Raw genomic sequence first — 60,948 nt, forward strand, 5'->3', positions numbered from 1 at the left:
CTGAGTTATTTAAACAAAATATCTTAGAACTTAGAAGACAGCGATAAATGTAGATTAATAGATCATAGAGAGTGACAAACCTTCTTGCGGTAGTTAAGTTCATAGCGGACGGGCCGGGGATGGATCGGTTGTTGGGGGAAGGTGTCCCAGGAAATTGACAAGGTGGTGTCAGACCTCTCAACCAGTCGCATTGTGGTAATCTTGGGAGGATCTAAGGACAGAGAACCGAGACCCATTCAGTATCTTTGGGATGTGAAAAACCTCCAGAAGTATGAAAATAATGCTGCCCTTTCAACTGATTAAATCTGAGAAATTCAACTTGCTGCACTGTCACTGCCGTATACAGATAACATCTTTCATTACTGCAGCACAGATAGGATCACTACACTGGCTCATGTCAGCCTCACTCACCTGTGTAGTGCAGAGATGTAGTCAGAGTGTTGGTGGATGGTGGCCTATCAGCCGGTGACATTCCCTGACTAGCGACCAGTGACACACCATTATGTGCCTCCACAGTGAAGGTGTAGTTGAGGTGTGCATCCAGCTCGCTGACTGAAACCTTGGTGTCAGTCAGGCCCACATTAGTCGGCTCATAGCGAATTTTCTCTCCGCAAGGTTGGCACGCAGAACCCTCGCAGCGCTGACATTCAATGCTGTAGGTGACGTCATCTCGACCTCCCGTGTTTTCTGGTGGGCTCCATGAGAGGAGGAGTTTTCCTGCAGAGAGTTGGGTGGTGGTCGCCGCAATGTCTCGTGGAGCGGATGGGGGGGCTAATGAACACAGATCAGGAAAAGTAGGGGATATAAGAAACATGGGAGAGGAAAACCCAAAGAGGCTAAATGTGGGGGCTTTCTCACATGAAGATTGTTAACAGAGAGTGCTGCTTTGAAGATTACAGGATATCCATAAAGTCTGGATTCTGGGAAATGGCTTTCTATTGAAACTACATCTTAGAAGTGAGATTCAAACTCACTCCCCCATTTTGAGATCAGAAACTATGGTGTACTCAACCACACATTAATGTGTACATGGAAAACTAATGCAACAAGAAAATCCCTACACATTCAGCATTCAAACAAAAGTTAACTTTCAAAAAGTATCTGAGTTACACTCGGCTCACACTCGGCAGTCACATGTGGAAATGACAATAATTGATGGTTCATTAACAGCAAATATTCTAAATGTACTTAATTCAACGCTCTCAATACAGATGAAGGGGACTTCTCACCTGAGCAGGATCCGGTAGAAGGGTCAGTTGGAGACCGGTAGAAGCCATCCATACAGGGACAAAACAAAGCACCAGATCCCTGCCTCTGGGTGTTTTCAGGACACGGTTTACACTTGTCACCGGATGCTGTGGCTTTGAAGAAGCCAGGCTGACATTCTGCAAAGGCAAAACAATATTTGCATGAGCAGGGAAACAAACACAGAAGTGACTTCAGGCACCATCCTATTTGACACAGTGCATATCCAGTTTCTCCACTTCATTCAAGGCTCTTTAAAAGATCAGTAAAGCTGTGAACTTTTCACCTGGCACGCAAGACACAAAGGTTGAATGGACATGTTATTATGTTAAGGCTAAAGGTCAGATTTGGACAAGTGACAGAGAGATATGAGGGAGAAAACAGAGGCAAGGCTCTGCACGGTGTTGACTCTACTCATTAAAACACTGTCCATTCCAGCTAAGACTCAGCTCACATGAGCCCAGCCCTGAAACAAAAGCGTAGACTCCCTGCCTCGCTGGCACTCCTTGTCTTTACTTTTTCAACCACAAACCCCCCTCTGCTGCTGCTTTCTTACCATCTCTCTCTCAACAAACACAACCAGTCATCCCACATTCCACGACAGTAAGTCACTCTTCAAAGTTCCATTACCATAAAAGAAATAAAGGCAACAAAATTCAGGAAAGCGTTGAGAATTAGAAGTGAGGTAGCTGAAACACTCAACACTATTATATTTTCTTCTTTCAATGACCCACTTGCAGACTTTTGAAACTGTATCACGTAGATAAGATGACATTTAATTTCACACGTCCAACTTGGAATAAAGAAATGCAGGTAGAGGATCCAGCTGTGCGTAGCGGTGGTGAAATATGAACTTAATATGGTGTGAAATTTCTGAGAGAGAGCGCCATAAAGGAGAGTGAAAATGAGACGGCCCCCCCTTTAACTTTGCAAGAGCATTCCAACGGCTGCTGCTCACGTCCTCACACCATCACACTTTCACACACACACGCACACACACACACATACGTTCATGTATGCACTGCACACATGCACCCACACCCACGTGTATGCACAAAATACACATACATGTATGCATAGCACACCCATGGATATATGGGTAAATCTGACATCAGAAGAGGGATTATGTCCGCTGCCTGTCACCTGTTCATGTCCCTCTGCCAAGTCAAATCAGCCACACACACATATATACACACACAGACACACACACACACACACACATTTCTTTCCTTTTCACTAAGTCATTTGCCTGAAGCGTTTATACAGCTCTTGACAGATATCATAATATATTGACAATGCAAATGAGACTCAACATGTAAGCCAAAGACAAACAAAAGAGAAAGACGCAAGAGAGGAAAAGATAGAGAGAATGAAAATGAGGAAGTCAATGGCAAGAGCTAGATCAGATAAGGGAGAGGACAGGATAGCCAATTGAAATGAGGCATGCGTAGCGAGAGATTGAAGTTCATGCCAGTGACCAGGGAGAAGCAATGAAACAGGCGAAGGCAAACACGCAGTCTCAAGTTGAACAGGAGAGCCAAGGACAAAGACAATATCAGATTCACTCAAAGATACTGTCTCGGTTTTATGGCTGCCATTCTCTGTGGTTCAGTTGAATGAAGTTCATCTGGAAGCCACAAGTGACCACATACAAGACGGCTGCACACGGCTCCCGCTCCATTTAAGTCATGTCAAGGGGATTTTCTTGATTGACCATGAGTTTCTCTTAGACTCCATTCTGGTTTGTCTATCATTGCGGTTGACCGCACTGCTATGAAGAGGTGTGTATTAACTGTAGAGCATGACAACAATAGCGGAAAGAAAAATACTTTGAATGAGAAGAATTTGTGAGCCTTGTCCAATTGGCTTGCACTTTATTCAATCTGCCCCTGAAGATGGTATCTCCCCTCTGTTCTGGCCAGCTGTTTCACTTAGAGACATTGCTACTTATTAACGCGAACAAGGCAGTGGACGGGCGAAGCAGAAGAGAGATGGTATGAAGGAACAGAAGGTTCCAGAAAGAAAGAGAGGGATACTGTACCCTGCTGAGGACTTAAGAAAAGAGGGGAGACAGAAAAGAGACAGGCCAGGATCAACTCCTCCATTGAGAAGGGGAAACAGCTGCTGCCTCAAACCCCGATTCACTCCCCTACCTCTCCGCCTCGTAATCCCCAAATTCCTTCCTCCCCTCCTTTCTCTCCTCCCAGTCCTCACTAAAAAGGCTCCCAGCTAACCCATTAACATTGCTATTCACCGCTGACCAGCAGGCAAGGAGAATGCCATGCCATTCAAGTGCTGAGAGAAAAAAACATACACACACAAGCATTGCAGATGGGAATAGCCGAAATGCCACATGGCAACTGAATAGAGAAGGACTAGCCTCTTTTTGGCGCTACAGTGCCGGCTGCAATGCATCGTGGTCAGGCCTGTGGAGATGATGGCCTTACACTCTGAGCCGCCTCTATAATCAAGATGCATTCCAGTGCACACCACCCAACAGGAGGCTTGTAGCGGAGTGCCTTCACTGTAGCTTCAGTTTGAGCCCAGTTGTTCATTAAAAAAGGTGAAAGAGTTTGTGTATCTTCAACAAATGAGTCACGGTGACAGTAAGCGAGACTGGATGACTCTCTGTTGAGGTATTTAATGAGAGGATTCCTCGACAAAAGAGCAAAGTCCAGTGAAAGGAAACTTCCTGGTTCCATGGATAAGGTGGAGGGGGGCTTTGGATTGTTGCTGGACACAACAGGAAGCAGGAAGTGTGAGGCTGACGCAGCGCTTCCTTCCTAAAGCAGCCAATCAAAGCATGGAAACACAGGGGAGCGTGACCAAGAGAAGAACCGGCACTGAGACTACCAGAGTCCTGAGACAGAATAATAACCGAAAAGGAAGCCTGAATGTGTGTTGGCCTGACATGAACATAGGCGCAAAACTCAAAAGGGGAGGAGGTGTGTGTGTGTGTGTGTGTGTGTGTGTGTGTGTGTGTGTGTGTGTGTGTGTGTGTGTGGGAAGGGGTTCCTTATATGAACACTTTCCCCCGCATAAACAAAAGTCTCTCAGCCCCTTCTGAGTTGAAACATCTGACAAACTTAGACTTACCATTCTTTCACTACCTATTCCTGCAAAGCGAGGCACTGTTTGTCATTTGAGAGGCCCCGTGCTCCTTGAGTGGCTCTGTGTTTGTTTACTGTGAGTGAGTGCAAGGGGCCTGTTACATTCTGGGAGCCCGAGTGGCTCTGGAGTAGGAACCCCCCCCCCAAGGGGTCCCCCAGTTTGTCGGCAGAAGTTAAGATGGATGAGATAGTGACAGTGATGAATGCATGGTCGGATAGATGGATGAATGGGTAACATGGTGGCTTGACAACAGCAAATCGCCCTCAGGACTGGAGGAGTGAGTGGAAGGGAGGAGGGGCTCGCAATCGAGTCCGGCGCTGGGCTTTTAAAAGCAGAAAGGTCATGTCTGCCTCAGGGTAGTTGTGAGTTAAACTGTGCATGGCTTACAGGGAGTAAGTGGCCAAGTAAAACAAACACATGCTAGCAGAAAGCAAAGGAGGAGGAGGAGGAGGAGGAGGAGGCAGAAAGACTTCCAGCAGCAGCCTGGGACTTGTCTCATGGGGAAGGAGGTTAAATTCAGAAGTATGGCCATTGAACAAAAAAACATGCTGGAAACATACATGCCTAAGAAATAAATACAATGTTCAGATCCTTATCAGGGCAGCTATAGCTGGAGGAAAGTGAAGTCCTGGCTTTGTCTGTATCTTCATCTACTTCAATTATCCTCCCCATCCCCCTATTTTCCCGGGTTGGTCAGACCCGTAATTGCAATATGTCATGTCATTCTGTTTGTATGCAGGGTGACAACGTATCATTAGCATTTTGGGGGAGTCGGGTTGTGGTGAAACAATGGGGTTCTCTTATGGGGGAGGTGAGCCGGTAACATGAGCCAAGAGGTCACTGAGGTAGAGGAGGGGAGGGGTAAGCGGGGGGCAGTAAAGGTGTAGGGGCTGATGGAAGTGTGTGCGTGTGGGGTGGGTGTAGAGGGGGGGGGGGGGGGGGGTCATTAGTCAAAAGGATTAGCTGGCCAATGGAGCAGCTGTAAGGGCATTACATCTGTTTTACAATTGCACTTAGGCTTTCATCTGGGGTAGTTAACAAACACAATAAATTCCCTGATCCCCTTTCTCCTCTCATTCCCTCTGTCCACTCGGACTCACTGACAGAAGGAGTGATACAGTGGAGTCAGGGAGGCACAAAACATGCTCAACATGTTCTAAAGTAAAGCTGATACTTTGAAGAAACCGATCACGGCTGACGGGAAAGTCAAAGAGAGCTTCCAGAGGCTTCAGCTGGACCGCAGTCGCGATCATTTGGCCACGTTTCCCTACGTCGCTGCTCAAATCCAGACAGCCAGGTGGCAAACACAACACCGCGCCAAGCCCACAGGTCACACATTAGATGCCGACAACCGTCTGCTTCCTGGTTAGGGGAAGGGGCTAAAACGAGACCAAATGCACCAATAAACAAAATGACTTATCAGGAAAGTGGCTGAGCGAGGCCGCAGAGCGCCCGAGCGACAATGGAAAGCCCTGAGCAAACGGGTCGGGGAGTCACCAGGGGATTAGGTGACCTCCGGTTTCCGCTGTGGGCTTGTCCTGTTAGCAGTGAAGGGTGGGTGGGTGGTGTGTTGTGTTGAGGGGGGTGGGGGGGTGGCTGAATGACACGAGAGGGGGGGGGGAGGAAAGTGCTGACCTCACACACTAGCAGTACAATACAATACGCTTCACATTGCTAGCCCCAAACCAACACACACACACACATATGTACACACAGCCTTCAGGCTCAGGAATGTCACCAAGAGGAAATATGTCCCAACTTCCCCACCAACACAACACACACACACACAAAAAAGCCAAGAATTGCTGAACCTCAGTTATTCCACTAATGGACGACATTTAAAAACTGCATTTTAACATTTCAACAGAGAGATTATTGGACATACATTCCACAGATAAGCTGAAAAGAAAACTCTACATTAATGCACACGTTACTTCACGTCTGCTGGATGTGTAAATAAGCTAATGTTACTGTCTTTAGGTGCAAGTTAACATGTAGGTCTCTAATGTCAAACGATCTGATAAAAACAGAATGCATTACCATAGTGCATCCAAAAGGTATACATATCTGATAAAATAGTTATTGCCAATTGGTTTCTACACCTTCTGACAGCTCAAAGGCTCAACCATCACAGTTTTTTAACCACAACAGTAAGATTTGCTCTAATCCACATTAAAGAGTCAAAGGGACCACCAGATCTCAACTTTGCTACATTTCCTGTCATCTTCTTTGGAGTAATTGCCAGTGTTCTATTCAATCCAAACATGGCCCAACAAGACAGTGCATGACACCACTTGAAAGTGTCTTCATAGTCCCCCCCCACCCCATTATCTAACCAACTCCCTCAAGTTCAGCCCTCCAGGCAGACGCTACCTTGGCACGAGATCTAAAGAATCCACCAATTCAAAGTAATCACGGTGGCTTTTAAGAGTCAAGGAAGAAAAAGAGTTCACATCTAGCCTGCACATCTAAATGAGCAGCGTTGTCCGATAAGTCAGTGGTTTACGACTTCTTTTATTCCGGAGACCGGCTACAGGGATCAAGAGCCAAGGAAATTTGGTACAACAGGAAATTTTACTGTGGGGATTATCTTGCAACAATAAGATGATTACATGTGAAATCTACCGAAAGTCAACTAAATCAAACCATTAGGATCCTCAGGTGTGGTGCTGTGTTCGTTTCTCTGTGTATACTGCCCATCAGATAAGCTCAAATTGCCCAAGGCCTTGATCTTAAAAGGTTAAGGGTGATAATCATGAATCGGTTGGCTCCAGGTACGAGCAGATTGAAACGGCCATGAAAAATGTTAACTCTGGCTTTTTTGCAGAAGGCATTTCCAAGTAAACAATCAGCAATCCAGATCGACCATAAAATACAGCAGCTACATGACCCATTTTGTGCAACAAAAATAAAAACTGATGGTAGAAGTTTCTATTTCACCTTCGTTTAAATGTTTTTGCCTTAACCACCATGCGAACACAGCCAATTGTTTTTCTCTCCCTCTACACTAAAAAACGCTCTGATTGGTAGCATTGTTCAAATTTAGCCTCTATTTATCTTTACGAGTCAGTGGTGGAGAAATGTATTTACCAGGGAGCAGGAGGAGAACTGTGCACAGTCTAAATAGTCCCATCAGGGTCGTGTGAAACGGAATGTTTAAACTCTTTTGGTGTCATATTCATGACCTGCAAGCCAGCCAAAAATAACAGTCACTCTGTGATTTCACGGACAACAGGAACACAACATACGAAAGAAATTTTTTTTGTTTGTCTGTCAGTTTGTTATACTTGGGACAGCTTGCGCAATAGTGTATGTCTCTTGAGTAAACTGCTTTAGGGACTGTAAAATGGCGATGGGAATGTGTTGAGATAAGGAAATTTTAAATAAATAAGAGATGAGAGAAAATTGAAACTAAAATAGACAGACCCTTCAGGGACATGGAGGATGTGGGAGAGACGGCAAAAGGGATTGCACAACTGCAAAAAAGCATGCAGAACCAGTAGTTACTTAACTTAAAAAGCACAAACACACCCAAGTCAATTACTACCCATACAAATCACTCACCACACCGCGGAGTCTCACAACTACAACTTAGTCACCGACTGTTTGTTACATCAGCTGAGGATGAGTTTGGAGACACGGACAGAGAGGAAAGGAGGGGGGAGAGAGAAAATAGTTTACTGGAACCTCTTTGGCGAGAGGAGTAATAACTTTACTGGAACTCAGTGGACAGTTGTTCCACCAAGACGCCATTTTCCCCAAGACACCAAACCAGTCCTCAGCAGTCCAAATATTCCTCATTGTGTCTCCCTTTTCAATACAGTCTTGTGGAAACCAAGATGTGGGATTAAGTCTCATTTTTCAGCTGTAAAGAGTATGCATGAGGCTTAAGAGTGGCTGACGAGGTGTGGACCTGAACGGTTAAACTAAATCCTGAAGACCAGCCAGGGCAGCCCATGGTCTTTTGTGGGGTGACACACGGTATGCTGTTCTATTGTGCCGGCGAGGATTATGGGTAAGGAAGGGCGTGATAGGCAATGGAGAAAAAAAACGTGTCAATGTCAACAGTGAGTCACAAGTGGAAACCCACAGCGGTGCTGTCAGGTTTAAAGCCAACCACTTAATTGAAAAAAAAAGTTAGGAGTTTTCCAGAATTTGTTTCCAGAGTTTATTTTCTCACAAGGAAGATTATTTTTTTTAAAACACGACATCCTGATTCAAAGCAGGTACAAATTAAAATATAAAACTGGAGTCATACACTGGAAGCTGTTTCCATCAGCAGAAAATAAATAATCACATTGACTCAAGTCTTGTACTTAAGTTTATAGGTAATTTTTATTTTCACTGCTTTGTAATACTGCTCTACTACACTTCAAACTTTTTACACCTTTAAACTGAACATAGTTACTGTTCAGACAAAGATATTTTTAGACTTTATAAAATATGATGTATTGTTATACATTAAAATACCTAACAGTATAAACATAATTAAAATTACTAATAATACTTCTGAACTTTAACAAAAATAATCATTTTTTAAATTTTATATACCGCTTAACCAAAGACAAATGTACATTATTTATGCATTTTCTAAGAAGTTTACACAACAATAATAAAGCTTCAGTGCTGCATATGCTGCTATAACAAATAGACTAAACAAGAAGGTAATTATTTAAACAAAAACTGAATTAACACAAACACATCACGCATTCATCACTCTTGTGAAGACTGGAAATAAACACACAAATCTCTAGAGCAGCTTTCACTGTGCTTACTTTAATCCATTTAAAATTGAAACTTGTGTATTCTGAGAGCCAAAATAAGCTGGTTTTAAAGTAGTCTGTATTGCTTTCATAAAAAACAAACGCTAGTTTTGTCTCTCACTACTGCTGACAGATATGATTTACAACCAGTTCATAAAAGCTTTTACATTTGCTGCTCTAAACACTTCGGTAGGTCTCTGCAGCACAGGAGGTGATGTGTTTATCTTAAGGGTTTTGTTTGTCCAAAAAAAAAGGACACTGTAGTTAACATGAGCAATGAGAAGTGAAGAGCGCCACACGCCACCTACAGAAACCTCAAAAGAAAGTCCACGGAAAAAGGATCCCAGAAACACAGTTTGATGGATAAGTGCTCTCTAAGCCAGAAACACCACAGCAGCGAGTGCTGATGAAGAGACAGAGACAAAAACCAGATAAAGTCACTGATTTTTACTTTAACGGGTCCCAAGGGGCCGAGGAGTCATAAAACTGACTGAACACATCGCTGAACATGGAAACTTTCGACCAAAGTAAGAAAAAGCACCACAATTGAAGTTTTGTGGTTTCTCCTTGAACAGCACACAGTTCAGGAAAGAAGTAGGCAGAATGATTAAGTGTGTGTCCAAGGGAGATTCTGCTTAAAGCCCTTCGAACCATTCATCTGGGCACTGCTCTGCAACCCTGTGATTCATTTCCACCTTCATCTACTTCCCTCGCGCGTCTCAGACCTCTCATTTGACTTCATCTCGGTAGTTTTTCTTGGGTTTTTTTTTTTTTTTTTGGGGGGGGGGGGGGGGGGTTCTGTGTTTAGTCATTTTTATGTGAGGGCTTGACCTGGAGCTGCTCTCCCCCCCCCCTCCCCTGGGAATTCCACAGGTCTGCAGTAATGTTGGGAGGCTCCTCCTCAGCAAACTGATCAGGAATGTACCAGCCAAGGGGTAGAGGAGGTGGAGATGGAGGTTGAGGTAGAGGTGGGCTCCTCTGGCCTCACAGGGAAACACAGCACTTCATTGTTCCCCTACCTTTACATTCCATTCCTCACCTCTCTCTGTTTTAAAATCACACCCCTCCACTAAACACAACCCCTCTCTCGCTTTTGTATGAATTTTCTCTCATTCCTTCCTGCCTCTCCTCCTCCTTCACCTCCTCCCTAATTATCTTACCTGGCACTTTCCCACAGCTAAAAATGATGTACTGACAGAAAACTTCATCACTTTTATCGGCCTGTTGCCAGTGGGAGAGAAACTAAGTGGGAAAGCGAATCTATTATAGGCGGGCTAGACAAGGATTTACAACCCTCGTCCAATGTGTGTGTTCATGAGTGAGATTAAGGGGTATTCATAACTCTATAAGTGTTTCAGCTCATGCATGTGTGTGTGTTTGTGTGTGTGTGTGTGTGTGTGTGTGTGTGTGTGTGTGTGTGTGTGTGTGTGTGTGTGTGTGTGTGTGTGTGTGCATAAATAAGACTGCCAGAAAAAGCAGCAGAGGAGGAGGAGTACCTTGGGCTGATGGGAGTCTTAAGGTGTTCAGTCATGGAACAAAACTCAACAGGCCCTGGCATGCCAGCCTGTGCTGTATGTTCATATACACCGATGGAGTCATACAATACACCCAAAAGCTGAGGCTCAGTAAGTTCGTTAAAGCAGCGGGGGGAAGAGCGAGAGATGGATGCTGAGACAGACAAGAGAACACATAGTTGGCATGTCCGTTCACAAGAGGAGGGCCTCAGCGTTCTGTGATGCTTGAGATGAACAAAGTCAGTGAGGCTCAGAAGCTTCCTCTTGCCTCCTCCCCTTTCCCCCACCAGCCTTGAAGATGCTAATCCATCACAGTACAGTAGCCTCCCGGCGTCTTTGATCACTTTCAGTCACCCTGACAGCCCTTCCCACAACAATAAAGCTTTTTCTTTCAGGTTTTAAAACACAACCAAGCCATAACTACAAAGTCAAAGGACTGAATTATGGTTGGACTACGTAGCAAACTAGTATCGAGATAAGAGGGCAGATAAAATGAGAGAGCAGGAAATCACCTGACGCAACAGCCAGTAAGTTAGTGTTGTGAAAGGTGAAACATCTGAGCATGACTTGAACATCCAGCAATGACACCTTTTTAAATATTTGTCTTTAATTCCTGTCATTCTGTAACCAAATAGGATTTCTACAACCCTTTTGAGCTACAAAATAAGTTTTAAAAGTTCCTTTCAGACCTAAATGGTAAATTAACGTGTTAATTTAGTTTTTGGAAACTGTAGGTACAACCTGAATGAGAGGTCTGATAACCTTCAGAGGGAAAACTTTCCCCTTGATCACACAAGGGGAATAACAATTTATATCCTAAGCCACTTGTGCTGGAACAAAGTTTTCCATAAAATGATACATTTTGAAATCATTGTTGAAACTCAAAAGCACTTTCCCTAATTTTATAGGTATCAGTTCACGGTCAGGGATGATGCCCCGACACGTACAAGTAGAAATAAACATTCCTTCCATTGCAGAAGAGTCATGTTAGCCAAGAGGAGAATTCCACTGAACAATGATAATAATATATATGATTAATATCCGCAGTGTGTCATACTGGCTTTTTCTTTTGTACTCTTGTGGTAACTGCTCCCTGGGTTTATACCCCGAGAGGATAGAATGCCTGAAGGCAAAAGACCTTTACAAATACCAAAGATTCAAGAGCCTTACCTTGGCACGCATCTTTAACTTCTTCATGGCCTGATTTGCACTGGCACTGTCCAACTGGTACCACCCATTCTCCATCCACAGTGCAGTAGATGCGAGGCACCTCCTCACTGATGGCGTTATCCACGCACAGCCCGTTCACTTCCCTCAGTGCCTGGTTCTCACCTCCAGCCACCGTCTCAGGGAATGACGCGAGACTCTTCACTGTGGCGGGGCAAATTTTGTAGTAAACTCTAACAGAGAGAAGAGCAACGCAGGCTCCAATGTCTTGAAAGGCCAAGTAGAAGCCTTTTCGAGACAGGTTCTCCACCACTCGCGTCTCAGTGTTGATGCGCAATTCGTTTTTGCCGGTGATCTCATCGGGAGCTATGGTGGTTACTTTCTTAAACTGGCCCTTGCGGAAGGTAGTGCCCACGTCTGCGTCCGACTCAGACGTGAAGAGGTTGAAGGTTTCCTTGCAGGTCATCGATGTACCACCAAAAGAGTTGCAGTCGCGCACGATAAATTGGAGCTCTACAAAAACCCGCGAGGCTGATGGACGCCGCTGGATGAAGGTGGTTCGGAGCCAGTTGTCCTGCTCACGTTCCCCAACATTGCAGACGGAGTAGGTATAGAACTGAGAGCCGTTCAGGGTCCTTTGGACGACCTCCCACTGAAACAAAACCACACAAACCAACAAGGTTAGAGCCACAATCCCTGACCCTCGAAGAACCCCCAAGAATACAGGGCAGAACCAAGGCTGGAGGAGGAGGTAAAAATAAAAGGGGCACCATAGAACTTCACATGAGGGTTCAACCACTGTAACCTGAACCTAGGAACAAAAACAATCTGTGTGTAGGGGAACTCATGGCCCAACCTACATATCGCTTATTACTCCTGCTGGATATTTAACTATCCTTCATAGCAATAACTGTTTTATGCTACATGGAGAATTTTATGAGCCTTTACAGCACACAAATAGAGCAAACCTCAGGGATTTTTTTTTTTGAGAAAGCATTTCTGCATTCATTTTCTTGCAGTCACCAAATTACTTTCAATTCAGTCTTTCACGTGCTGTTGCCACTAATGTCAAATAGTGTTACAGCTCACATACCTAATGCTCCCACAAATATTTCTAAAAAAAGTGACAGCATGTTTTAACATAACCTTGGCTCTTGAGGAACATCTGGGCCCACAGGGGCAGGGACTGTGGTTTTCTCCCTGCATGTAGCCACTGTGCTATTAATTAAAGGAATGTGCTTTGTTGGCGGAGTAGTTGCTCTGCGCATAAATTTGATGTACAACAGCAGAACCAACACCTCTATTAAACAGCTGGTGAACATTTTTTTGTGAGGAGCATTTAAAACCTAAAATAATAATAGTCATAACAATACCAAACCTCACAAAATATACAAACGCCTTAAGTTTATTGGAGGAAAAAGTGAAACAGAAGCATCAAAGTGATTTAAAGCAGTGAAACTTCTCTTAAAATAAGGGTGAGCCACTGTGAACGGCATGCCCACACATTTGAGTCATCAGCACATGAAATGAGCCCGTTTACAGAGAATTTGCATGAGCCTGACTGGTCAATTACTTTGAAACCACATAATGGAAGAAGGCACACATGCCTCCTGTATACTGGCAAAGAGATAACCACAGCATTTGCGTGTAATAATGTAGCTATTCTCTAGATGCGTCTTTAAACGTAGTCTTAAACATGTTCCCTTGGTTACGGGAAAAGGTAGCTCTGATTGGCTCCATCTAAAACCCATCCCCTCTAAAAAGAGGTACCACATGCTGCAAACTTTAAAAGTTAATTGCTCTCTAACATACAATTCTGGAGCTGAAGCCTTGAAACCACAAGAAGCCACAAGTATTCCCAGTTCAGAGCTAGCAGCTATTCTGTCTGCCTCAGCTTTGGTGCAGCCCAGACATGCTCTGCAGGCAACTGCTGATAGGATCCTACATCTCATTCTCGAATGCAAAACCAAGCAACCATTAGGCTAGATTTTGCCAGATTTTACAGAACCTGACATGAACACACAGAGGCCCACTCAACAGCAAACCACAAGTCAAGTGGACAAATATTTCGCTCAGCTGAGCCCTTCCAGTGCATTATTTCCATGCAGATTTATCCTGAGGCAAATTCCAAGTGGGAACGTGGGAGCTAGAAAAGAACCTGGAGCGACACTCACCCCAGGCTTGTCTCCCTGATCTAAGGGCCATGTCAACCAGCCCAGTTCGCCTCCTGTTGCCCTCATGTCCAAAAGCACTTCTGTGGAGACACGAGAACACTGTCAGTACATAAGAATAAACCTTTAAACTCATCAGAAAGTTTGACTCAGAATACATGCATCTGACCTATAGTTTGTACAAAAATGATAGATATGTAGAAATGGCAGTTATTTCGATTTCAATGCAAAATCACTGCAAAGCTGACAGTATTCACTGCAATGACTGCTAAAAACATCCACTTTAGTTTAGAAAAAGATTTAATTTGTTTTTAAACAGCTGTTTATAACTCTATATAATCTGACTCCTTACAGTCAGACTGTTTTTTGCAACGTGTAGGCCCAGACTAGTAATTTAGGAATAATTATAAATAAACCTGCTCCAGATGTAAGCATTTACACGATATGAACTGTTTAAAGGTTTAATACAAAAAATGCGACAATACCATTAGGGTACAAGAATTCACCTGCTAGTGTTATAAAGTTTAGAGGAGCGCACATGCAGGCTACGATCTCAACTTAATCATAACCACTTGAAAATACAGTTTCAACCAGAAGCATATTTATACAGTTAAAACGTTTTTATAAAATAAGTCTTAGCCATATTATATGACTGTCACACGATTAACAAAGTATGTTTCCTGGTTTTAAAGTTTCTTAAAGGAGGTTCCCCGCATGGCACGCGTGCTTCACTGCAATAAAACCCAGTAAGAAAAGACAACTTTTCTGAAATGATTTTAAATACAGATGATCACTCACCTTCTTTAGTTTGTAAAGTAATTAATATACCATTAATAAGAACATATGAGAATAATAACGGTCTGACTCCTCTAAAGAAATCCATTTGGCAAACTTTTCCTTCCTTCCTTTCTCTCTCTCTCTCTCTGCGCTCCTGGGCTTGGCTGGGACTCTGAGAGGTGAGCGCTGCGCTCTGCAGCTCATTCACAAACGACCGAGCACGTCACGGACTCCGCCTGCTGGAATGTGTGTGTGTGTGTGTGTGTGTGTGCGTGTGTTCAGGGGCAGGGGTGGGGTTGTGGTGGTGGGGGGCACATGAGAAACTTTTGCAGCCTTCAGGAACTGTCGGAAATTTCGCCATTACATCGGGAACGCACACGAGCGCAATACGAAGTCGGAAACGCCACTAATAGCCTAAGCAATTTCTAACAAGAAAACACAACCTCTGTATCTATGTGTATATATATAACTTAGCACTTATTCACATAGCTTATATAATATCTGTCAACAGGAACATGTTAAAATCCTATTTTTCCTTAGATTTTCTGTGCGTAAAGTGAAACAACTATAAACAGCTTGCAAATCCATGCTGCTCATAGTCTTGACCTTTGCTCCTCAGAGTATTAAAACAAACAAAAACCTACCATTTGGGCTTACTAAAGCTTAGTGTGGAAAGTACAACACAGTGACTGCACACATCGCCACTTAACTACACAGGATATGGTAGCCTCTATCCACAGATGGCTTACATACTACAATACTGCATTAAGGTGGATTATAGTATGATAACTGATTAAATCGAGAAGTGAGTGAATCTGTGAATGTGTAACTAGTGCTGAAAAGATTAGTGCTTAAAGTTATTGCAAAAAATAAACATTTGTTGGTTCCATTTTCTGAATTTGAGGATTTAGTACTTTTCTCCATTCATTGAAAATTATATGAAACTGTTGGTGACACAAAACAAGCAATCTGAAGATGTAACTGGGCTCTGAGTAACTGCAACAGTCATTTTAAAATTATTTAATCACAAATAAATAAATAAAAAGTCAGTGCTGAAAGTAACCTATTGTTGCAGCCCTAATTACTTTACTGTCTTCCTAGGAAGCTTTTATCTAGCAGCTGGTCAGGCACCCTCCTGAAATAAAAAAAGTAGACTTTACAGGGAGCACTTGAACGCACCATAACGCTAGTTACAGTTTTGCCTACCTGGCATCTCCCTAACAGCCAGAGCTACAGAATCATTTGCATGGAGATATTGATTCAGAATTGTTTGTCATGTTGAATGGGACTGAGGAATGAAAAAGAGCGGGAGCCGCTTTACTTGACGTCCCTTTGTTCTGTGCGTCGCCACATACAGAGGTAGAATCAATGTGACAAGCGGAGAGAAATGTATTCATATAAGAATAATAGCAACTCTGAATACCACAATTCAAAAGTACAGCTGGCCTACTGATAGCCCATCATAATTTATGGGAAATATTCCAAAAATGTTGCACCCTGCTAACACTGTAGATAGACAGTGGTCAAGTTATTAACCAAAAAAAATGTAATCTAGTTTTTCACTCTCAGGAGGGTATGTGGGAGTGGGAGTGGGGGAGTCCAGTATGAATATGGGGTATTAGGAAAAAGTCCTTTACCTAGCAACTGGTGCAGAGAGGAATTCAATGTAAAGCTTTATCTGTCTTACTTTCATTGTTTGTTGCCCAGTGTTACTATGGAAAAATGTTGTGCAATGGCTATGGAAATGATAAGGAGGTGCTGTGCTTTATAGATTTATAACCCCCTCCCCACCATGCACGCACACACACAGACACGCACACACACACACACACACACACACACACACACACACACACACACACACACACACACACACACTCATCCTGTATCTGTATATCTGTGAATGCACAACTCTAGCCAGAGGGTTTGTAGCCTACCTGTTTTCTAAGAGTTTATTCCCAATTGTGTTTACTTTTGAGCACCAGCCTTGTTCCTACAATAGATGATTATAATACAGTGTGTCATTGATTGGACATGGGTCTCTCTCTCTCTCTCTCTCTCTCTCTCTCTCTCTCTCTCTCTCTCTCCTCTCTCTCTCTCCTCTCTCTCTCTCTCTCTCTCTCTCTCTCTCTCTCTCTCTCTCTTCTCTCTCTCCTCTCTCTCTCCCCTCCCTCTCTCTCAAACACACACACACATGCATTGTCGTTGACACACCACCTGTGACGCTGACACTGCGGGAAAAGAGGTGAGCTGCTTCTGGCTGGGGCTGTGTCCCAGACCCCGTGACCTCCCCTTCCCTCCCTTATTCTCTCCCTCACTCCCTCCCCCGTGCCTTCTAGGGGGCTCCAGTTTCACAAAGGCCCCCTCAAACCACAGAAGGGCACCATGACTCTCTGTGAGCTTTTGAACCCCTTAAATCCATCCACTCACTCAGGCCTCCACAGCCGTCCTCACGCTCCATTCGTTCCTCTCTCTTCTCACACCTCATTCTCCGGTTGTGAGCATGAGAAGGGGTGCGGGGAGGGGGCAAGGGGGGGGGGGGGGGGGGGGGGGGTCTCTTTTCAGTTATGGGTTCAGGTAATGGTAGGATGAGAAGAAGAATGAAGAAAGCTTTGATATCGTCCCCTTTTCCGTGTTGGCACGAAACGATAAGATCTGCCTGAGGGGCCACGTGTGCATTATCCCACCTGGTAAGCCTGTTGAATATGCATTGTTCTTTATAGTGTGGCACTAAAAACCAACGTAGGATGTAAACTGAGAACTAAAGTGGATTGGAGAGTGTGGTTGAGGGGTAGGGGGTCGAGTGCTGGGAGATTGGTGTTATGTGTGTGTGTTGGTGGGGGCGGGTGCTGGGAGGGCGGCCAAGCACAGGTGTAAGGCAGCTACAGCAGCAGTGGTGAATGGGCAAACAGCATGGCCATTGTTTCCTCACTCTCTCACTCACACACACACACATACACACACAACCACACAGCGCCACAAGTGTGGCTCAGGCCGGCATATGTGAGAACAGGATATAGGCTCATCTGTTAGTCTGATTAGCTATATAGCCTTGTGCTTCCATCTCCTGCAAATTACCCCCCCTCTCTACAAAACAACACCTGATCCTGTTGATCCAGCGGTGTTCAAGACCTGGCATGAGAAAGTAGTTCCATGTGCCTTGTAAGATTTACTGCTACCTGATAAGGGGGATGGTGAGGAAGAATTAAGTAGCAGGTTCGAGGTACTTTAGGCTGCATGTGTGGGTGTACTGCAAAGGATCTGTGAGAGAGGAACAAATGGGCAGTTTACAAGTTTAAGGAAAGATAATGATCTCAGTGTATTTGTTTTAATGTTACCTTAAGCCAACAATATCCCTAACAGCCTCAAACCACACAGTGCTAATAATTTTCATCAATCACTGCAGCTGGATTTTCATACATCAACATACAGGGGCGACATCTGTAAATTGTATATATTATGTATACAAATGTGTGTATGTGGTAATGAGCAAATGTTGGTGGTAATGTGGCCCGTGTGTACGTATTGAGGTGAGAGTCAGGGAGGCTCGAGGGCATGTGTGACCTACGTGTTGAGTTGTAATGTAAACCGACCATATGTGGTTAACTTCAGTGTGGTCATTTGTATTTCAAACAGTTTAGGAGGCCAGTGCTGAAGGGAAACATCCAGTAACAGCTGATGTTAAGATTAATCTTTTAAACTTTTAAAGTTTAGCCCATGACTCATTTCACAGTAAACCTCTCACATGTTGTTAGTCTTTTTCGTTGCTGTGCATGTTTTGTCACTCACTGTGGTCCCCCATCAAATTTAAAAGCAATTACATTTTATTGTTAGTGTATCTTTTCTTTGCCACATTGTGGGGAACAGGCTTCCATTAAGCTGCTCAGAAATGAATGTATTGTAACATTATTACTATTGATAAGCTGCCAACTTTCTCCAAAATCAGACTAAAAGGGTGCTGCAGTAATGAAGACTAAGAGGAGAGGGTTTTTTAATGAATGATTAAAATCAAAGCTACAGAGGCAGTTATTTGCCTTTGCACTGTGAAATATAATGTTTGTTTTATTATTGTGCATATGAATAAAATAAAAATAATTAAAATAATTAAAATCAAAGCTGCAGAGGCAGAAATACTCTGACTTTTTGCTCTCTTGTATCAAGCTCCACAAAACACTGGATTCTACATTACTCATAATGCATCCAATTGCATCTTCTAGTTACACCAAGTTCACATAACACATTATAGACTATAATTACGAGAGGCTGAGCAGGAAAAACTGTTTGTGTAAGCGTCCTTGTTGAAAGTAAAACAATATGTAAGTATCTAGTATGTAAGTAAAACAAGCTGTTACAACATGATATAATCCTAGTGATGTACTAGCTAAAGTTATTGTTTTTACACTTGTCAAAGGTCCTCCAGAGCCACAGAATACATTATACATCTGTTTTCACAGAACTCCCTATGACTAGTAACGCATGTCCTCCATGGTAGAGCTAATAGGACTTGATGTTTCAATCCCTGTGGTAAGTCTGGGATTGGAGGGGTGAAAGGGAGGGTAGGTACATCATCAGGGTCATCAGGTAGCCCCCCTCCTTCTTTGACATTTCATTGATAAGCCCTTGACAAGGTCTCAGTTCCATACCCCCCTATCTTAATCTTTCAGTCCATTTGTTGTCTTTCTTTTTAATCCAAAGCACTCTGCTGTGTTTGACAAGGACGTGATTGCTTGTTTGAGGGAGTGACCTCTCACCCCCATTTTTTCTAGACCCTGATGATAGATGCAGCAACAAATCCCCTACATCCCACATCTATAGAGGAAGTCTTGGTCTTCCAGCAATTGTAGGAAGCTTCAATTGCCAGTTCAGAGTACTTTTTCCTTTCATAAATTGCTACAATACAATCTTTCCATGAGACACTCAATTACACAACGTCTACATTGGCTGTTGTGGACCACAGTACCATATCTAGCCGGAGCGTTGTAGCCACAAGATCTGAAACACAAGCTTTTTCCCCAAGTCCGTGTTCATTTTCAAACCCATGCAGCCCGCAGAATGCTTGCATCTTTTGATGTTATATGGTGCTCTGGAGGTTGGCTTGCTAGTAGAAACGGTGTGAAGTGGACATTTCCTGCCGATGTTTGTAGGAAAGCATTTGTGGTGTTTCACCTCTGTTCCAAGATTGATGCCAGCTGTCTAGGATCTTGGTTATGCCGTCAAGTGTAAAGCCCTTGGGTGAGGCTTGTAATGCAACCTGTTAAAAATGCAGGTGCTTGACAAAGGGAGCAAGCAGGGTCATCTCCCAGCCACTGCTTCAGGTTCTGGGGTGTGGGTAGAAGGTTATAATTGGCCTGTTGAGGCTTACAGTGGTTGCCAAACAGTAGGGAATGACAAACTGATTCACAGGCAGATCATTACATGTTGGTATGTCCAAGGCATCCCAAGAAACCTACTATGCCAGCATTTTGGAATATTGTATCAATAAAATGGTTTTGTACCAGATACTTTGCAAGTCTTTGTGTCAACACGCTGAAAAAGACCTTGCCTTCTATGTTCAGAAGGTTTATTTGGCAAAACTGTTTGATGGTGGACAAATTATTTTCTTTTGGGGATCAGCACTGCTAGTCTTACAACTAAAACTGGAAATATCCATAAAATAATATCTGTTACACCACTGACTCAAAAAAATAATAATTGAAAGTAATGATTAATGGTTTATTTTACTGGACAGATGGAAACACAAGCTGTCTTGAGCATTTTACCCAGTCATCTTCTTCTTTTAAGGAAATCAGCAGACTGAGCTGTGATGGCTTTATCAGAGTTTATGTGATTCATAATTCAAATGTACCCTTGTTGTGTCCATATTTAACCAAAATCAAAAACTTCCCCACTCACAGCAGCAACTCCCTGATTTAGAAGCATAAATAACCTTGAAATCGAAACATGACTCAACCTTGCAGTTATTTTGCAAAACCTCCTCATTCTCATCTTCATTCCCTCCCCCATCTCCTCCCCAATGGATCTGACTGTCCTTGGAAAAGGCAGAATAGATGCACCGTACTATTCATTCAACCCCTTATCACAACATTATCTCAGCATTCCGATGCCCTGAGCTGGAACATGCTCATATTCTCAGACGACGCCTCCTGTGTTTTTTTATTGGAGACACGGGTCAAACCGGAGTGGCAGATGTTCCCATTTGCTCACCCAAGTAGAATGACCTGCTCCTCAAAGCGCCTCCTTCCTCTCCTCCGTCCATATCGAGTGACTGCCAGCCTAAAGGCCATTGTGGACGTTTAAGGAAGCGCAGAGGAAAGAGCAAAAGGAGACAGAGCTTAGAATAAAGTCGAGATGGATTCCTGGGGGGCGCTGAGGAGGAGGGAGGTGCTTTGGGCTCTGTCTGAGGGCCCCTGGGCTGCTGAGAGCCTCCATTGAAAGCCACCTGTTGATTCAGTTCCAGATGACCTTACTAGGCTCACTGATATTGGGGGTGGAGGGAGAGAGGAAATTGAGAGGTGTGTTTGGATGAGTGTGTGAAATAGAGCTTTTATTCCATCATGTGTTTGAATCAGTGTCTCCTGTTCTCCTCTACTGTTCACATTTAGACTAAAGAGTTAAATAGAACAAATGAAAGCATTGTCTGTGATATAATAGAAAATAACGATTGAATAGTTCAGCTCTATAAATAAATATTTACTGTTATTCAGAGCTAAACTGAAGGAGAGTCCAGAGTGCTGGAGATGTAACAAGAATGATCTGGTACACCTTCTGTGGTTTTGCGCAAAAGCACACGATTATTAGAAAGCCATTTATCAAAATATTACATTCATCATTGGGGAGGATGCTCCATTTTTTCCCTGACCGCCTGCATTGATATTGTATTGCTTGTATTGAAAATGACAACAAAAAAAACATGCAGCACTAGAACATGTTAGATATAGCATTTCAAACAACTAAATATCTATATTGCAGCTTAATTATTATTGTTATTTATGGTGTACAAAAGAAAAAATGCAGAATACACGGCTTAAGAAGATATAAGCAATGTAAATAAATGTGAAATTAAAAACAAAAAACAGTAAATTATATAATTATTTGTATTATTTCATATTGGTTATATCTGTATGTATTCCCTGTAAGTATAGTGATTAAAAAATGATTAGTCTTGTTTACCTGGTGAGGCAGCTACATTTTAAGGTCATAAATGCCTCTCCAAGCGAATCTCTTAACAGTAACACGTTCCATTTAATTTTACATCTTCCTCTTTTGTGATATTCTGCTTTAGGTTCCTGTTTCATCTCCTTCAAACATGGTGACCCATTTATCCTTTTATTTTCTGTCACCTATCTGGGGCCACTAACAGGCTGAGCAAGGTAGCTCAGATGTCCTTCCCAGCTATGCCCTCTAGCTCCTCCTGGAGCATCCTAAGGTGTTCCCAGGTCAGGTGGAGTATCTCTCTAACATATCCTGGTTTCCTTCAAGTTGGAGATTCCTGAGTTGTCCAGGAGGCATGCTGATCCCTGTCAAATGGATTCTATTGACACAAAGTTGATCTGCTGTTGTCTGAGGTTCTCATCCTACCTCGCCCAGACACTCAGCAGAGAAAACTCATTTTGGCTGTTTATCACAGCAATCCTGGTTACATCATTTACATAATATCATTAACATCTCCACATTTAGCAGAAAATACTTATGCAGACTTCAGTGAAATTCGAGCAAGCCCCACTCATGGCTGGACGTTAAAGACCTTCCAACAGCTCAGTGACAAAATCTACATTTTTCTTCTCAGTCCAGCTGAATATAATCTGCAGTCAATTTTGAGAAACTTGCCTTAAAGAATACCTCAAATGTTGTCAGAAGCTGTGGGGGGTAAGTTCACAGATCAACAGCAAGATAAACACTTGCAGTTTCCGTTCTCCCCCCCTCCCTCCACCCTGCCAGGAGCAATTAGCAACAGTTGATTGACAACACAGAACATAGCTTTCATGCTTCACTGTTGATACTACTTGGTCAGATGCCCAAACTGCACAACTTACTTTGAAAATAAACAGACCTGTCAACACTGCCAAGACTCTGACATATTAAATAACGTACAGTCACACAACATGGGAATTATATTTGCTGAGCTCACAAAAATATCAGTTTATGAAATCTAGATGAACATCCTCATTCTGATGTTCTTGGAGCCAATCAGAAATAGGTTGATGAGGATGTTGGAGACGGCAGGCCTTTTGCATAAGTCCCAGACTGCTCTTTGGTTATTTATACATTAAATGTGCTGAATTTTCATGCATCGTTTCCTTCCTCTGTGATGAAGTACTTCCTTACTCATAAATCTCTGTCGTGGCTACAGCTTATCTATTCTGCTGCCAGAAGCTTTCAGTCTGATGTACTACAAAGACATATTTTCAACCAAATTAGCAGCAGTGGCTTCAGGAACATGTTGTGATAAACTACAAGCAGTTGCAGGTCTCACTCTCTTTATTATTATATCCATTATCACACAGTTGTAGCTGTCACCACCCCTTGTTTCTGGATATTTGAGACCTTTTCAAGAAGCACCCACCCATGATAGGCAGTGGTATGACCACAGCTGCACCTGTCCTGGTGGTTGGAGCCCACCTCCCCACAGTGGTTTGTGGTTTGCTGAGGTAGGCACGTCAGGCATGTCTAACTCTGACTCCAAGTAACGAAGGGCTGTTATGCCAGTGAAAGTGTTGGGACAGCTGTGTGTGCACCCTTGCATGCAGATCTTGGAGAAGCTTGGATGTGTATTTGAGGGGCTTAATCTCCTTTATGTTGAGATTATTTCAAGATACAGTTATTTATAATGTAGCTAGTGATACTTATTCACCACTTTGTACAGTTCCAGTGTACTTGTATATTTTAATATTTCCATTTGATGCTACTTTATATCTATTCTGCTACATTTCAGGGTAACTTGTTATTCTACATAAGTTTTTACCACTGTAGTTAAGAAAAAAGCTCATAAAATGTAATCCATTGTCATAGATTTAAAACCACACCAATCTGTAATTTGATATTAAAGTCGCCCTCCATTCTAAAATATGTTTTTCTTCTTGTTCCTACAGTTGGATGTTTGAGCTTCACTGTGCAGAATGATGTATGTACAGAGTTTGTTTTCACATTCATCTGCTGACAGTGGAAAGTTTCTCTGAGTCCATTGAAACTCCGATTTTAAGGGGCTGGCCTACGAGCATGATTTGTGACATCAAAACTAGTTTGGAAGCCAATCTGGGTCTAATATTCATCTTGTGTCCAGCAGTTAAACTTCTGAAATAAATTATATTTGCATATTTATAGTTACTGAAATTTTTAATGAGAGAGAAGGAGTAGATGTCATTTATGATTTTAATGTAGTATGTTACCTGTAAAAAAAAATAAAAAAAATCCCATTATTGTTCCAAGCAGAGTAGTTTTATATGTCTTAACACATGTCCAGAGGGGGTCTTTAAGAATACATCAAATGACTTGTTCATAGCAAAGAAAACCACATCATTATCATCACCTCCTTTAGGTGCTCCAGTTTTACCAATCTATCAACTCCACTTCCAACTGCAACAAAAAGGCTGCGATAAACCAACTGTATGCTACCTGCCCAGCAACAACCAGCAGACAAGTTAACGAGTAGCTGGTACACTAAGAATACCCACAGTATGTCAAATTACTCCTACCTGAATTCTCCCAAGCTGCCACACCTAGGTGTGCTGAAAGAATGCCCAACGCCCCCCTCAATTAAAAGTTGAGGTTGCAAACCAGGTGATATTACAAGGCAAGGCATGTATGCGTGTGGGCAGATCTAAAATGCCAGTATAAGAGATGGTATCACTGTATTTCCTTGTTTACAGATGAACTCATGTGGTGCCATGCAACTGCTGTCTCATTGCCACAGAGGTATAAAACTTCCAGAGTCTTTTAACCTCTCGCCATCATAAACACAACTAAAATGACCCTCCAGATGGCAAATTACTATAAACACACACGTTCACTTTCACTTGCAGCACGGTCAGAGAAGGCTGTTGCATTGCAGTGTTTAGACAGCCTGTTTGCAGCTGTTACATCCCTAGATTCAAGTGCGGGATTGCATGCTCGAATGCGTGCGTGTGTGAGCACGTACAGTACAAAAGAGGCGCATTCAAGTACCTGCTTGCCCCCGTGCCATATTAGAGAGTGGCTGGACACGAGCACCAGAGGAGCTGCTGGTGCCGGTGATTGTGGTGAAGGTGGTTCATTGGAGGGATGTGTATGACAGCTGTTTGTGGAATGGCAGCTCATTTCAGTACCTATCTGTCATGACTGCTTTGCTGAGAGCCTGTTCTTGCTTGTTGATCTCTTTCAACAACAGCAAATACCACAGCAAGTATTTCTCTGCACCTGTGAGGCTGATGAGGTCTGCACGTGGGCGTGAAAGAGAAAATAAGCTTTGTAATGACTGTGCATTTTTGAGGTGCATATATTTTTGTTCTCTGTAACTCCAGTCCTCACATGTTTCTGAAGGGATTCGTCTTACCAGCTATTTTCTCACCAGCCCAAATTTAAAAAGTGGGCTTAGAGTAAAGTTAAATTTTAATATTAATATTTCCAGTTACCTGCATGGACTGTCAATCTGCTGGTTGCACAGGAAAGGTCACGGCATCACCCGTGTTATTAGAATATATGAGCCATGAATCCCTTCACCAAATTTTGAGCCAATGCATCTGGTAGACGTTGAGATATTTCTGGATTTTAAGAATAAATAAAATGTTGGCAGCACTACAGGAACAGTCAAGGGATAACCAAAGTCAGCCAGATTTATCCCCTGGGGCGCAGTAATGTTTGTTTTTATGGCAGTCAATCTAATAGTTGTCGAGATATTTTAATCAAGATAAAAAAGTCAACCTCACGGTGGAAAGAGAAATCGAGTCTTTGTCGAGATGTGTAAGGACCAAAGTGGTGGACTGAGCGCCTGACTGACAATGATGTCACCCATGGCTTTCCTGTGGGATGTTTTTGAAACTGACTTCACTCAAATCACAAAAAAACACTTACCCCTATCGGATGTGGCCATGCAGATAGTTTCGGTTTTATCTGCGTAGGTTTTGAGATATCCATCTTTGAGCTTTGTGACACCACCGAAACACAATGGGGCTAAATGGAACTGCATTTGTGGTGATCAAAAGCAAAGCATCAAAAAATAACTTAATCAGCACCATCATGTCTTTCCTGAAACTACCCTGGGATAATTCACAGCTCATAAACTGCTTCGTATCAAACAAAACAACCAGCAACCGTGACGGCTGACGATTACTGACTTTAAATTTCTCAGTAAACATCAAGACTTTGACTTACTGTATTTCAATAGTGCGAAAATTTTCTGGAGGCAACATCTGCTAACCATTAGTAGTACTACACCTTAAGGCAGCCCTGCACTGACTTCAGCTTTTGGCTTTTGTGGTTGCTTGATTGGCCCAGATGTCAGGTACGATCAGCTCTCCTCTGTCCTGAAAAAGCTTTATGCCCAAGAAATTAGATCTTTAACCTCTCTTGTCCCTTTGGGTTATTTTGGTATAACACATCAGAGAGTTGCTGGGTTTGTAAATGTAAGTGTGCTGCATGCAGTTTACTGACGTCACCTTACAAGTATTGGCGTTCAGACTATTCAAAACAAGTTCAACCTTCTAACGCCACTACAGCTTTTGTGCTCACAAACATTCCTTACAACTGATAAAATGGTCTGCCTTTTTGAAAATAAATGCACCCTATTACACTTCCCTGTTTGCATGGGAAGACTATTTTCTACCTGGTCAAGCATGAGTGCTAATACGCCTGAAAAATGTGGAGTAAATACTAAAAGAGTCTCCCAACAAAGAGAAACAGTTTAGTCTCTGCTCAGATTTATATACTCTTAAGGCTGAAATGCAAAAGCGATCACAGCAATTTCATAAGGGAGAAATAAATTCAATCTGGGTAATAAAACTAACTTTATCCAACCTCCTCTAAGTAAACACATAGCCAAATATCACTATTGTCAGAGGCACAGTGTTCCAGTTTGCATAACTTTAAAGGCTCTTCAGAGTCTCCCACCGAAACACAAATCTATGTGAAACTAGACTTTGGTAATTGCCTAAATCCCAAGTGAGACCACGGCTTTCCATAAATCATAACATGATTTAAGTTTGAGGGCAGCAGAGATATTCTTGTAAACATCTCATAGCTTGTCAGTACTCTGGATGTTTAGCAGAGGATATCTTAAAACCAGCAATGCTGAGACTGAACAATTAGCTGATCTGCACAAACACACAAACAGACACACTGTGGAAAAGAGCGCTGACTGCTGAGAAATCCAGATTCTCCTTATTAAATGCCTTCCTTTGTTTTTTTTTTATCACTTCCTTAATTCCACTTTCGTGTTTTCCAGTCCTAAAACATTCCAACCCATCATTTTCCCTGTGAGTGCACTCGACGCTGAGCAGGCAAGGCACGCTGAACAATCAACACATCCTGACTGGCATAATAGCTCTTTGTACTCCCCCACCCCACCACTGGAAACCGTTTTCAGAATGAGTCAGGCGCATACACACAGTGTTTTCAAACCTACACCCACCCTATGTGACCTGAGTCCAGTTTTGCTACTAAAGCCCCCGAGGCAATATTCTCAGGTCTCTAACACTCATTCACACTGGCTGGCAGATTGGGTTCTGGAGGCGGAGAGCGGTTAAATCCATAATAGATGTAGGGCGACAAAAAAGACAAGAGCACACAAGCCTGTCTTTTATTTTCCCTGAAAAGTGAAAGAACCACAAATCAACTCTCTGGAGCCAGATCATAACCCAAACCTCGCCGCTCCCGGGGAGGAAGGAATGGAACAAGACACACACACACACACACACACACACACACACACACACACACACACACACACACACACACACACACACACACACACACACACACACACACACACACATACACAGTCCCACTGTGGACTGTGTGGACCATGGCACTGAATTTAATGATCTGCTTATTTAAATCCAATAGTAGCAAATCTGGATTTAACATATTTCATGCTTAGTATTGCCTACTGCACATATGTATATGATTATTAAATTTTAAAAAGAATAGGGCACATTTATTCATCTGGCTGAAAGTAATGTTAGAATTACAGCTTAGTTATAGCCATAAATATCATCAGTAATAGAAAACATTTTACTGACCAGCCGATCAGGCTGGTTTTAAGCAAACCCCTAGTTTAGCCAAACATTTAGGAAAGATAAAACAAAGATGGAAGGTCAAATTACCCAAACCATATGATGTAAATATACATTACACTGCTTTTTAGTTCTCTGTACAATGAGGTATTATTACTGATGTTCTGGGTGCACTCCCCAAATAAAGTGGTTTAGATAATCTGGTTGAATGTGTGCAACCTCTCTTTTTTTTCTTGCTCCATCTGACTTTTTTGAAGTGATGTCATTGTGTCTCAGAAACTAACTAAGGAAAATATGATCCATGTCATTCAAAGTAAGATGTATTCCCTTTTATTGCTTAAAAAATAGCTATGATTTGCAGAAAACTATTTTCTTAAGCTCAACCAAATGGAGTCTGGTAGTGTCTAGCTGCAGGGAAAATGTGTGGGCAAATGTAGTCATTGATTTGAGTTGCTAAAAAACAACAATGCAAAAATGGGGCTTAATTGTTTAACTGTATTTCCAGGTACGTAACCAGGATTTGCATGCATCAAAACGAAGAGAACACAATTTTATAACTCATATTATTTGGGGGTGTTAAACAGCAACCACAAGTGAGAAATAGAATATGAGAGCTCATGCATTACTTTGCATATTGTATATCACATTGAAACCAGGTCACTGGGCACTGATGTCACAGGAGGATGTTTATGAGGCTTGAGTCATCAGGGCGAGGCCAAATAGCTGCAATATTGTCGTCCACACCTAATGTGTACTGTGACCCCATCAGTCATTTGATCTATTTCTGGTTGTGATCCATTGTAAAGTGGAGCAATCACATCATTACATTTCATTCAGTGATGTTTGCCTGGTGCTGACCTTTCATATTCAGCCTGGAGAAACCTTCTCATTTTACATGGATAGGTATTCTACAACACATTGTTTGTATGACAACTTCCATACAGGGTTACAAGATGAAGTGCATCGTGGAGTGTTTAAGAATTCATAAATCAATGGATATTTTGCAGAGAGACTTTCTTATAAACATTTTACTTGGTGAAGCCTGTGTCTATTTATCCACATGACCTTTGTTCTTCTTCTGGCAGGCCTACTAAAACACTAAAACAACATCTTATCTGTCTCATTCCTGCTTTCTGTGCAGCTTATGCTCACATTAAAGCTCTCTGAGTAAAGCATTTACACTCAGGATCCATGCAATGTTTATCTTTTAAACATTCCACTAATTTTTTTTTTTTTTACCATTTGCAAACGGTAAAGTGCACTTTCTTAGTAGTGGTGGTTGTTCCATTAGGAAATACTACATTATATTTCCTGTTCCCACACTAACGCCAGTTGCCAGTTAAGTGTTTTGGCCAATGGACACGACATATCATTTGTTCTGTCTTTAGGAAGAGCATTTGTTGAGTTTGGTTTGTTGGTTTCCTTGCACAATATGTGATAACTAAGATCACAACAGTATATCAGCAGCAGGGCATGTAGCTCACTCCATATATCCATACAAAAAGCACATACAGAAACAATGTAATACCATTGTTCACTCTATATTTTTGTTTATCGGCTTTTGACAAACACCATTTCCCACAAACCCAAAAGCTGCAAAGATGACAAGAGAAGAGACTGTGAATGAATATGGGGGAAACAGTCACCATGATATATTGTTTGTGCACTATCATGCTTGAAAATATTCATGGGAGCTGCAGTTTTTTGAATGCTAACAAATGAATCATTGTTTAACTTTGTTAAACACACAAATGATTCATATTCTAAAACAGTAAAACCCAGGAACAAGTTTATTTTTTCAGAAAGACAGATGAACAAAACCCTCAAAGAGAGATTGCACTGAGTTGAGTGAAAGAAATTGCTTAGAGTGATTATGATAGATGGCCATTTAATTATTCATTGTTGTTTTTCCACTTTGTTGTTTGTAAGAAACAAGATGTATCTTTAGAATGCCCCAGTTTCAATCCATCCAATGACTTTATCCTTTTTGTTGAATATTATTAATTTGACCAAACTCCCTTAACAAGTCTGGCAGGTTTAGAGTTGTACTTTGAAGAAAGTACTGTAATTGTCCCTACATGTTGCTCTTTTAGAATTATGCAAGTCAACAAAAAAAAACCCATTTTGCTCAACATTTGAACAGCAGAAGAAGCAGAAAAAACATTGGTGTCAATCATCTTGCCTATAAAAATGAAATGATCAATGTACTGGTTGTAATATTATGCAACAGGAGAAGGAAGATATGCAGTATCACTGCTCTTTTATGGGTTTAAAGTCATACACACTTAAGACAGCCTACTAAACCAGTGTGGAGAAAAATTCTCAACAAACACTTCAGCAGTTTCTCAAACATAAACAAATGCTATTTAAATCAGTATAACAGTATACACACTGATGCTAGAATGAAATGAGTTAATTAGCTTTTATATAAGAACAAAAAGGAGGAAAGAAACATTTATACATGATAAACAGTCAAAACTCTTCCTTCACTGACAAAATTAGGAAAATTAGAATATCAACACTGATTTTTAAAGGTATCACTTAAAAAAATCTCATATTTGCATTTAATGATTTCATTTTCATTTAACATTAAACAAGAAGTTAATCATCTTTTTTGTCAGATTTTTCAAATATCGTGTGAAACAAGAATTAACAGAAAACACTCAAGTCCACCAACAACTATGCAGAAAGTCTGATTTACATTCCCAACAGTTAACAACTGCAATTAACATCCCAAACTCCAGCATCACGAGGGGGCCATTGTCAACAAGAGTTTCCACATAAATACACCAAATGTCCGTGACCTGGAACAATTCATAAAACTGTATCAAAATTCTCCCTGGCTAAAAGACAAAGATTCAAAGGTTTGAAGTCTTCGGCTACAACCACAAATCAGGCTTCAGCCTCAGAGCTCAGCAGGTAAAAAAGCTGGTGAAGCACCTCAGTACTTCTCAAAAGGTGAAACAAGGGCTGCTGCTAGTTACAAAGGTTTAGGCCTTCACAGGTTTCTGGCAAGAAAAGCAGCCCGGCAACCATGTGTTGAGCAGAAGTTAACCATAAAACCTGCTGAGCTACCTTTGTGTTAGTTTAAGCAGCTCTTTCTGCCTGTGATTTTGACCATTTAATGGCTTTAATGTGTGAAGGCCAAAACAGGAGCATGCAAGTGTGTGCTTGTCAAAAGATTTTATCTAGACTTGGTGCCGTCACCATTTTGATGCATCTCCCATTGAAATTCATTAAGCATCAATGTAAACACAAGTCAGGCGGTTTATGTCACCTGTTGGAAGCAGCTCTTGGTGACAGTGGATGAAAATGAGATACCCAGTTGAGCAAAGATACAATCAACTTCATTCCAACACTGAAATTTGCAACAAAGTAATCAAGGCAAGTCATCTTTTTTAATCAACGTATCATTTTACTTATTTTATTCTGCGCTCTCCTGTCAGGACAACTTGTCCAAACATCAGCATGGAATGTAAGAAGCTCAATGCCAAAAGGACACAAACAAGAAAACAAGCACTTATCAGTGTCTGGAAAACCAACCTCTGAATTTTCAACATTCTTTTCATTTTCTGGCTAAAATTGGGCATTCAAAATGTAATCTTGTGGCAAAGGAATTCAAGAGGAGAACAGCTCAGAAATATGAATGAGGTCTACTTTAAGGACGAGCTCCTCGACTTCACTTCATCGCTCAAAGGCAGAGTCTGTAATCTTAGAAGGACTATGGATTTGGAGGAGGAGGAACAGCGTGAAGGGAAGTATCTTGAATTTCGTTCTCGTCCTTGTCTTCCTTGCCTTGTCCCAGTCTGATGTGCTTCTTCTCACGCTGCGAATAGGGCGTCAATTAACATTCCAAGTCTTGGCCTGTGAAGGCACTATAAATCACTTATGCCTTACCTCTTCCACGTGGTCACACTCCTTTCTTTCTACTGTAGGCATAATAACAGGATAAAATCAGTAAAACACGGATATGAACCTCCACAGGGTGCTTATGTTTATGCTGCCACAGATGGTGTCCCTCAGTGTCATCCCTATTTTTATGGGAAACCTTGACCTACTGCATCAAACTTCAGAAAGTTCATTGTGTATTACAGGCAGTTTTGTTCCATAAACATCTTTTGAAGACTGAGATTAAAGGTTTACAATAAACTAAGCTTTGCATACAGTAAATTGGTGTCTATTCAAGTCATCTGCATTTGATTGTAATTAACTATAATATGGGTACTTCCAAAAATAATGAAAGATGCAGCAGCTCTGACCACTAAATGTTCCTAAATAGAATTCAAATCGCCACTAAATCCCCAAAGGCCTCCCATTGGGGAATCTGTAAGCCTGTGTACTCTTGAATTTGACTGGTGCAGCCGGAAACCTTAATGTTCAAGCCACAGTCTTAAAATTCCCGAAACCATGGAGCTGTTTGCCTCCGGGATGAGCCTATAACTGCAGCTTTGAAAACCATGATGATCACAGCCATTTTATGGCTACTCTAGAAACTGAGCCGCAAAAATATTTACACAACTGTCGATTGTCACTCAGGTGTTGTCATCTCATAAATATTTAACACAGTGAGGCTACATAACCCGGCATTTTCTTGATATTTTCGTATCTGCACACTTGTTACAACGAGACAGACATGTTTAAACATACGAGATGTACCACAATTCCCTCTGTGGCAGGACAGAATTAAATCTAGGTCTTGCTGGTTGCAAACATTACAATTCAACCAAAAACAAATTTCCTACTTGCTTCGAGTTATTTTTAAGGTGTAAAGCAAATATCTGCTTCTTAGGGGTGCACAGTTTCTTTTGACACATTAGAACAAGATGTAAAGAAAAATTACAACTATGCTCCAGGGATTACATTATCATATCAAGACAAAGGCAGAGCCAAACTTTCAGAGAACAAATTATTTTCATGGTGGATTAAAATGATTGACTCTTAGGGAGCCTGATTTGCCCCACACACAAAAAAAGGTTAGAACCTGAGCATTGTAGTTTAGGGAGATACTGACATCTTCTGACTGCTGAAAATACTGCAGCACTGAATATGATGAGCAACGATATAACATGGATTTTCCACTGTTTGAACTACTGCAACTCTTGATAGGTGTTGCAACACGCTACAGAGGCATGAAGCTTTAAGCAGATTGTGGGTTGCAGTCTATTTTTTCATAACCCACAGTTAAGATTCAGTATCCTTTTATCTGCATCAAGTCTGTGCATCAACAGTTTCTGAAAGCAAGTCACAAAACACAAACCCAGAGTGACGGACCATTTAATGATCTTCAGAAGTAAGTTAAACAACCATTTATTTTACAGTTTAAAATGTCCTCATGGAGGAACAGCAAAATACACTCAAAATGAAGATTGATCAAAAGACAGTTTTCATATTAATCACCGTTTTAAGTTTTGTTTTGTTTGTTTTTTTGGTGTATTTTCTTCTCATTTGTTTATCAAAAATTATAAGTGCCTTCAACATAACCATGAGAGTATTCAGCTTGCAGTCATAGAATTATTTACACCACAAAACTGACAAGCATGGTTTACTTTCAGCATCGGTTTCACACACCTCATCTCCTGTCTCTTTCAGACTGCTTTGTTTTGTTGCACAAAACAAAAATAAGGACCCTGAAGAAAGACAATTATAAAGGGGAAAAATACACAAGAGCACAGATTAAGGACATTAGTATTTACAGCTTGGCTCAAGGAGACATTTAAGGGGGGGGGGGGTGGAGACAGATGATCAGCACATCCATTAGCGGCATGATGTCAAGTTCAAGTCACATTCATTGCCTTTATGATTACCCTTTAAAATTTCAAAATAAAGCATGCTATAGCACATCTGTTATGAAGTCACGGCTTAAATGACATCAGGATGTAGTCCTTAATATGCAAGAATGACTTTCAGACAGCAGGGGGCAGTAGAGGACCACATCAGGGGTAAGGAAAACAGGACTACAAACAGAAATGCAACCCTTACAATACAATGGTTCCTTCAAAATGAGGATACAATTTCATAATGTAAAAGCACTGTAGTAACAGAGTCGGATTGATGAACAATACCAAAAAAGAAAGAAAAAAAAAGGAATCAAGTCTGCCCTCCAAGTGGCAAAATACAAAATCACATATGAAAATAGGTTCTGATCAATTTTTGTCTTACATACATTGCGTGGGTTGAGCATTTGCAAAAGACATTTTGGCACAGAATCAATTTAAAAAATATTTTTTTGAGAAGATCACTCCTGGATCCTGCACAGATCCTTCCCATCATTCCCCTTTTTGCCCCTGCCCAAAGAAAGAAAGAAAACATTGAGATTTGATGATCTGTCTTGTGAAATAGTTCACTTGGTCTCTCCACATTGCTTCAGTCTTTAAATATTTATAATATTTACAGTTTCACAATTGTCCACAATACCCTTAAGCTTAAAGAAGGTGCAAACAAAAATAAACAAATTAAATATTTTTTATAGTCCCCTGTTGAGGCATTGAGTGTAAACTGTACAACTCTTAACGTCCCCTCTCGAGTTCCTGGGGCAGGGAACACTTCGGGATGGAGAGTTGAGTCCGGAAATGAAGTAGAAGTTGGCTGACGGCAAAGGAGCAAAAGCAGTATAACAGGCTGAAATGATCATTCGATCATTTTCCAGGCAATGATTTTCTTTTATCTTGCGCAAGCATGGCTGATCACGAGAGTAATCCATAACATGTATCATTTTATACTCAAATCTGTACAGAGTTCACAATTTTTTCCTTAACATAGTGCAATGACTTATCACATCATTTCTCTTTAGAAAAAAAACAAAACAAAACATCACAATCACTTTTATGAAGGTAAAAAATATCCCATAGGAAGGTCTCAATCCATAGCTTTATGAATGATATGAATTAGAAAAGGCTATGCACAACACCTCCAAAAAATGGCAAAAATGAAATGAGCAAGAAATGGTCATCAAAAATCCCATACGACCCTTCATATCCTTTCCATAAAAGGTATCGTTTTTGGAATTCATTGTCATTGGGTGACTTAAGGACTTGGTGAAGTGAAGGAGAAAAGTTGAGTGCATGCTAATTAAAATTTTAGTCAAACTCATAAAAATATGAGGCAATTCCAGTTTACAAAACTGGACAAGTTCAAAAGGGCTGGTGTTGGCTTTGTTCAGGAAAAAATGGAGGTAATTAAACAGAGGCAATGACAATCATGAGGTGAGGGGAAATGCTGGAGATGCTGTTGAGAAGGTCTGGGGCCAGGCGCGAAAGGTGGCTCTCCGAGAATTCACACGGTGGGAAAATTTGCACCACATAAGCTGGCTGTAAATCCAAAAATGAAAATAACATGATGAGAGAGGGAACAAAATCGTTACATTTCATTATAAGACACACTATAAGATACAATAGGTAAAGCAGAAAAGTTTTTAATGACCACTGACCTGATTGGAGCCAGGGTTGGGCACATTGATGATGCCAGCTGCCTGTTTGGCTTGCAGGTAAGTGATGAAGCCACTTTTCAAGGCTTGGGTTTGACCATGGACATCTTCTTGATCTCGACCACAGGGTAGAGCCAGAAGCAAACAGTAGTCATTCTCCACCTGCCATGAATGAAAAGTATTTACCATAAATGTAAATGTAAAGCAGAAATTAAGATAAATGCATTATTTTTGTGTTTGTCAAGTTATTGAGCAAAATTCATGAATTTGCAATGAAATCACACTTAATTAGTCAATAAATACATTAACACAAAGTTTAGAACTTGATTTTCAGAGGAAATGGTAAATGGACTGTACTTATATAGCGCTTTTCTAGTCGTTATGAGCACTCAAAGCACTGTTGACACACAAATGGGAGCAATTTGGGGTTAAGTAACTTGCCCAAGGACACATCGACATGTGGACTGGAATTGAACCGCCAATGTTCCAATTGGTGGACGAAGGTTAGGGTTACTGAGCCACAACCACCCCGTAATAAAAACCAAAATACTCACAGTCATTCTGCGTGCCACACTGTCCAACTGGGTACCCTCAAGCCTCATCCTCTGGACAATGCGGAGAAGAGGACCTCCCTCTGTGGGTGGCAGGGAGCGCTGGGCCAGTATGGTGTTGCCAGAAACAAAGTGCAACTGGACAGCAGCCTGGTCGTTCTTCAGTGCCAACATGCCTTGCCATACAATAGGATATTTCTGTAAAAAGACAACAGAAATGGGTATTTAAACATATTTTCCTCTTTGGTAGTGTCAATTATATGTATGATGGATTCATCATGATATTTCTGGTCACTCTGTCTTCCTACCGTCAAAAGCTGCACCGTGTCAATAGAACGATGTCCTGAATGTTCCAGCTTAGCATCAGGCCGTGGCTGCAATGAACTTGATAGGGGTACTGCTGGCAGAGGTGTTGGCAAGAAGGCTGGAGGACCTTTCTGTAGAGATAGATCTGGCTTGTGAGTAAGACCCATTGGGGATGTCATGGGAGACTGGTATGATGGTGAGACTCTATCCCCTGGTATTCGAGACATGTGCGAGAGGTCTGAAGAGGTAGCATGGCGAAGATGGGAACTCTCAGGCTTGGGATCACTTCCTCCTCCTGACTGAGACATTTTACCTCTGTGACCCATATCAGGCTCTGGAGGCATCTGATTAAGAAAGTACATATCAAGTTAAAGTTAAAGTTAAAACTTGGAAATGAAATTACACAATACATAATATACAATGCTGAAATACTTGTGCACAGTCACAGATAATAAAAGTATTTCAAATGACCTGTGAGGATGTAATGCCTTGGTTAGCCAGGTTGTGTCCCGATGAAGGATGTCCAGGATACTGGGATGGGAAGCCCCGCATATCGCGATAAACTGGAAAGGAGCCTGCACCTCCTGAATGCATCAGCTGAACCCCATGAGCATGTGGAGACACCATGACAGGACTAGAAGCGTGGACTCCCCTGATTCTACTTTCATTGGAGGGTGGATGTATCAGCTTTCCTTCTAGTGGTTTGAGGGATTCTTTTGCCGAAAGGTCCATGTTCTTCCCCACTATAGGACTCTTTGAAGGCCCAGAGATGTTGCTTGAAGAAGTTGTCCCAGTTTCTGAGGAGCGTGACTGTCTTGCATCTGCAGCAGCATGCTCTCCCAGTTGCTGGTGCATGAGGATACGCTGGTGCATGTCTCTATACTGCTCCATGCGTGGGTGAAGTCCTCTGTGATCACTATGAATCATCATCACATCTGATTGGAGCTGTGGCACTGAGGGTCTACTAAGGCCTTGGTTAAAGTGTCTGGGGTCATCTTCATTTACAATGCTGCCACCACCACTACCTGATACTGACCCCTGGGGACTTGAATGAGACTGCAGTACCAGATCTCGGATGACATTTGGCTGTGGCGTGTTTGAGCGCTGTGCAGTCCCTGGGTGGGGAGAAGACAAAGAGTCACTTCTCCTTCCATAGTTTATCCCGGACATTGGTGGGGTGTTCATCCTGGCTTCGTGAGCCATTGACTGAGTGACACTGTGAGGTTGAATTATGACAGAGGACTGTTCTGATTGCGGGTGATGCATACTCGAATGATATGTAGATAGTGGAGGCATGCCATGACCCAGAACGACAGAGGTTCCTATAGGAGAACTGCTTGGAGGACATGCTTTGACAAAGGGTGAAGGGGAGTGAACAGCTGTCCGTGGAGACTGGGGTTCTTGTTTTAGGTGTAAAGCTAGCCGATCAGTTGGGATGCCAGGGCTGGGGCTCATGCGGGTTCCAGATAGTGATGGGTGGTGTTGACTCAAGACCGGACTGAGGTTAGACTGCTGAACAGCTTTGCTAATATCCATCTTTTTTTGTAGAGGTTCTGTCCCCAGTCCTCTCTTGACATGCTGCTGCTGTATCACAGCTTGGTTGTACATTAAAACTTGAGGAGAACTAACTGGCTGTTGGTACATCTTAACCACGCCACCTTGGGACGATGTATGATATGGAGCTTCGGATTTGTCACACCCAAGACTTTCCTGCTTGGTACTGGAAATGACAGGTTGAGTGTTATAGGACTGGCCAGTCAAGAGAACCCCTGCATGCCCATAAGCTGGACCTGGGGCTACTTTTGGGCCAGGAGACTGGGATGAAGTTATGAGTGGGTCTTGCTTTATCTGAGATTTGGACACAGATTGCTGAAACTCTATATCACCAGCACTCGCTTGAGGAATTTGACTAATTTTGGCTCTCATCCTGTGAGGTCCTTCTGTTTTCTGACCCGAATAACTCAGAACAACAACGCCCTCTGAGGTATTGACCCTTAGGCCACGACTGGAGCCTGCACTGTAAGGAGTGGTCTCAACAACAGAGCGCCCTCTAGTCCCATCTTCAACTACATCCATGCCATGGTAGCGATTATTCTCATTAGAGTTTGATCTAAATTTCTGCTTGGGAATAGACAGGCCAATGCTGCGGTTGCTTAGGGAAATTCGTGGAGTTTCCTCTGTATCATAAGGTATTGGAATACGACTTATTACTGAGGTAGCAGGAGAAATAATTGCATGCTGGGTCTTCTCTCCACAGTTCTGCTGGGACTCTGTCAGTGGAGAAGGTTTGTGGTATATGGGCTGGGGGGGTAAAGGTGGTCTTTCTTCATGATGTAACTGCCTTGAACCCACAGTATCAGAAGGATTTTCATTCTCTGACATCCGTGAAGGATCTGACAGTGCAGATGTCACCATAGTAGTGGGTATAGAATTGCTGTTTGATGCAGACACATATTTAGGTTCCATTAGGATTTTTCTTAAGGTACTGGAACTAGGGTCAATATCTGAGGCCTTGGTGTCAGGAGGCATTGGGGGGTTTGTTGAGGGGTTTCCAAGTGCAGTCGATGCTGGCACAGAAGGAGTTACCACTGTGACATGACATGAAGGAGCAACATAGATTCTACTTTCTTCAGATCTAGGAGGCCAGTCTGGTGAAAGTTGCATTTTGGCAGGTCGCAGCAGGGGTACACTGAACTGGGACACAGGCTGTGGGCGGGCATGAGCAGGAGCGAGATGAGGGGTAGATGGCTCTGCTGCGTGTGGATGCTTTTTACAACTGGAGATATTGCTTGTGCCTGAATGAAAGGCAGATTCTTTGGGTACAGGCTGTTCAACTTCAGGCTGTTCAGCTTCTTTGGGCGTGTCTACAGTTATAGCACTTGTAACGTCACGCCTACATGTTGCAACAGCAGTGACCACAGAGGCTGCTGCAGTTGCCCCAGCTGTAACAGTAACTGCTTTCGAATTAATGGTTTCTGGGTCCTCTGGGATTGACTCAGGTAACTTAACTGGAGAAGGCTCTGGATGTGAAACTTCTTCAGTCGTATCCCCTTTCTTGTTAGCTGCACCTTTGCGACTTCTTGACTTCTTCGGGGTTTTGGCTCGAAGTTTGCCTGTTTTCTTGGGTGTTTCAAGAAGAGGGGGGTCCTCAGCTGCCTTAGACTCTGCCATTAGACCCTTTGGGCTGAGTGAGAGGGGACTATCATCTGAGTCTGCAGCAAGAATATTGTTGATCACCATGTGTGTTTCAGGTTCCATGATTTCATTTGAGGAGGGGGATATCACAGAGTCAGGGGTAGGAATGAGAGCATTGTAAGTAGGAGCAGCTGGGAATGGATCTGCATCTGCACACATTTCTTCAGCTGTGATGGAATCAATAGCAGCTGCAAGTTCAGTTTCGCTTGCTGGATTAGCTCTCTTTTCCTCTCAACCTCACTCTCTGGCTCCACTACAACAGGAGGCAATACAGCAGGTGGCTCTGTAGGGGGATCCTTGTAGGGCCGAGGAGGTTGCTCAACTGTAAGTTTGGCAATATTTTCAACTGCTTGCTCTAGCTCCATCTGCCGTGCTAAGAGGGCAGCGACTGGATCAGCTGGAACTTCAGGTTCTGATAAGCGTGTCTTCCGTTTCCTGTGCTGCAGGCTCTTTTGATTCTTTTGGAAAATCTATCATCTTTGTTTCCTCATCCTCTTGTACCACTGTCTTGGTTTTTGTAATACTAGGAACTTCAAATGACTCGGGGTCATTGTCCTCTAGAACGAAGTAAACCTTTTACATCATCAACGCTTACACGGATCTCAAGATTTCTTAAGCTGTGTGACTTATCTTCAGTGACCTGCTTGGTATTTCTTTTAAACCTTGGTGATTTCATTTTGACACTCTTCTCAGGCTGTTGTCTGTCAATGGGGCTAGTGGGGCTAGTGGGGCTAGTGTCTGTATTTTCATTATCTCCTTCAGCAGATTTGATTTCACCAGAGTCTTTTTCCTTTCTGTGTACTGGTGAGATTGCATTTTCTGTGTTTTCTGCTAACTTCCCATACAGATCAGAATCAACGTTAGGCTTAAGCTCTGACTCATCATGACACGCCAGTTCAGCTTGTTCAGGTAGCACCGTAGTGCTCCCAGACTGTTTGTCTATTCTGTTTGTTTTCTTGTTAGCTGGGGCAGTTGAAGTCAGTTGTGTTTGTTGTACTTTCTGGGTGCGTGGGGAACGCCATCCCTCAGAGACTTTCACAACTTCCACAGAGGTTGAGTTTTCTCTGATCTCTGTGTCTTCGTCCGTCATTTTCTGCTGATCCCCTTTTACTGGTGATACATCCTCACCTCGTTTGATGCCTCTCTTAGGTGGGCGCCCTCGCCTAGTAATGGTAGATGTAATTTGAACATCTTGCTGTACTGGTTCTTTATCAGCACCACGTTTGCGCATTGAGCGTGATGACTCGACTACCTCTTTGCCAGCTTGGTCTCCTTCATGAAGCGTGGCATAGACTGATCTGACATTCCTGCGACGTGTTCTCCCATGGATTAAACTTGACTCAAGGTTTTGTTCAGAATCTGATGCATGAATTGGTGACTTGGATGTGGTTTTAGTCTCCAATGATGTTTTTGGTCCTTCTGCTCGAGGAGATGACGCCCTTTTGAGTTTCTCTCTGTCAATCCGTTCACTCTTTCGTGTTGCAGGTTTCTCTGTGGCAGCAATTGGGGAAGATTGTGAAGTACGTAATACTGACAGTGGTTTTGCCCGTTTACTCTTGGGCTGTCTGCGGTTTGGTATTGGTTTAATTTCAGCCTCCTGCTCTTGCATACATGGTTCACTATCTGTCTCGGTTTTCTGAGATTCTTCAAAGTGTTTTGTTTCCTGATCTTCTATTTTAGGTTCTGTCGTAATGATTTCAGATTTTTCTTCAAGATTTGTGTAGTCAGAGTAGGTAAATTCTGCAGTCTGCTTCTCAAAACCACCAAGTGAAGCACCAGGGGTAGGAGGCTTATCTTCCACAAGAGGTTTTTGTTCCACAGCCAAACCATCTACAATTTTTACTTTGGGTTCAGTTAACTCTACTTTTGATTCGGTTTCATTTTCTGGCTCTGAAATGATGAGTTGAGGGGTTATTGATAGCTTGGGGGCAACTAGTTTGAAATCTTCCATAGGAAGAGTATGAGATGGGGACACATCAAAAATTTCCCCTTTTTCTTCTTTCATAAATGACACAGGTTGATCTGAAGATGGAGTTAAAACTTCTTTCTTTACAGGTGGAGACATTTCTTTAGGGAAAGTAACACATGGAGAAACTGACAAGGTTAATGGAGGACTGGGTGATTTTTCATCAGCCTTCAGTACTGGGTCAGACACCTTATCAGATAGCACATCACCACAATTCTCCACTTCATCTCGTTTAATCTCCACCACTACTGAGTCATTCTCAGGATAAGGTGAGGGCAGGTCCTTGTCCTTTTGTTGTTGCAGCTCCAAAAAACGACTATGGAAAAGTACTATGGGCTCTTGTGGAACATCACCTCCTCCAGATTCAGGCTGTACCTCAGCAACACCTGGCTTAGTGAAAGGCCTAGCAACTCCAGTTTCTAAATCTTGGTCTTTACGTTCAAGATGCTGCAAACGACGAGAATCCTGTTCAAAGATTGAGCTGTGCAGGAAGCGAGAGGCAAACAGTTCTTGACGCTCTTGGTCCTGAGGCTTAAGTTGCTCCTTTTTATCATGCAGCTTTTCATCAGAGTCAGTGCGAATCTTTTTCTTTTTCATATACCAAGAGGGGATGGGTCGAGGTGCTAGTTCTACCTTGTCCTTATCTGAACAGCTGTGGGAGGTTGGAAAGCATGAGGGAAGAAAAGACCAATTATCTTCCCTGGAAGAATACAGTGTCTTTGCTCTTTCAAGGAGTGCTTTTGTATCAGGGGTTATAGTTTTATCCAAAGCAAAAGAATAAAACTTGTTCTTCTCCAAGGAACCAGTAAGTTTCAGGTCTGTCATCCTCTCGTCACGCTCCCTGAGGATATAAGACAAGGAACTATTGGATTTGGGAGAGATGTGTTTGTTTTCTCCATCATCATCTGAATCAGACTGTACTTCTCCAGGTTCCAAATCCTGTCCAAGGCGTTTGTGTAGGCTTTCACGTTTTGTAATATCACCTGGGAAAGTCATTTCCATTCTAAGTGAATCAGACTTGATCCTTCTTTCCCAACGCTGCATTAACTCCTCATTACAACCAAGCAAGGTTGTCTTAAGCTTTGGGAGATCAGTGTCAGGAGACTGAAAATGTCTAGCTGTCAGGCCCAAACTGTTTTTCAATGACTCTGTGTGTGAAAATTTACTGTCCGTCATTGGAGAAGATTTTCTCTCTTTGTTTATAACTGACACAGAAATCTGGGCAGTTTCATCTTCTTCATTTGCAGAAAAGTGACCAGCAGCTATTGAGGATGTTATACTCTGATAAATGTCCTCATGTAACTTTTGGGAACTTGAAAAGTTGCGCTCTCTTTTTGCACTGACTATTTCAAAGTCAAAACTCTCTAATTTCTTTCGTTTACAGGAAGAGAAGTCGTCATTGGCCATATCCTGAACTGGTTTTGCAACATCATGCAAGATATAATCCTTTTCATAGTCACGAGTCTCATTACTGGGTGGGTTTTCAAATTTCACTAACTTATCAGGATCGCCAAGCTTGGGTCGCAGCCATCGACTCTGTTCAATTTGTTTTGTGCAAATATTAGTCTGGTCAATGTGCACAAACTGTTCATCTCCATCATCCGAGTCTCTGCACTTCCCTCTACCTTGTTCATTTTCAGACGAAACCTGTTTCTGTTGTTCTTTAAATTCATCCAAATCAAGGCTGCCATCATCTGACATCTTGGTGAGACTGGAGCTGTTTTCACTTTTTGAGCTCTCTAAATCCATTTTTAGGTAGGGAGAGTCTAAATGATCAGTAGAGTCTTCCGGCACTTCCCCTAGTCGTGCCTGCCTCTCCAGGGAAATGCCTACTGAGTTGCTTTCACAGTCTCGTCCATCTTTAGGACTATTAACTGAAACCATCCGGACACATTTGTCCTTGTGGTGCTCCTTTTTATGCATCCCTTTTATCAAAAGGTTCTTATCCAAGTCTGCCTCCTTTGAATTGTTCCATAGTTTGTGAAGTCCAGGTCGAGCAAGGTCCTCCTCGATAGTTCTCTTCTGTCGATCAGTTTTCCCAGAGTCTTCAAAACGCCTTTTCCTTGCAGCTAAACGGTCAATATCCACAGAAATACCACTGTCAAATCCCAATTCAGATTTTCCATGCTTTTTGGATTTGATTTTAGCATCCTTGTCAATAACCTCCACTAAACTGTGCATATTTTTCTCTCTGGGCACCTTTCCATGCTTGGAGATATCAACTTTTGATGGTTCTGCACGGAAAGGAGGACTCCTCTGGTCAGCTGAAGGTGAGGCCAGTCTAGGACTGTCACTCCCCACCCTTGGTATTTGTTTTTCTTGGACAGAATGACCAATCAATTTTCCTTCTTTTTCTTTAACACGTGTTAACTGCACCACACAAGGTAGAAGGTCTAGCCTTCCTTTGCTCAAGCTTTCCTTTGGAATTTTACAGTTTTTAGTTCGAAGGGCAGACTCAGGGCTAACATCTCTTTCAAGCTCAGGTTCTGTCTCACATGGTTGGATAATAGGTGATGCAACTTTGAGTTTCTTAAGCCGTTTCTCACTTTTGTCCTTGTCCCCTCGATCTTTACGTCCAGCCCGCTTCTCCTTTTCAATCAAATTCCCTCTTTCAACGTCAAAAACTCGATCCTTTTCAAGTTTGTCAGTTTTATTATACCTTTCAGTGCGTGCCTTTTCAAGTTTTTCAAATCTGGGTGGGGATATTGAACTGCAACTACCGCTTCTTTCAGATGATCGACAACAGACTCTGCGGTCTGAGTCACTTGGTATTCTCTCAGAGAGTGAAGGAGATGCAGTGGGGCTAGCAGGACGACGAGGGGCAATGTGAGATGGGCTTTGGCTACGCTCAATGGTCCTCCTCCCATGATCACGTCCACGATCTGTTTCAAAGCGCTCCCTCTCTCTTTCACGTTCCCGTTGTAAATAGCTGTATTTGCGAATGTCCTGTTCGTAAGGGTCAGCTCTGTATTCACGATATTCCCGGGGGTCTTCAAAGTATTGTGGATCATAGTAATCTCCCTGATATGGGTCCCATTCAGTGTAGAACTCCCGACTTCTTCCAGGGTATTTACGACGTGGATCTTCTGTATAGGTTCCTGGTTGTCGTACATTTTCATAATATTGTCTTTCTGCTTGAAACTCATATTGAGTTCGTCGATCCTCCCTGCCAAGACACAAACCCAAAAAATCAAGCTATAATTTCATCATACTTTTGCATCAATATTACGTTTGATATTAGACAGTGTTCAGGTAAAATGATCTCTTGATCAAACTAAACAAACCTTCTTTCAGAAAGAAGGTCATAAAAATCTCGAATATCTTGTCCAGATGCCTGCATTGAACGATAGAAAGCCATCTGACTTTCCTGATTAGCAAAGTCCACCTGAGAAAAAAAAACAACAGAAGGGTAAGTTACAATTCCTACAGCCTGCCAGGCATTAAAAAACATAACATTACAGGGCAAAATTTCACATACCTTGATTTTACTGCCCCCTATCTTCCATCCCTTTGTGTCCTTGACAGCGGCTTGTGCATATTCAATGTTGTTATACAGGATAAGGGCCATTCCTTTCATTCTGTCAAATACAACCTACGGAAGACAGAGAAAATAGAGTCCCAAGGTGCCAGAAAGTAAACAATAGGAGGGAGGCCAGAAAGTAAACTACGAGAGGGAAAGAACACAGACTTACCTTGACAACATGTCCATAGCGGCAGAAATGACGGGTAAGAAACTGCTCCGTTGTGTTTGATGCTAATCCATCCAACCAAACACAAGTTGTAGGCATACTCTTTCCAAAGCCCAGCTGAAAAAGCCAGGAAAAAATGTCATACTGCAATTATCTTATCAGACATCGTACAACTTAGCTTATAAATAATTAAGTGCTCATAAATAATATTGAGTACAGTTGTGGAGGAGTACTGTGGTGGTGTAAAGACAAGATTAAGAATTAAATTAAATTTATAATTCTCACCTTTAGTCTATTGTTGCCAAGGTACTCGCCATCCATCTTCTTTATAGCCTTACAGACACTAGCAATGTCGCAGTACTGTAGAAAAGCATACTGCGGGGCTCCATTCACCTTCTTAATGTCAATATCCTTTGTGGATGTAATGAAACAGAAATATGCTGTTAGTAAGCATGATCATCTTAAACTGTGAAGCATGGTAATAGGCATACAGCCTATTTTCATCCATCACATAACATTCACCTACCACTATTTCTCCGAAGCGTTGAAAGATATTAAGCAGATCATGGTAAGTGGTGGTCTTCTCCAGGTTTCCAATGAATAATGTCCGTGTGGCCTTTGGGTGAAACTCGTCTATCCTCTCATCCAAGGGCCGAAACTCATTCTCACTTTCTGTCTCTGAAAAATTAGTGTTGATTGTAATCTTGTGCATGTTGCCAATAATCATGTTCTTGCTGCAATATCGTTAAAGATCAGTGCTTACCGGGGCCATTCCAGGCTGTGACTTCGATTTGCATCCCAAAAAAAAGCTTCCCCTTTGATGACCCCAGTGCTTTCTCTTGGTCTTCTTGCTGCCGGAAAAAGACAAGTCCATAGCGCTCCTCTGATGCTCCGTGGATTTGTACAGATGTGACTTTTCCATGTTTTTTAAATTCATGAAATAAACCATCCTTGAGACTTGTATCTGTAGTAAGCAGAGCAAATGTTTTATTAGGTATGCATACTGGTAATTATTTCTATTAAAATGTGTCAGTATATGAGGGACTTACAGAAATATAAACCACTATTTAGTGAAGCTCTTTGTTCACACATACTACACTTTACAACTAACCTGTGGAGCGAACAGGAAGGTTTTGGACCTTGATGCCAAAGCTTTTACGTGGTTCATCCTTGTCAAGGGATGATAAAGGAAGTGCTGAGGGTGCAGGAACAGCAGCAGACTGCACTGAACGTGCTGGGGAGTCATCACTTGAACTACTGCTAGAATCACTGTAGCAAAAGAGGAACATGGATTTAGATGTTGTTGTAAGCCTCACAGTTTTATCTCTACCATGTATAATAAAATGTGGTTAACTTGTGATACTATGACTGTTGCAGATATTTTTTATTTTATTTCAACAAGATCAGAAATTGATGCGATATATTATGCATGCTGTGAATAAAATTTTAAAAACCGTAAAGGGAGATTTATCATCATGCAGTGCCTCTCTATAGGAGGCAGAGCTGAATGTTTTTCTTCTGAGAAATCATTAATAGATTGTATAATATGTGCTGTAGGCTACACCGTAATTTCTCTCAAAGGAGGGAGAGAAAAACAGCAAAAAACAGCTCCTTTTCCCCAAATTCTTATTAATGTGGTGCATCAGTAGTAAAGATTGATTTACGGTGGCAAATCCACGGCTGCCTCATACACCTTTTTTCTCAAACCATTCCCATGGCTGTCTCAGCTTTCTAGGCCCTCTGCTGTTTGTTTCCTTCTCACTTTCTCCTCCTGTGCTCAGACACTCCCGGAAGTGCTGCTGACGGAGCCCGGCCTGTGGGAGTGGGCAGGCAGCCAGCACTGGCCAGAAATTTCCAGTTCCAACTGGATCTCACGGAGGGGGGGAGCCATTACCCATACACAGAGGTAGGCAGTGAGAAAAATATACCAGCCGTCTCCTGAAATTCCCCCCTAAAGCACTACCTCGTCAAACCACATGTGTCGCTATGTGTCGTTCAGAGCTGTAGACTCTGCTGTGTCCAAAGGTGATGCAGTTAAACAAAAAAAGAAGCGACTGGAGAGGGGTGAGGCGGAGTAGATAACACGAACCATGGACGAACCATGCTGCCTTTTCAAACCTGCAGATCTCATTTGCATTTGATAATTCCAGCTGTTTTGTCATTTATGCAACAACCTCCCAACTCAACTAATATGAGGCAAAACAATTTCTTTTACAAGAAATTAGACACAATTGTCATTACAACAAAAAAAAAAAACAATCAACAAAGCAGAAAAATGTCCAACATAGCATGTCAAATGCAAAACAGAGCAGGGACATAACAAAACTGAAGACACATCCAGTGCAATTATATCACTTATGGTTTTTGTATGGACATGAATCTTCCAAAGGTTATGGTGTATGAGACTTTATTAGCTACCTATATTTTTGTTTAAAAGCCCTTACCGCTTCACCATATTTCTAAACTTCAAAAAGGTAACAAATGAACCTTAACCATCTTAATCCAAAGTTTGATCAGTGGTAGTAAATCAATTCTTAGTAACACAAAAGGTGTGTCATTACAGCAAATCACAAGCAACTATTTCCTGGCTCACATTATTCCTGCCAGCAATTTATTACTCAGCCAACAACCTTGTAAAAAACGAATCTCTCGTTTGAAAAATTCACTATTGATCGTACAAATGGACCCGGATCTCTGCACACTTCACACTGCTTCATAGGTTTATACATTTATTATCACTGTACAACGTGTGCTGTGCCTGTGAATTACTCAATTAAAAATGATCTTGCAGCTGACTGAAAACAATCAAATATAATTTTTCTCAAATGCACATACTTTCATGTCACATGCTGGGTGGAGCATTGAGGTATGTTCAAGTGGTGAAAACAGAAAAAGCAAACCTATCATTGCAGCAGTCATCTCTAACTCGGTTCTTACAATGAAGGTGACATTGGTCCATAATGCTGGGTGTGTTGGTTGTTTTGTAACACTGTTTTTATGACTATGATAAATGAGAGGTTGTCCTGGTGAACCATCTGTAAACCCGTCTACCACAGTTTTAATCTAAAATTGCCACAAAATGTAGTCCTTTAAACGTTTTGATTGTCCTTGAGAAAAATGATACACTTATCTGCTGAAGACACAGATATAATTACGGTATTAGGAGATATGATTTCTTGAAATGCTTAAGGTCATAAACCACAGTTTCTGCATTAAGGGATGTTGAGCAACAAAGAGTTCTAAATAGAATTCTCGCTAACCAGTGACGGAAATGAAATGCACATGCAAGGCTTAGCTTGCAGTTGGCAAAACTGGTGTTTTGAAAAAGAAAAACTGCAGCAGGATTCAATTGAGCCAGTACAGCTGATAAAATATATGTAGGAGAAACTGTTCTTTCATTTCTCCATATGGAAATCAATTTGCATTACCTTCCACATGAACACATTTTTGTTAAATCTGAAGGAAACTGTGAAAGCTGATAACAATTATCTCAGAAACAGTATCCAAATAACATACTGTGGAATTATGGCTAAAACTGAATTCATTAAACTCGAGAATTATCAACGAAAAAAGTTACGTGTATAATAATGTGTAATATTACACATTACTGTATACAGAAAGCCAAAGTAAATCCAATTCTACCAAGGAACACATTTTCTGAAACCAGAAATGAATCACTAATCTTATCAAAAATATATTTCTGGTCCTGGTACCAATGTGACCTGAATGCATTTAAGCAGCAGAACGTGACAGATAGAGGACATTAATCTTGTGACTTCATTTAGCAACGTATTGTATAATTCTGTTAGATGATCCTTTGAGTAGGATTCAATGTGCAGATCTCTTTAATAAAAGTCTTCACGTTTATAACTGGGATGCACAAAAGTAAACAACAGCCATGCGTGAAGGTGGAAATCTTTACAGCAAAATGAGCTTAACTCACCTGCCACTGGTGCTGCTGCTGGTACTGCTGACTGAGTCTGAACTGGAGGAGCGGCTGTGGGAGCCTGACCCGCTGTGGGAGCGTGGAGGACGGGTAGCCTGACTTGCCAGTCTCTGAGGAGAGGGATTTCGCGAATGTGTTGAGTGTGGGGACCGGCTGCGACTGTGGCGGTATGACCGCTCCCCGCGGCGACCCCTGTCCTCCCGGTAAAGGTCCCTGTGAACTACACTGGCCAAAGTAAAGGGTTCCCTGGCTCGAGACTCGTAACGAGGCTCTGGTGTCTCAAAGCGACAAGGACTCCTGCTGTGGGAGCGGTAGAAGCCGACCCCGCTGGATGTAGACCCTCCACTTCCTCCTGTCGTGGCCCCTGCTGTTGCACTTGTTACTGTGTTGCCAGCAACAGCGCTAACGATAGTTCCGCCGACTGCTGCCGACACCGTTGTACCGCTTCCACTGGAGGTACCAGACCCACTCCCAGCTGTGCTTAGAGTCCTTTCTCTTGCATCGCGATAATAGTCCGTTTCATAGTGCCGCTGGCGTTCGAAACTGCTACCAGGACGCTCATGATGTCCGTAGGCACTGTGATCGTATGCCCGCTCCCGACTTTCAGCAGTCCTAACAAACAGGAAAAGAAGAAAAACATCGCATTACAGTTACATTTAAAACGTTTAAGAAAGCTGCTAGTACAACACAGTGGAAACACAAACTTTTCAGGTGCCTTTGGTGGTTTTCTTAATTAGACACATGGGAAGACGGGGCACTAAAGTGTTTTGAGAAGGGCAGTTTTAAAGCATCTTAAAAAATGATTGTTAACCAGCCTAAAGACTTAAGTAGAAGGAAATGTAAATGATTGACTGGTTGAGACAATTGAAGATCAGGTTTTACACGTTTTCTCAGACTGTTCATGGTTTTTAGATTTCTACAATGAAATGCTGTTGGGTCTTGGGGCATTTCTAATCAACTTGTTGGAGGTGTTAACACAACTTTAAAGAAAGTGGAAGCTTATTTTGTTTTAAACTGACTTCCTCTAAATACAGTCTACTGTAAAATGCAACACGCTATATTGAAAATATATCAGCACAGACACGCAGAAGAGATTTTTAGCAAAAGGCATGCATTCAGTGTTTAATAGAACAGAAATCTGCAGCTTCTTTCATGTTATGATTGCAGGATATAGCATGACCCTGCTGCACAAAGATGGCTTATAATAAGAAGTATTACATGAAAGATTAATGTCTTTACAGGTTGTAGAGTCATTTTGCTCTTGAACCGCCTAGCAACTATAACAAAAGCAACTATTTTGAGGTGTTTTATCATTTATCTGAGGGTCTTTGTTCAAGGTTTTAGAGATGACTGATGACAAGCCTTTTGTTTATGATGTTACACAATTTGACACCACTTGTTCCTCTGATCTTTTATGTAGACGCACATTAGAAACAATGCTAATAAGGACATCGTCTTTCTGAATGAAGCAATCAGAATTTAATTTGGGAATACGACTGCTGTGTCATTACAGCAGTCATATCACCAAACTCCCCGTAATGAGCAGGACAGGGCAGCAATTACCACTGTTTGAATTCAGATCAAATTATAAATCAGCAAATTAGTCATGATGTTCCAACACAGGGTGGAATATGGTTTAATATAACAAGTGTTACAAACCCTCACAGGATTTTTTTTTTTAATAAAGAGCCTTTTTTCATTCCTTGTCCAGTTCAAGAAATAAAGAGGATGGTAAAATGTTGAGATTCAACACAGTGTTGGATTTCAGTGGGGGGAAAATATTCTGACTGTTAAAATTAGAGCTGCAACAATTAGTCGATAAAAACTATTTTGATAATAGATTCACTCTTTGGGGTTATTCTTAAGAAGAACATTTCTAAATCCTCTGATTCCAGCTCCTTAAATGTGAATATTTTGTGGTTTCTTTAGTCCTCTATGACAGTAAACTGAATATCTTCAGGTTGTTGACTGTTGATCAAGAGAAAACATATCTAAAAACAACATCTTGGGTTTAGGTAAACAATGATTAACATTTTTCTCCATTTTGCGATATTATATAGACCAAACAACTAATCCATTAATCAAGGAAATGATCAACAGATTGATAATGAAAATAATCATTGGTTGCAGCCCTAGTTAAAATGTTTTTTTTTTTTTAACCTTGAAGTACTTCTGTTGAAATTAAGATTTACAGTTTTTACACTAACACATTTGAGATTGTATATTTGTATTTGGATGGATGTCAGGTCGCAAGAATAAACTGTACTGAGTTTAGATCTGCATAAACAATTTGAAAGTGTTACTGCAGATCCTATTCAAATACGTAACAACAGAATCATGCTTTTGCTATGTGACATGTTTCTACTTAACAAAAGAATAAATTACTCATATAAATACGTCAGTATAATCAGAGACATTTTTCTTGGTGGAAATCCTAAAAGGTAATCAAGTGTTGAAACCAGAGATGATGTTTACATGGTTGAGAAAACAAACTAATCTATTAGGCGCCTTGTTGGATGAGAGCTGATAATCATAATGTTGGATCATAATGTTGATATGATGTAACTGCAACATGCCTGATTTAAATCTGGCAGAGACAACAGTCTTTTATTTCTAATATTGAAACCTTTTCAGACCTTCACTACCTCTGTACCACATCCCTCACATTTCCTGCCAGTCAAGACTTTCAGCTATCTGCTGTCTTAAATTATAACTGTAAACTAACTTTAAACAGAATGACATGATTCATCTCCTCTCAAAGTGGAATTCATCTTTTAATATGAAGTATGAGACGGAATCTGGAAATTCATGAAAAATAATCCATCTGATTCCCTGTATTTAGGCATTTAAAAAAATCTTCCTTCCTGATAATTAATAGCAGCATCCAAATCTTCTGGGTTTGTTGTTGCTTTGGACGATCAGAGATGTTATAATTTCATCTTTGTAAAGATGTTTATCCAGATTTTGCCTGCTTGTTAGCCGTCTTGAAAACTGCTAAAATGTCTAAATCAACACAGAAGTGTAAGTACAAATCAAAGACTTTCATAACAAGGAGGAACTTGTGAAACTGTTAATCTCAATAAAGAGAAATTGGCAGCAGCCTTTGGTGTGTTTTTTCTTCATAGTCATGCAAATGACGGCGCAACGCTTTTTGTTTTGAATCTGGAATACTGTGAGGTTTTCTTTTCTCAACACATTGCAGATTTTTGTTGGCTTCCTTTTGTAGTGTTTATAGTTCTATGATTAACTATCCCGTACTTTAAAGCTTTGAAAGATGCCCAATTTAGTGTTTCCAGACATTTTCTATTGTTTATTTTGGATGGAATATGTTAACCAGATGATAGAGAAACTGCTGCTTGCACAAAGGCACAGCTGGAGCATTTCAGTGTGTTTCAGCGTATTTCCAAAAAACTCAATTTTGGGATGATTCACAGTGAATGTCTACGGACCCAAATGTGTAAATTTCCATATCCAGACGAGTTAGTGAAAGAAGCTGCCTTCATCTCGGCCCGAGCCCTAGAAACCAACCAGCAGAGGTTACATGTGGTGCTAACAGGAGGCTGCTGCCAGTTCTCTGCAAACGTATGACATCCTGTGAGGTCCTCAATGGCATTTTGGTAAATGATCCGTAAGATGAGTTTCTTAAAATGTCCAACCTGACCTTTACAACTGACAATACAGTGTTCGCATATTCACACTCCTTTTTTATTGGCACACTTGAGAGGACTTTGACTTAATTAATTGCCTAAGCTTAACCTTTTATACTAAATCATTAAATCTTACAAGTTACAAAAAATTGGGGAAGTGGTTACTTCCGAATTTTTTGTCACTTGTAAGATTGTTTTTAACCTGAGTAAAAATAGATCTACACCACATAACAATTACTGACTAGATTTAAGGTTTTCACTGTTTTATACAGATACAAACATGGGACATAGATATAATCTATAGATGCTAACAATAATAACAATAAATGCTAACAAATGGAAGTCTTCCATTTAGATTTTGCCATTAGGGCACACAAACAATAGAGCACATGTGACGCACATCTTCTGCTTGATGTTGAGAAGAAATTGGTTTAGGAGACTAGAACTATGTCTGTATTTCACTGCACTATACGCAAATACAGCGGGTCAGGGGCAAATTCTGTTTCAGCTTATTCGATTTAATCATGTGCGTGCAGGATTCATGAATAACATCTATGGCATAACGATGTCTGCTGTGAAATTGATGGATTACCTTGACCCCTAGATGCTCTCGAAAATGCTAATTTGGTGGCGCAGGCTCACTGTTCAATAGCCTTCAATTTCACTTCAATTTCACTTTACACAAAACAGGTTCTACATTATTCATGGAGCTTAAAAATAATTCAGTTAGACTTTTTTTGGCAGAATTTCCATCAGTGTTTGATTATTAGTCTGCCCTGGTGCATGCTAAGCACATCAACTGTTTTGGGATTACGTGAACAGCATAATTATAAAAGAATGCATTCCAGCAGCATGTTAAAAAGGCGACGCATGTGGGGTTCAGTCATGTGGGAACAAAACGTACTGAAACATTTTATTCAAAATTTAGAGTATTGTAAGAAGTGATTCGTTAAATATCCTTTTGCCATGTAAACCAACTGGTGTAGCTGTGGAGCTTCCTGTTGTCATTGCAGGCTGAGGCCCATACAATAGAGCTCGGGTTGGTGATAGAAATAAAATTGTCTTATTAAATTATAATAATACATAGTAAATTTACTGGAAACTCAATTTAAAACAAACATTTATAAAAGGTTATTCATTTAAATGGTGCTGCACTTTACAGAATCAACTCTGTTCATTTATATGCAACATTCCCTGCAAAGTTCTAAAACAAGCAGAAATTAAAGGGAAAGCCACCACAGTCTAAACGGTTGAGAAAAATCTCTGGTGGTTGACAAATTTCTACTGTCTCACCATAATTATCGTCATTATCGCCCAATCCTACACGGAGCTGTGACGTCCTGAGCGTGAATACAGTCACGGAGCTTCAGTGAATCACTGTCAACATTTTTCCTATCACTGACAAGAGTGAAATGCTATAAAAATCTTTAAATTGTTCCCATTTAATGCTTCCTCAGCAGCATGTGAAAGGTTTTACAGTGTTTATGTTCTACTGTCCTCCAATACAGATTTTAAAACTGCAATTTCAAGGCTGGAAAATAAAGAAAATATTGGGGCTATAACTGATTATCATTTTATCAATGATTATGCAAATCATTTTTTGATTAAGTGATCAATCATTTAGACAACAAAAATGTTTTCATAACAGAGACAAATGTGGAATTTTAAAATAGCCTGTTTTGTCCCACCAATAGTCTAAACATCACTGATAATTCATTTAAAATTAACAGAGAAAAGCAGCAAATTCTGACATTTTAGAAGCTGGATTCAGTAGATGATTGGAATCTTTTTGTCATATAAAGACTTGAATGATTAATCTATTATGAGGAATTTTGATTCATTTTCTGTTTATTGAATAATCGATTAACCAGCTACTTTTTTTTTTTTTTGCAAGAAAACATTATAACATATAGAAAACCTACCTAAGCTTGAATTAGAAGGTACCTTCGATGTTTATATAATACATTTTTCCTTCCGGTTTGCAAATGATACTACTAAAAATATGCACTGCATTAATACAAGTTTCCACAGCCCAATTATCATGTTACATTTAAACTGTACTTTATATCAAAATGGGCAATTTTACTTTGAACACTTGTCATGAATAACAGCTGCGATATTGATCTATTGGTTGTAAGGAGAGCAGGAGATAGGAGCTTAAGGTGGGGTCAGGTGAGAGGAAGAGAAAGGAAAACAATACAAAGTAAGGTACATATTTCTGTATATAGGCATACAGGCAGTAATAACAGTCTATGTACCAGCTACTTCGGTTAGTGGGGAAAATGGAGAGAGACAGGGGTTCAAACTAGGGGGTTAGAGAGGACAGCTAAAATACACAGGGCAGGACATACCAACCTTTTGAGAGAGTGGTAACTTGACCTATAATTCCAAATACAATCTAGGGAGATAGAACTTTGTGAGCAGACAAAAATGGGCAAAAATGTTGAGTGGAGAGGGGAAAAAAATTGAAGAAAAATTGTTCGCGTTTAGAAAATGTAATCCTCATCTTCAGGGCAGCGGATCTCACGTGCATAGACGAGCTGGAGTGTCCAGTTTATTTAAAACGGTGAAAAACAAACTCGGCGTTGTACGGATCCAGGTTAAGATACTTTGAATGCTGGAAAATGTCCCTCTGAGTTCATATATCCATCAAAACCAAAAAACAAACTGCATTGCACTAAAATGAATACTTGATATCCAGGAGTCCATCTTCAGTAAATAGTGCACCATTGATTTCCCAACATGAAAGTAGAGTCCAGAGGACAAACTGATGGAAAAAAAATAAGACTTGTATCTTCATTTGTGAAGTCCATCCATATTCCACTTTACAGCAGTAAAGTAATCAAACACCTTTGGAAAAAGGCGAGAAATCTGGCCATGACAGATTAAGAATAAAGATTATGTCTATTAATGGTAATCCAGACTCTTGTTTATAGTCGCACTGTATTCATTCCTAGGGTGGAGAACGTGCACAACAGTGTTGAAGCTCGTGGATGTTCATGTCAGTTGTTGATCCGTGATTCTCCTTTGCAAGCACAGTAGTCCAAACCTGAACAGAGTCAATGAGACATGCAGTTCATGGGCGCAACATAGTTCTGTAGTCTGTGATTGTATCCGAGGTTTAGTTATAGTTCCACATTCAGGAAAGGATGAGGTAATCCACAGGCATGAGGTAGCTTATCTCCAATGGCAAGGATGGCACAACTTTCCAGTCACAATTTCCAGCATTCTTCATTGAATTGTACGATCCAAACATAGTCCGTGTTGATCCTCAGCAGATCTACGAGTCTCGTCGTTAAAGGGTAAAAATAATCTCCAAAAAAATAAGGCAAGGGGGGGAAAAAAGTCATTGCTCACTTGTTTTTGTTGTCTCTACTGAGTTGGATCACCAGTAGAGGTCTCCCAGCACTCAAATTGTAAGGCCCTGATCTCAGACATAATCCCAAATAAAACAACAAAAAAATTAAAAAAAACAAAGAACCAAGAAAGCAACCCATACCTTTAGCATGATAGAATATCCTTTAGATGTGTGGCCAGTGTTAATCCAACAGTGGGGAATAAATATCCTGTGAAGATTATCCACATGACTCCAGCCCACGAGAGAAGTGAACACCTCCGTGAGGTGTGCACAATAATTGAAAACCAAATTAGACTAATCCAAACAATGGTGTCTTATACATATAATGTGTGCTCTTGGTTGTTTTGTTACATGAGGAAAAAAGGGTGACATTAATCCACCAGGCAGGGCACGTAACTCCAGATTAGGGGAATCCCAGGGATGGCCGATGGACCACTCTCTCTTTTTCTCTCTCTCTCTCTCCCTCTCTCTCTCCAATAATCCTGGGAAATTTTTACGATATCCAATCTTTGCCCCGTATTTTCCGCAAATGATATATCCACCTCACAGAGATGTTTAAACTCACAAAGATAATCCCCAACAGCCATTTACACTATTGACTATTAGTTTAAGTAATGGATACACTTGTGTAAAAGCATGCTTTCATTTACGGAATATCTTGGTGTCTACCTGAAAGTATGAATCCAGGAGCGCTTGGCCACGCTCTGAGGACTTCAGAGGGGATCCCTACAAGATTTAATCTTGAGCATGAACTCTTTTTCTCCTCTTTAACCCCCAAACAAGTAAATGAACAGATGGTGGAAAGATGCTTGGAGGTAAGGTGTTTACCAGAAACCACGGTTCCCCCTGCCTTCAGAGAAACTTTGTCCACTTACCCGTCTAGTCTGCGTTCATAGCGTCCATCTCTGCTGTGGAGCGATGTGGGGGGCCCATACACAGCCCCCCCTGCCGCCCTTGTGAACCCTGTTACATCCCGGCCACGAGAGCTTATGGACAGACTATCGTCCAGCCCTCTGGCGGCACTAGGAATTGTGCCTGGTTCATTGTAATCAGTGCGCAGGTCTCTGTCCCCCATCTTGTTGATAGCATTATGAGCCTTTTGAGCACTTTTAATGTCCACAAAATCCACAAAGGCGGCGACTCCACCTTCTGAACCCCGCTTAGGCAGGACCTTGACACTCTCCACACGTCCATATCTGAAGAGAAAACAATGGAAACAAAAGGTGATCAATGGGTTGGAAACTGCAAACATGTTGCACCAGTATTTATTGATTTACAAACAGGGGTTTCAGTTTAAATTAAAAAGCAATCTCCCAAATAATGACATCTTTCAAAAATGACATAGTGCAGAACTCATTTATGTCTGTGTCTGTGTGCATGCGTGTATCTGAGCAGCGGAGGGAGGTCACTTTGCTACCCTTGTTTTCTGCTCTGTGGTACTTTCTTTCAAGGCAACAGTAACCCAGCAACTGGACTTCAAACCTTGGCACATTGCATGTTAATAAATGCATATATTTCCTAACATTAGCATGTTTCCTAGGAGGTGGTCTCATACGCTTCTATCGACTGGAAGGTGCACAGATGAGGTATGGGCAGCATATAAAGGAGACGTGACATTTCCTGATTGGCTGTGTGTGGGTTTAGAAAACAGATGCATTATGCATACTATATGGCTTTTTCTGTTTCACCAAAAAGCAGAGAATGTTTATTTTTGCTGCAATTCAACATATCATTTCTATATTCTACCACCTTGAAAAATAATTGCATCATTTAAGATATAATGGGAGAAAATATGTACAAGAGGTCAACCATTCTATTGTTTCCTTAACAAGCTTGTAAATGACTAAATACCCCGTTAAGTGATGGTTGCATTGACTGATGAGAAGCTTATTACTCTAAATGTACAAGCGCAGTAGGATTACAAAGCCTGCTATCATCTGCGTGAGTTGTGTTTCCCCCCAAAAGAATCTTTCGGGAGTGCGTTTGCGCTGTCCGGCAGTAGACAGTAGGGTGCCCATAAATTTATTGGCATGCCAGTTCCCAACATTGAGCCTCCGACGCCATTTTAGAAAAGCTGCTCACACTGCTTACTCATTCTCCCGTCCCCCATCTTCAATGACTTCTATCACACATCGGACTGTCATGCACCTGCATGCTCTGACCACCTCTGGGTTAACGCCGGAGCTGAGGCAGCATGCTAGAAAAAGGAGTCGCCGACACAGTTTCCCCTCCGCTATTGCAATAACATGCTGCCAGTCACCACCCCCCCACCCCCCAAAACATAACGTTACGCACATCATAGCACAGGCTAATGTAAATAAAACGGCTTAGAGGCGGCACACTAATGTGCGTCCTGCACGGCTGCATGAGTCAGACAAGAAAAAACATATGTGCAGATCCACTCACTGGATTTAACGTTCATTTAGAAATAAGTGTAAAGTACGAAATGAATAGAATCTGTTTCTATATTTCACACAGTCCTATGTTGGGGGTAGGCTGTGCTGTGCGACACACTGCCATTCGGTTACAATTTGTTTCAGACTGACATGGATGATTTATGCTGGTAATTTAGCAGCTTTGGGTCCGATATGGCGACGCCTACACACACACACGCACGCACACGCGCACACACACACGCAGCGTTGCTCATATAGGTAGACTGATGTTTTTCAGCAGTCTGGTCTTCAGCACATATGGACGGAGAGGCGGGCTGCTATTTCCTTGACAGCCGAGGAGCGAGAGGCGAGAGCGCGCACACACAACCGTGATAGCCACACACACAAAAAAATCATATTTACATTTTTCTCCGTCCGAGGAAGACAACAAAGAGCTATAAGCCCATACATGGTGCACGCGTTTGGTCTCCTCCTAAAAGCCCCAAAAACGTGAAGCGTAAATGGAGTTAAACTGCAGCCGTAATTCAAATTCATCGATATGTTGTCTGATTTTTTTCCCCCTCAGTCGGATCATCACGCTGCGGGCTCTGCTGGAAAAGCAACGTTGTGATAATGTAGCAGAAGATATTCAGTGTCTGTGCTCATGAGCGCACAGCAGACAGAAGTGCTTCAGCGTTACAATATTGCACATCAGTGAACACAGCGCCCTGTTCAATCACAGCCAGTCTGCAACAATGTTACAGCGTGGACGACGCGTGATGTCGTGTCAGCTTTGAGGTTTTTTCACTGACTTGTGTTGGATTTAGATTCTGCATTAAGACATCATTCATCTCCTGCAGCAGCTACAATGCGCTCTGATAGACAGGCACATGATATGGTGATCGATCATACTTTGTGCATGAAAGGTCTGGTTGGGAGCAGTGTGACCTGACACTCACAGAGAGTCAAGTGAAACACCACAACACACACGGTGATACACTGGCTACACACTGTCCAGAAAAATGCAGCCTGATAAATGCAATAATAGACAAAGCTAGCAGCTGCTCAGATGTGCTGAAGTTTGTTTACACTGTTACACTACAGACTAAATGTGTTTTTATGGTCACCAGGTGGAAGAGGTAGGCTGATCAAAAGTCAAATGGTTACCTGGTGGGAATGTAGCCTACAGCCACACAGCATGAAAGGACAAAGTAAAGTTATCACCTGGCCTACAAGTTAGTTACCGTGTCAAAATGGCAAAAAAGCTGTGTGGTTAAAGCTTGCTGGCCGTTTTCTCTTTTCTTATATCTAAGCTGAAACGCAGCACAGTGTTGTTGCTTATGGTGAGCTGACAGCACAGTTGCCAAATGGGACTTTGCTACAGGGGGAACCTCCTGCTTCATCCCGACTTCACTAAAATGTGACACAACAGAGAGAGAGAGGAGATGCTGGCCGCGCACCCGTCCTTATATTACAAAATACACACAAACGCACACGTCGCTCATCAGTGTTTCTACTCACCGCTTGAAGTGCTCAATGATTTTCTCCTCTCGTACATTTTCGGGTAAATTTCCCACCCATAAATGTCTGGTTTCCCGGACCATACTGTGTGCTCCTGCTCCCCGATCATACAGATGAGTTTGCTATGTCAGTTTCTTCCCGTGCAAAATAGACTAGGTTTGCAAAATAAACGCCGGACTAGAAAAAAAACACTCGGCACAAATCATTGACTGCTCGTTGTGACCCAATGTAAACCATTAGGTTGGATCCCCGCACGCTGTTTGATACTCTTCACTGTTCAAGCGCGATCTTGCGACCTCGTGAACGCGCTCCGGACTGTTCCCGTGACTAGGCGCGTCCCTGACACCATGCGACCCTTGGGTGTCGAAAGAAAGCATGTAGCTTCCTAAAAAGATGCAGCAACTTCGCTTGTAATGAAAAGGCACACCGCGCAGGCGTGGCTTTGTGTGTGAACTTCTTTTTTTTTCTTTTTTTTTTCACCCGATGAGATAGTCTCCGCCCATGCGCATGCGTGAGAAAACCCCCGGTTGCATGTTGGTGCTTTGACATCTGAGAAGCTTTGACACACTGGAGGATCCCATCACTGTTATGTTTAGCAAGGTGAGGCACACGTACAATAAAGCTAAACGAGCCCAGGTCTGGTATTTTTAGAATGTATTATTTTTGTAATAGGATCCGTTTGATTTTTATCAATCGATAAGCTATTTAACACCCACCCCAAAGTGATTCAATCAGCCACAGGGCCACATTTAAAAAATCACAGTGAGCTTTAAAAATGGTCCCCTTTTACACTGTTTGTTGGGCTACTGTATGTAAATCATTTATTATTTATCCCACTTAATGCTAATAATTACAGGGTTTATTTGGGGTGGGCACCAGTCACCTGTAAGTTAACAAAATAAGTGCTTGGGGAAATGGATGGACTGATGTATAATTACTGATAATTTATAAATCACCACTAATTGTTTTATTTGTCTCCAGAGATTAGGTCAATATGTGACCTCATACACAATATTAG

General features: G+C 41.7%; 2 protein-coding genes across 3 annotated transcripts in view; both read right to left on the reverse strand.

Annotated features, from left to right (window-relative positions):
• epha2b (eph receptor A2 b) overlaps positions 1-14,875 on the reverse strand; it is a 23,409-nt gene extending 8,534 nt beyond the window's left edge. For both annotated transcript variants that reach the window (XM_062426586.1, XM_062426585.1), the window contains exons 1-6: positions 14,770-14,875; positions 13,975-14,054; positions 11,804-12,452; positions 1,230-1,385; positions 412-771; positions 81-211 (exon numbers count right to left, since the gene is read on the reverse strand). In XM_062426586.1, coding sequence (XP_062282570.1) covers positions 81-211; positions 412-771; positions 1,230-1,385; positions 11,804-12,452; positions 13,975-14,054; positions 14,770-14,854 — 1,461 coding nt within the window. In that variant the 5' untranslated portion in view covers positions 14,855-14,875. The remainder of the gene's footprint in view (positions 1-80; positions 212-411; positions 772-1,229; positions 1,386-11,803; positions 12,453-13,974; positions 14,055-14,769) is intronic.
• An 18,346-nt stretch (positions 14,876-33,221) lies between these two features.
• spen (spen family transcriptional repressor) lies at positions 33,222-60,391 on the reverse strand. Its single transcript, XM_062426581.1, is given in 18 exon segments — positions 33,222-35,260; positions 35,380-35,538; positions 35,931-36,125; positions 36,236-36,577; positions 36,705-39,661; positions 39,664-39,847; positions 39,849-39,986; positions 39,988-44,560; positions 44,679-44,779; positions 44,873-44,986; positions 45,087-45,200; positions 45,369-45,494; positions 45,610-45,761; positions 45,847-46,047; positions 46,195-46,352; positions 49,027-49,641; positions 56,910-57,230; positions 59,931-60,391. Coding segments are annotated over 18 exon segments (10,665 nt in total). The 5' UTR covers positions 60,014-60,391; the 3' UTR covers positions 33,222-35,128.
• Between the last annotated feature and the right edge of the window lie 557 nt (positions 60,392-60,948).

The sequence above is a fragment of the Scomber scombrus genome, chromosome 10 (assembly GCF_963691925.1).
Source record: "Scomber scombrus chromosome 10, fScoSco1.1, whole genome shotgun sequence".
In the NCBI taxonomy this organism is placed as follows: domain Eukaryota; kingdom Metazoa; phylum Chordata; class Actinopteri; order Scombriformes; family Scombridae; genus Scomber; species Scomber scombrus.